The sequence below is a fragment of the Ruditapes philippinarum genome, unplaced genomic scaffold (genome assembly GCF_026571515.1).
Source record: "Ruditapes philippinarum isolate M1 unplaced genomic scaffold, ASM2657151v2 ctg6332_1_1_1_1, whole genome shotgun sequence".
NCBI lineage: Eukaryota > Metazoa > Mollusca > Bivalvia > Venerida > Veneridae > Ruditapes > Ruditapes philippinarum.
Window position 1 is genome coordinate 1 of NW_026863953.1, and position 54,117 is coordinate 54,117.

Here is a 54,117-nt window from a genome sequence, read left to right on the forward strand (position 1 = left end):
GGGTTTTTTACATTTATTTTTGCTGTGAAATAACATAGATCTGCTCTCATTTATGACATCATCAAATCATGACTTTGTTTTTGTTAAAATGTATGGATGCAACTAATTAAATCAGCAGTTTAAATGACTAAATGGGATACCTTACTTACCAGTTTAAGTTTCAAGCTTTAATTGAGCCATATGCTAACATTTTACACATGCATAATTTTTTCCACTAGTATATTATATATAATTTATGTGTGATAGTATAGTTACTCTTTAACTCAATACATAATCATCAGAAATTCTACCTTTATATTTTTTGGATAAGTTGCGAGGTTAGACTTTGTCAATTTGGCTCCAGCTTCTAAAAGCATCTTCAAACTTCTCTCCCGACAGTTGAAAATTGCCCAATACAATGCATGGGTATCTCTGAATATCAAAAATACAACAAGATTCAGTACACTCTACATGCATACTTAAGAAAAATGACTGTTAGTGTGATAATTCATCATTATCCAAATGAGCCGCGTCCTGACAAAACCAACATAGTGCGTTTGTGACCAGCATGGATCCAGACCAGCCTGCCCGTCCGTGCAGTCTGATCAGGATCCATGCTGTTCGCTATCAGCTTCTTTACTAGTTATAGGGTATGTAAGCGAACAGCATGGATCCTGATCACTGCACGGATATGCAGGCTGGTCTGGATCCATGCTGGTCGCAAACACATTACGATGGTTTTGTTGTGATGCGGCTCAAATATATTCTTTATAAATGATTAACTGCCATGGGTTTCCATTAAGTTTAAACATTTGGCAGTTAGAGACATTAATTAATATGGGCAGACTGTACTCAATAATTGTGTTTTTATATAGCCTGACGTTCATGTAGTGGTGTTATAGGCATGTAATTATTTTACTAAAGTTCATTTTAAAGCTACATTTTTAAATAAAACCGGTCCAAACCCCATCAACATATTTGTTTACAGTTTTATGATATGCAAAGGAATAATTTGTAGTTTCAATGCAGGTTGTCCAGCACCTTCTGACAAAAAATTAGGGCAAATTTTAGGGCAATTTTAAAAAAATTTTAGGGTTAAAATTAGGAATTTTAAGGTAAATAAAAGAAATTTTAGGGCTAAAATTTGGAATTTCATAACTAAATTATGGCCTCAAAGACCATGATATGGGCTCAACTTTGCATATTTGACACAAATTAACTCACAAACAATGCTCTAGTTCGGTTATAGCAAAGGTGTTACCAGTGTTCTATAGTCACCAGTGAATAAATGGATTCACTGGTCAACTGCCTTTAAAAAGAGCTGAAAACTACATTAAAACAGAACTAGAATGAAAACATTTTCAAAGTTATAAGTATCCCTGAACAACCAATATTCAATTAGTTAAGCTATGATTAGCCAATAATAAATGGAAGGGGAAATTATGCTGTAGATTTATTTTAGCTATAAATGCATTTATTATCAACATTTATTCATTTTAAGGTTGGTACATTTTCAACAAGTCTTGATCTTTTTTAAAAAAAAACAATAAAAACAGTATGACCCACTCAAGTCATTCCCAGGAATATTAAAACTTAAATTCAAACAGCAGGGTATACACCTATTAAGAATTTGTTAAAGATAAATCAGGCTACTAAAAATTGTAGAAATTTCACAACAGTGTCAGTGTTTTCAATGATTTTCAACATTTTTTTTCAGATTTTAAAAAATCTTACACTATATGTTATAACATATGTTCAGTACATGTTAATGTGTACAAAAAGGGCAGCTGAAGGTGTCACTTCTTAGTACCCTAATTGGGAAGCAAAATGGTTAAAGCATCCAATCATTACTGCCAGTTTACCTTACCCACTTAGCAATGGAAACTTGTCTAGATCTGCCAGCTGGTATCACTTACCAAAGATCTGTTCTACAGTCATCACTTGAAAATAACTTGATTACAAATTAAGAATTTATTAATAAGGACCCCTACATAAAGTTTGATGAAATTTAGTGGTTCATAATGTAAATAGTTGCTTTAAATACACCTAAGACAGAGGTAAATGGTAAAACTCCTAGTCAATAAAAATGTAACTGCCTTGGAAATTTTTTTATCACAATTTTAAACTGGTGACTATTTTGATATAGTCAAAGTCGGACAATTTTCATTGTTCCATTTAAAACAAACAGTTTCTTATTATTTTTCTGATAACATCTAGTAATTAATTAAGTATGGCATTGCTGCAGGAGTTGAAGTAAATACAACATGATGTTGTGACTTTATGCAATTTAGTCAGACATGACATCAGCTCCACTGACTGTTTGAATTTAAGTTGTGATTGAAACATGGTTGTTTCACGATATGTTTATCACAAAAGATAAAAAAAATAGGAATTTAAGTGAAAAAAATAGGGCTTTTTTAGGAATTCCCTTTGAATTTTTCATTTTTTTAGGAATTTTAGCCAAACTGAAAAAAATTAGGATTTTTTAGGAGTTTTAGGGACGCTGGACAGCCTGTTCAATGAGATAACTGTAACCTAACAGTTGTTATGTTTCACTTGGTAAGGTATAAACACCTCTATTTATCACACCCATTAACATGTAGCGAATAGGACAGCTTCATGCAGGTAGAAATTACTCTATAAATTTTAGTTTAAAACTGGATTACTAAGATATATTCTTCCTTTTTGTCTCATAATTCTCTGACCTATAATATCTTACCTGAAATCCGGCAGATCTGGGTTGGCCCCATACCGTATCAGCACTTCTGCATTGCTTTCAAATCCAAAGTAAACACTTGCCGAGAGGGCCGTCTCACCAAACCTTGCATCCTGAGCATTCAGTAGAGCTCCATTCTCCACCAATAAACTACACACAGCCGCTGTGCTATTTCTAGACGCCAATATCAGACACGTATTACCATCTTCATTTAACATATCTAAATCAAAATTAAACTGTAAAACGTATTCTAACACTTCTTGTCCCTTCTGTCTCGCCATGACAGCCGCATGTAGCAAACTTCCATGCCAACAGTGTAGATATGGATCTGCCCCATTTTTAACTAAATATCTCACTATATCTATGTTACCACCTAGCACTGCCATATAAAGAGCTGTAGATTTGTCTAAGGCTTGAGTGTTTATAAAGTCTTGTTGCTCCTGTTTCTCCAAATCTACAGCCCTTTCAGAACAACTCAATCCAGGTCTCTGATTTCTTTTCTTTCTATTCAATCCTTCTTCTGGCTGCATATCCTTAGTTAGCTCTTCTAATTTATTCTCAACCAAATACGACGTTTTGATAAGCAGTTTTAAAATATCAAAATGATTCTGCGAGCCTAGAAACGCAGCGATGTGAAGTGGAGGAAAGTGTCGCTGAAATACATTGATAATGCTACCTTTTGTCATACTACAGCCTGCTGTAATAAGAGTTTCTGCGATATCTTTGTTTTCATCACAATTATGCAACGCCAGACCTAGTGGTGTATGACCACGGCCATTTCTCTTGTTCAAATTTGCCCCGTTCTGAATCAATAGTTTCAGCATATCACAATTACCCTGCAAAATTGCAAAATGTATGGCAGAGTTTGTACATTCACCATAACACTGGTTTACATCTTCACCATGCTCCAGTAAAATCGAGGCTAAATACAAATTATTCGTTTCCACGGCATGGATGAGGGGCGGACTTGTTATAAACACTTCATTACATCCCCTCATCTGCATAACCTGCTGAACATCTGCTCCGTTCTGTAACAAAACTTTGGATACATTCACTGACTTATTCATTGAAAGTTGTAAAGGTGTCAGTCTCTGGCAGCAAGGCTCATTAACTTTAGCCCCATACGACAACAAGAGCCTGAGAATAGTTTCATCATTAAGTATTATTGCTATAGCAACAGCATTCATTTTATTTACTGGGGTCATTTTATTTGGGTCAGCGCCATTTTCAAGCAAAACCTTCAGAATATCTTCATCATGGGTACTGACTGCACATAATAATGGCGTTTCTTCACCTTGTACACAATTCGCACTTGTCCCAACCTTTAATAAGTGTCGAAGAAGTTTCAAACTTTTTATCCTCGTCTTTTTTACAAGACAGTCTTCCGACAGCCAAACTTTAGACAAACCTATTCCATGGTGCTGTGAATAGTCAGTCAGAAATCTATGATAAAGCTTCATCAGAAAATACACAGCCAAGTTGTCATGGTCAAAGAAGTTTTCTGAACTATACACAATATCTTCTGCTTGACCAAGTTTACCATCTGATAAAGATTTACACAGTTCACACACTGGAGTTACATCAACTTGAACAGCCATTTTACAGTCTCACATCAAATTTCTTGCAGAGAAGTTAATGCTGAAAAGATATGAAAACACAGATATATAAGTATGGATACATACTGTAGGCCCTTTTTTCACTATATAATCAGGGTCAATATATATTAAATGACCCCTTCACAATTCAAGACAGGCCCCTTTACAAACACAATGCCAGCTTAACAATTGGAAAAAATGCCATTTTCACAATAAAAATTGTTTTATAATATTGCTGACCTGCAAAACAGTATTACAACAAATTCAAAATATATTTAACTATACCACATTTAAAAACACTAAAAAATTGTAAGTTAGAAATGACTTTAAGAAATCAGAGTTATTTAAAATTGCTTTTAAAATATCTCAACTTATATGTTTTGTGTTTATAAAATAAAATAATAAAAGACAACATTCTAAAATTGACTTTCTTATATTGTGCCAGTATTGTGCTTCTTCTTCCAGTTTTATGAAAAATAACATTAAATCTAATTCTTCACATATTTGTAAAGAACAGAATCTGTTGTGTCTTTTTTTTCCAGCAATAATTTCGCCTATTTCATGGCTAACCACTGAGATGCTCTGATAGCTGGCATATTCCCATTATATAATAATATGGTATATAATGATTCCTTCCAAATAATTTCCCTTGGTCATACTGTAATTCTTATTTGTGAAAATATAATAAACCTGGCATATAATGATTAATATCTTACATAACAAAACAAGAGCCGGTCAAATTGGGTGATGCTCCACAAATAGGTTTTGTACACAGAGAAGAAGGCTGTTATATAAAGTGTTTACCAAATTCAGAATAAAGATATAATGTTGATATGGTTAGTTGCTGGAAATAGTTAAAACTGTGTAAATATGCAATGAAGAAAGTGTTTCTTGTTGATAGTAGTAGTAATTTCAGAGTTATGTCCCTGAAAAAGTTCAAAATGTAAAAAATAAAATGGGCAATTACTCCAAAATTAGGTTAGGCAGAGTTATTATTCTTGTGCACTGCACTTTAACTTAATTTGATCCATCTACCTACTTAAGTTTCTTGTTGATACTGAGGCTCTTGCAGTTTCAGAGTTATGTCCTGGAAAAAGTTCAAAGTGTAAAAATGAGGAGAGCAATGCTATTAAGTAGAGGTGAAACCATTCATCAATACATTGCGATCTGCAGTGTCCTTGATGTATGCACCGTAACGAAATAATAAGTTTCCAATATATCGCGATGCAATACATATTTCACCTCCCAATGCACCGATATAAAGGGGGTAAATATCGCAATACACTAACAATATTTCCCAGGAAATAAAGACAAACATATTTTTTGAAAGACTGAAGAAAGGAAAATAGCTCAGATGAAAATAATGAATGAGAACGACTATTATCATAGCGTTGTCAACTCCTTTCGGGTTAAGGGTAGACCAAGTCCACAGTAATATGCAAATGAAGCCAAGTTTAATTAATTTCATATCAACTGGCTGATGTTCTTTGAACTTGTTTATGAAAAGATAATTAGAGATCTATACGTTTTCAAGAAAATACAACTTACAAACATGAATTTGTAGATTTAGTTGATTAAAATAGTGACGATGACAATACGACCATGTGATATTCATCACATATTTATACTATTATTATCACTGACATAAATTTCCCATAAAAGAAAACAAAAAAACATTTCGAATGCAAATTATTTAGAAGGGGAAACTATGGTTGCTGTTAATCCTCCCTCTTCATATAATTCAAGAGTTAAATGGGAACATTGTGCTTTTTTCTGAAAACTAACAAAGATGCCGTTGTATTGGAATATCGGACGTGAAGTGTTTCCAAAATTTGCAAACTCAAAATAAAATATTCTGTGATTGGCTACATCTTTTTAGAAAACTGAGAGTGAAACTGATAAACTGTTAAGTGTTATTTTCACAATTGTTGACTTAATTATATATATAAATTAAACACATGTTATCATGTTATTTATTTACAAGAAAAATCTCTAGTGGTGCATTTTTGTACGACTGAAATTGTTAAACTGTCATATTTACAGCTATGGAATAGTAGATACAGTAAAGACTGTCTTAGCGACCCCCTGCATATAGCGACGTTCTGTCTTTAGTGACCATATTTATGTGCGCCGAACAGTATTTACTATATAAATGGTCTGTATGTAGCGACTCCCTGTCTAGTCCGTACAACGACCATGATTTAGTCACCCGTTACGGTATTTGAGCCGTGAACAGCGACTTTTGCAAGGGGGCGAGGCTTGAACTAGGTGACGACTTTGGCGAAGAAGTTGCCTTCGGATCAGCGACTTTGCCTTAAACAAACTTCAGTCGCCCGATTTTTATAATTTTCCGTCATACTTATTTACGCCGCTAGGTCTGTTAATAATTTGTTTACCTCTTCATTACAAATTACAACCAATTACCGTTAATCCGCTAATTAAGAACGCGTGTCAACATCAACAAAGTTCAATAAACGCTGCAAGGCAAGAATTCACTATGTTTATCTTTCTCATTACGTATTCATTCGATTGACGAATCAGAACGCGCATTGTATCTACGGCACTTTGCATTGACCAATTGGTGACACGCTAATACACTGTGGCTGTTTGTTGACAATTACACAAAATGGCGACAGATTCAATCAATTTTCGTCGAAAGAATGATTAAAGACACCTGCATATACATAATTGCTGCGGTGTTTTGGCGAGTAAAGATAAACAATGCCAAACGTCTTAAAGGTGTGGTTATATTTGAAACCTCGATTGTTAATTTTTTTCGGAGCACTTATCAGTAGAAATTATGTGAAGATTTGTATCTAATGTTTTATTAATACATTGAACTCCGTAAAGTAAACAGGCTGATTATACAAAATTAAATGTCTCTACAGTAACATCTCATTAGTAAAATTGAAATTAAACATTTTTTTACAAACAGATTTATCAATATATAAAATTACATTTTAATGAATATGTAACTTTTAAATACTAATGTTATAGTGTAGTTTATAATCTTAACCAATTATACATGCAATTTTAATACTCTCTTGTTTTTTATAAAAGATATTTGATATGTTTAATATCAATAAAAATATAATTAAACCCTTAGTATGGTACTATCCTGCTTTTCAACAAAATATTGGTATGATATGTTCATATATCCGAATTATGTAGAGACTCATGTCCACAGTGACTCCCTGTCTATAGTGACCTTTTTTCTTTTCTCCCATCGAAGGTCACTGTAAACAGTCTTTACTGTACTTGCTGTTATGGTATATTTAAAAATACCTTTTTAATTCTTAAGTTATCTGTAAAGTAAATTTTGAAAGATCAAAATTTGAAACCGAGTTATAGAAACATCTTTTTTTGTTATTGTAATAGTTTTATATTGTATTTGTAATTAACACCATTTTTGGGGAAGGGGCCTCAGCCTTTTTCTTGGGGAAAATATGCATGATTTTAGCATACTTTGGAAAAGGGGTCTCAAAATTAACACAAACTTTTAACAAGTTCTTCAAAATAGAAATATACTGGCATGCGAGCAGTTCCCGTACAAAAATCGTAGTTACTTAAACATTATTTTTTATTACGCTCACTCACCAAAATTTGAATGTTACACATCAATATTCGGCTCGTCACACAAATCATGGAAATTCCATTATGTTCTAAACATAGAATAACCCTTAGTTATGAGGCCTCATATGGGGTGCCGAAATTATCCATTATTTTGTATGAAGTGAAGTAGTTCCCGTACATAAAATTTAACCCATTATAATTATACAATTATATTATATCGGACCTATATTTCATTTATAATTGTTGAACAGACCATTTTCTAAGAGATAAATAGATGTAATTCAAAAGATAGAAAGTAGACTAAACGCTAGTATCTATTACCCGGTACCGTTACCCCCAACGCATTCACATGCGATGGCATGCTTGTATGCATGATATTTTACGCATCAAAGCCATAAAATTATTTTATATAGTAATATTGGTCAAAATTCTGATAATTAAACAAGTTTTCATCACATTGTCTTCTTATCTGTAAACAGGTGGTATTAGTGGAAAACCCTTTAACATGCCTCACGTGTAAGTATGTTTGCGCATGCGCGCAAGGACGGAATCCCCCAGATAAAACAAGGTCACGTTTTGACAACGCACAGGTGAACGTGATTTAAAATGAGACTTTTTATACGTACTGCTGAACTGACACTTAGATTTTGTCTCGTTTATGTATCTGCTTGATTTGAAATGAATTTTTGAAGAATGCATGTAAAAATCAAGCGTTTAAATGAAAAATACGGGTACTGCTTCTGTACGGGAACTGCTCACATGCCAGTATAGGTATCCCAACGTCGGGTATTTTCGTGGGAGGGGTATTTTCGTGGTTTCACCGTTTTCCGGTATAAATAAGTTTTGAGCGCACACATGGTTCCGGTCACGTAATTTTTTGGAAGTTTGCATGTAATGTAAACACTGCCAAAGATTTTTTCCAAAATGGAAGTTAGAAAGGTCAGTAGAAATAATATTTATATAGATACAAAGATTTTTACCTGTTTTCCTAAATCCCAAAAGTTTGACAATTTTCTAATCTGTCTTTAAAATACACCAGAGTCCTAAAAATATTTGACAGTTCGGCTGCAATTTGACTATTCTCCCAACCACAGGTCACGTGACTTTCATTGATGAAAAGTGGTCTCACATAGTAATTTTTTTTTGCCAAAAGACTGTTGGTACCTTATGACAAAAAGCCGGAAGTGGTAAGTAAATTAATTTACATAACTATTCAGTATGGTCACCTCTTCTACCCACAAGACAGGAACAAGTGCCCATATCTCACTATCAGGAAGTGTGGGAGATGTGATAAATGTCATAGATGGGTACACTTGACATTTGCTCAGAAGTTAGAGTTTTGAGACTTGGGGACACTTTCCTATGCCACAATTGTAAAAAAAAAGTATGTGAGACCTCCAAATGTAAATAGCGAACTGTTCCTTTTCCCGCCCTTTTTGTTATTTACATTTTCTGACATATTAATCGTGTTGGAAACAATGATAATTGCTTGAGAAAGGATTTAATGCTAAAAAATATGGGTTTTCTTTCTTACAATCTGTTTTACATATGTATCAGTAATTACATGTGACCCACGAAAATACCCCTCGGAGAAAAATGCTAGCTCTGCTTGAGTCCCGGAAGGTATGTACATTGTATTTTTATGTTAAAAGTAGGTCATCTGTTAAAAGTTATTCTTTTGTGTATGTAAATGAATGGTTTATTTAAACTTTATTGCATTTTATTAATTTTGTGAAAAATATCCATTACGTCAACGACATTGTCCTTATACCCACGAAAATACCCTACGCGGGGATATATATTTTGGATATTATCATTAATATTGATAGAATTTCAAGTTCCTGTGTTCTAACTATTTCGTCTTTTTAAGAGAACTGACACAAAGTGCAGTACAGACTACATTCAAATGTATCTGCACTTATTCGAGTTGTAAAATACTTGAAAAATTAACTATCATTGTGAGACTATATGTCTGACAGACCGAAATGTCTCGCTGAGCCTGTACATAATTCAACAATTCAAACAGCTACTGTCCGAAATATACAACACTTTGTAATGTTTTTGCTCATAATTTAGTTATGCAATAAATTCAAAGCCCTTCACATGGGTTATAGAAGAATTGAAACATTAAGCATTACATTTGTACAATATTTATCAGAAGTACATTTACATTACGACTGCAGATAAGAAATTAATGATAAATTACCTCCAATCTCGTTTTTGACCCGACCTCCAATTTAGACTGGTGCAAACAGAAATGAGCCGTTAATAAAATAAAGAACGGAAAGAGACTTCCCCGTGACTCCCGTGCATGATTCAAGTCGACATAGATATCACAAGTCAAAATGAATACAATATGTTTATCTTAATTAACATACTTTTAAATCTTAAGTGTTATAATCACTACTTAAATACAGTAGCAGTGATGGTAGCAAGACACTTCACCCCCCAGACACTTCATCCCTCAAATTTTGAAGACACTTCACCCCTCAAGACACTTCACCCCCCAAAATCAGTAAAACACTTCACCCCTCATCCAATTTTTTTCTAAAAAGTAAATAAGCTAACAACATAATGCTTTTTATATCATATGCTTATTTTAATTATTTTAATTATGATTTGATTAATAATTTTTTAATTAAAGGACAATTTACAGACATTTCTAAGAGTAAATTTTTGTTTAGTAAATAATTCAGGAACAAATAACACATGTAATAATTTCTTTAGATCAATTACATATAACATGCAATAAAACAACATTTTACTGGTTCAAAAAACCACATTCTTATAAACGTCCATAAATTCACCCACTTTCTCCAAGAATTCCTCAGTACTTAATTCATGATAATCGCATTGGCCACTAAGCACTTTCATCCATTAAATGTTTATTGCATGTCACCTTGTATATTCAACATGTTGATTGGTTGTTTTTTCAACAGCTATCTCATAATTGATTAGATAATTGGATTAAAAAGGTATTATTGTATGAAAATGATATAAATGAATAGCTAAATAAATAGTATCATATGTAAAATAAATGAATATAAAAAAATATAAATGAATGAATGAATTATTTATCCACTTTAATATTATAATAAATTTATAAAAAAGAACAATTTGTATTTTCCTTACATAAATTAAAAATGTTGCTAACAAATTAAGTAAACTTACCGGTATCACATGCTATGTGTTGCCAGTTCAGTTTGTATTCATGTTTAGATTTCAATTCATTAAACAAGATACTGCCAATTAAAGACAAAAAGGAAGTGTGAAAGAGGTTATTTACTGTCTAAATATATATCAAAGGAAAATTCACACAAAGGTTCACACACTTCAATAGAAAGATTATTCTACAATTAGTTTAGAAAGATTATTCTACAATTAGTTATATCACTTTCATTTTAATTGAAATTAGTATAAAATATATAAATAAAAAATAAAGAATTAATTAACTTACTAATAACTTTGTGATATGAGCCTTATTTTAGGGCAAAAACATCAAGTTATATCCATTGTCTTTGGTCAATTACATGATAAAATAATAATAAAATATGTTAATACAATAAACATACTCAATTACTATTGTATACATTTAACATTTCTAGATAAATAGTTGTTTAACACAAAATATAAAAAATGGGGGGTGAAGTGTCTTAATCAAATTTCTTAAAATGAGGGGTGAACTGTCTGAGGGGTGAAGTGTCTGCAAAAAAGGGCCTAGGGTGAAGTGTCTGGGGGTGAAGTGTCTGTAAACAGTGACGATTTTTAGATATACTATGCTCATCTTTGGTAATACTTTTATCTTTGAAATGCATTGAAATCCATGGAATTCTTACTGAATGGGTTTAATTTGAATAAAATAATGAAAAAAAAACTATGTATGGGAAGCTGCATTCCCTATTACGGGGGAAGTATAGTTGGTCTATTCTTAAAAAAAACTGCCAGTTTTTTTAATGACGCTATATATATTCATATTGTGACCACCTATAGTGTGTAGAGTTCAAAACATATCATATCTACCTTAAATGAAGTCCAAACATGTTTATTTTATACATACAATGAGACTGTGTAGCAATTATTTATATTTCTAAAAATCAAATATGAGCATAGTATATCTAGAAACGATGTCTAAAATCTTTATCGTTGGAAATATCTCCTTGAACATGTAATATATATAATTTAATTTATAATAATTTATACTTGTAATTTTTTACTATCTTACTGAATGTATTACATGACCCAACAGAGAGAAAATCCGTATTCCCAGATATTGTAGCTAGACATTATATATGTTAATTATGGTTGAATACTTTATTTAAATAAATGTGCCTAAACTTAAACGGGCCTGAGCCTTATAATAGACCTAAACTTGAAAATAAGTCTAAACTTTCACCACTTCCAAATATGTTTAGTCATTGACAATATTGTAAAAGTAAGCAATAATAAATTTGAAAGCTTGTCGGTTATATTAATTATATAGGAATACCAAAGGGGTCAATCTTCGGTTCTATGATGTTTCTTTTATATGTAAATGATATGTCAGTCACAACAAATTCAGACATTGCTATGCATGCATAATTCAACATTACATAAAGTTGATCAAAGTCCGAGTTGAAGTTTAACTTATAATACACGAATGATGCACTCTCAGGCAATAATTTACATGGCCATTAATCCAGAAAAGATAACATGCATGATCAAAATGTAAAATAAATAACATAAGTAATTTTTCTCTGTGCACATATTGAGAAATCGGTTGTAAATAGTGTTCATTGCCAAAGCTACTTGGATTGCATATTGATATCTAATTATATCATCTAAAACCAATAGAATACCATTTTTCAGCCTCAGACTACATTACAGGAGCCATGCCACCAAATATACTTTATCTTTTGCAATTAAGAGACCAGATTTCAACAATCAAGACAAATACGTTTTAAAGTAGATATATGCCATGGTCTAGAAATCAAAAGAAATTGGAATCAGATCAAAATATCAGTTAAAGAAGAAAATATAGGATATTTATTCTTGGAGACAGCTCGATCTGTCGTAAAGGAGGTAGTCATGTCGCCAAGGAGATATCTCAATTGATACGTACAACGTATATGATTGTACATCTTTTATTCATTATATTTTTCACGGCAAGGCACACTATGCCTCAGAAATTCATAGTTTTGTATTTTTTAGAAATGTCAAATATTTGTTGAATAATGCTTTAATAATGGATGTAAAGCATTTGAGATATTTAACTACTGAAGAAAGTAGGGCAAAACATGCAGTAATAGCAAACACCCGACGTTGACACAACGTTGGATCAACGTTGAAAATTGGTCGCGACGTCGGCGACCTTCACACAACGTCAAACCAACGTTGAAAACCCGACGTCTAACAAACGTTTCATTTTGACGTCGACTCGACGTCGGATTTTGGTCGGTAATCTGACAATTGGTAAATTTAATTTATAAAACCAATATATACGGAATATTATGTTGTAGTAGCTTTCTGGGGCTTTGTATTTTGCTACGAGCAGCGGTGGAAAATTGATATCTCGCGAGACTGAAGGTCGAGCGAGATATCAATTTTCCAACCTTGCGAGTAGAAAAATACATAGTCTCAGAAAGATACTACAACATAATTTTCCTTTTATTATATACCTTTTCGTTTTATTCAGAAAATGGAATGTAGTTGTTAAGAAATAAATTAATGACTGACGGATGAATACGTAATTCTTGAAAACCGGCCACGCCTTTAATAATTTTGGTTCCCGTTTCCAAATGCAACGTTATACAAAGCTAAGATCGGAACCAACGTCAAAAATAGTCCGTCACTTCCATATATGGTACCGTATTTGTCACTAACATAATACGGAAATTTCTATCCGATGAAACGTATTTGCGCTTTAATATTGGCGTGTATTTTAGGGAGAAATTTTATAGGTATATAATAAAATATATTATAAGCCTGTACATACGGAATATTATGTTGTAGTAGCTTTCTGAGGCTCTGTATTTTGCTACGAGCAGCGATGGAAAATTGATATCTCGCGAGACCGTAGGTCGAGCGAGATATCAATTTTCCAACGTTGCGAATAGAAAAATACATAGTCTCAGAAAGCTACTACAACATAATTTTCCTTTTATTATATACCATTTCGATTTATTCAGAAAATGAAATGTAGTTGTCAAGATATAAATTTATGACTGACGGATGAATACGTAATTCTTGAAAACTGGCCACGCCTTTAATAATTTTGGTTCCCGTTTCCAAATGCAACGTTATACAAAGCTAAGATCGGAACCAACGTCAAAAATAGTCCGTCACTTTCATATATGGTACCGTATTTGTCACTAACATAATACGGAAATTTCTATCCGTTGAAGCGTATTTGCGCTTCAATATTTGCGTGTATTTTAGGGAGAAAATTTATAGGTATATAATAAATATAAATATAAGCATAAACAGTGAGAATTTTTAAGTTTCTTTAGAAATGGAAAATTATAAATTCATTTGCCTAATCAAAACAATAACAGTGTCACGTGGGTGGTTACCGTACGATATTCGATAGGTGGCGCTCGGTAAACTGTTAGCCGCAGATCAGGATAATATATATTTGCTCTATTTTCTTTTTAATAATAACTTAATTATCTCCTGGAATTAGTCATAGAAGTGTTTAAGTAGCTAACAATGAAGTTGTAATCATTTTTGTGGGCTTCATTTTATAGTGGTAAATAATCTAGTAAATTCGAATTGGAGTCTTATCGAATTTGAAATTCAATTGTATTGGCGGACAAAAACGACGGGTTGACAGACAAAGTTGTATATTCCAAACAAATAGAAAAAGGTAGGCAAACGTTATATATTGTTTTTAATGCTTATTTACCGCATATTTTACATTGATTCGACGGTTAATTGATCATTGTAAAGTTTGACTGGTAAAACTTTAAGTCACATGATTTCGCGAGATAATTTTTTCGTTTCCTCGTTAGAGCACTTTATTATTTGCTTTATTATCGGATCATTTTCCCCACACTATATCGCCATTGCAAAATTATTTTTTTGCATAATCAACGGTATGAAATATACTAGCAATTGAAATCAATAAAAGGTTAAATGCAGTACGTTATACTCTATTATTCAAATGCTGGCATATAAAAGTTCCTCTTATTTCTTATCAACATGAATTTCCTTTTTATGAGGGGCCAGTCATTTACACATGTATCAGATAACTGTAGGGTCTCAAGCACAGTTTGATTTTGATGTCTTTGTAGTTGTTTAACTACAGGTTGTTATATTGAAGTATTTTACCCATGAACATACCACCTGTTTCTTATATTATGATAATGATTCATGGCATTTGATACATGTAAATGATACTACTTTCGTAAGATATATCTGAAACCACATTGTTTTCGACTACTTATCTTTTCATAAATGTAATCAGACAACATATTATCAGTCAGTAAACACATTATCAAGGTTATAAATCAATAAAAATAATAGTTTGTTAATTAGCCTGCTTATTAAATATAGTGAAACAAGTTATATGCTCGTATCATAAAACGTTTGTACCCTCAGCCAGTCTGTCCTTTTTATACTCTTAGCAGATGGCAGAGATTAATTTATATCTATAAAAATGACAGTAACATGTGAACTTCTTTGATGTTGTAGCATTTGTATAAATTATAATAAATATAAAAATATATCATTTTCATATTAAATTTTGCGCAGGTAGAATTGATTCGGTATTTGTTATGTCAGTTTTCCATTATGAGTTATAACGAAGATGATCTGAGTTTTACTTTTATTTCTTTAAACACCTCTGTATGATTGAACAACAAATTTCACAAAAGGTCTGGTGAATTTTCATCTCGATCTTTGATTCTATCATTTAAAACAATTGCACACATTGCCAATTTTGAAATAAAAAATGTTTTGTATTTTTCTTTCTCTTATTTCTCTTAAAATTGAAGTAAATATAATTGGACTTTGCCTATTATATTAGACAAACATCCCTGCATCACATGGTTAAATTTTAAACCGATTATGACCAATTGTATAGTAACGCAAAATATGAAGTCTATTCCACTTAAATGAACATGATAATTGTGACACCGAAATATACAGTAGACACAAAATTATCATATAATTAGAACAAAACCATTTCAACGAATCGATCGAGTACTATAAACTTTTTGAAAATGCTATTGTTATATAGCAATTAAGGTCAATGTTTAATTGCAAATATCGTAATTTCTGACTAAATTTTTAGGAAACTTAATTTCATACTTATTGAAAATAATTTATTGAACATTTTATAAGGTTGTTTTCGTAAACCATAATATTGTTTTGTCTTTCAGTGAATATCAGAGATTGTGAAAATTATGGTTATTCAACAACTGTCGAAAGTTCAGAGGAGGAAGATGAAATTATTAAGAGATAAAGAAGAAAAACACACAAGATTTTGTGACAGGTATATTTCAAAATATTAATACATTGATCACGAAGCCATTTTTATCAAAATCAATGGATATATATAATAGGTACATTAAACTACATGGTTTAAACTAAAGTAAATAGAAAATAAGCCTCTTTTGTTAAAGTAGTTGGAGAGTTTTGTCAAAATTTCATTTAATTGTAATATGTAAAACCGATTTATTTCTTGCAATTGTAAGTGATTATTTGATTTATTTTTAAATTTCAGATAGTGTGAATGATGAGATCTCAGGTTGGAGACGGTAATGGTTCAGATTATGATATGCTTAAACTTTAAAGTATGCCCCAGATCGCCATAGTGGAGGTGGACGAAAGAAGAATGCTAATTAAGATATATGAACATTGCTATTTATAGTAATATCAAAATATTCACAATATTCTTCCATTTAACATTCAGATAAAAAGTACAAAGAAAAATAAACAATCAGTGAGTTGGATAGATGATTGGAAAATCCTAAACTCAGGGTGATCGGTTCAGTCGGAAATAAGCCTTGGTGATATAAGAAAAACATGCATGAATGTTAACCATACAATCTGTCAGTGTTAATGTTTATGAAGAATTTTGTCTATCTAAAACATGATTAATAAATACATGAAGCGTTATTTTAGTACATACTGTTAAGTTTAATAGTTTCATTATGTAAATGTTACATTTGTTATAGTTCCACATTTATTGTTCTGTACATGTGATTCCGTATTGAAAATAAATTGTTAAAATTATAAGAATGCTTATTTGTTTACCCTACTAAAGTGCTTAAAATGAAAAAGAATCATATTCCAAAAAGTTTGAAATGAGGTTAAATCATGGTCAGAAAAGGTTGGATTATGGTCAGGAAAGGTTGGATTATGGTCAGAAAAGGTTGGATTATGGTCGGATAATGGTCAGATAATGGTCAGAAAAGGTTGGATTATGGTCAGATAATGGTCAGAAAAGGTTTAGATTATGTCCAAATAATGGTCAGAAAAGGTTGGATTATGGTCAGATAAGGTTAGATAAAAGTCATTTTATGACGTTGTATAAACGTCGGATTCTGACGTCTAAATAGAGAATAACAGGTTACTGTCTTTTGAGAAAGGGTTTCTCAGACGAGGTTAGATATGGTCCTAGAAGGGGCGAGGCTTGCCGAGCCCCTTCCGGACCATATCTATCCGAGTCTGAGAAATCCCTTTCTCAAAAGACAGTAACCTGTTATTCTTTTTATCATGCCTCTATTATGATTTTGCATCTTATTTTTTTTAATTCGGGGCGCTAATTTCTGAAAGTACGGTAACCACAAGAGGGTTATACGCCAAAAAAAGTAGTCCGAGGGTTTTTACCAATAATTTCATAACACAACACAATTTTTTGGTACAATTTGCTTTAACAATTTATTTACTGTGTATTATCATAAATATTCAGCAAAGTCAATTAAACAATACCAACAATAAACATCACCAGTGCTGATCTGGCGTAGGAACATAGTGTTCTCAAGTCACTGACTGAGAAAGGTTGCTGTTCTCAGACAGGCTTTATCAGGCAGTTGTCATAGTAATGGCATGATAAAAAACTTTCAAATCCAACCTTCTGCCAACGTTTACCCAACGTCAGGGTCTAACGTCAGTACAACGTTGGTACAACGTCTTTTGTTTGCTGGGAATTAATGTGTCGTAAAGGTAGCAAAATGTATGCAAAGTAGTATTTTGCTTTCCGTACAAAATACTCATTCACTACAATTATACCGGTTGCCAAGAGAACGAAAGTAGTAAAAATATTTCATCTACATGACAAATCAGTATATTTCGAAAACTGTAACATCGTACCAAAACTTGAAAGTTTTTAAGAAATAAAACCGATAGCATTTCTGGGACATAGTGGGCCTTTAAAACAATATAATGCTAAAGTAATAAGTATACAGTCATGTATATCATGACGTAATAAGCATAATATTACATTAACATTTACGGCGTTCAAATTGTTATCGTCACACTGAAGGTGACTAAAAATGTTTTTCATTGTAAACAACTTTTATTTTGTATATGTGGTAAACAGTATACTGTATTATCTCTATTCATGTAAGTTCAATAATAAATGAAGTATTGAACCTGGCTCATTCAATATCATTTTAATTTATACATACTTAATCACTTTTGGCACGTAACATTAAGAACTTAAGTTAAAAATTCATGTTAAGGTTTTTGTACAGAACCTACAAAACCTAAACATGTTATTTTCATTTTTAGAATTTATTTTTTACAATATTATAGAACTTGTTAAGCAAAAGGGAGAAATTCCAATACATGTATAATATTAATACTTATATTGAAAGTCATTTATGACGTCACGTCATTAAGTTGGTTTCCAGTACTGTGCACGCTGGTATTTCACTTAAACAACGTAAGGGGCTCAAAACAGTGAAATTATTAAATTGATAATTTCACTGTTTAAATCAGTGAAATTATCAGCTTTATATTTCACTGAAATATTTCTATAAACCTCCGAAAAGCATGTTATATAAACCTTTACCTTTGTTGACACATGATTTAAAATAGCGCCTGTCGTAAACACAATTAAAGTAAGAGAAACACTTTTTCGTTTCTACTTTTAATATACAATATTAAACACTTTTTAAATAAGCCGCGTCATGATAAAACCAACATAGTGGGTTTGCGACCAGCATGGATCCAGACCAGCCTGCGCATCCGCGCAGTCTGATCAGGATCCATGCTGTTCGCTTACCAACCCTATTACAAGTAGGGAAACTGATAACGAACAACATGAATCCTGATCAGACTGCGCGGATGCGCAGGCTGGTCTGGATTCATGCTGGTCGCAAACGCACTATGTTGGTTTTGTCGTGACGCGGCTCAAATGTTACTTTTACAATCCACAAGCTTTCATTTTCTCTCTAACAACTTTTTATAATTAAATATATTTCCATCATATCTCAACAAAATCCCTTTCCTTCGTACAATCCTTTTTAACACACACTAAACTTCTGTGACCATGCGGTCTCTATTTATACACTGATATCATGAAAAGCTCGTGAATATGTATGTGGCGGGAATTCAATGGCGGGAAAGTTATAAGGAGCAATGTAATATAATAAGACTTTGGCGCGAAAACCAAAGGAGCAATAAACGGAGTATCAACATACAATAAAGTTAAAAGAAGCATATTCAAAGAACAGCATTGAAATACAAAGTATAGATTACATAATCACTATATTAGCGACAGCGACATGCACTAGCTCGGAAATAGCGATAGCTCGATTTACCGTATACCTCCGAAAGAGATGACTCTATCGTTAACCAGGCGTGAAAAAGTTTCCACCACATTAAATCAATGTACACACTTAAAACGAAAGACCGTTAATTGATTTATAAATTATACAACATTTGTCTTTGAAATAAAACTCCCAAAGACATCATTTAATATATTATTTACAATTTTTGTCTTTGAAATTAATTAAACCATAAAAGAGATAATTTACTCTTCATTAGTTCAGTTGCTGAAATGTCGCTGAACATATGTGTCTAGACACACTATGATTCTATTGTTATAACAGTTTTATATTTTCCACAAAATAACTGGATAAGATGAAATCTAAATCAAAGATTGTGATATTAATCTCGACTTTCTTGTTTGTACTTCAAGTAATATCGTCGACTATAGTTCACTGGAAGAAATACGACTTTATACGTCAAAGTTTACCACTATTCTGCAAGTCAAGCGAGATTCTTTTCTCAGGTACCGTTCATGATCCGTTGGAATGCAGCAAGATTTGTTCCATGAAACACAGCTGTCTCGTTAGCTCTTTTAAGCCGGACAGTCATGAATGTATTGGATGCCAGGAGTTTAGGATTTGGTATGTTGAGACGGCACCAACAATAAAGCATGCCATCGAACCACAGAAACATTTAGGTAGGTGAAGTTTGATTGAATTGTTTATCTTCTGATTTTGTATAGCTTCGTTTGTCAATTTAAATTTTACTAAAAAGAAAAAAATAAAATTATTGTACCTTAACTGTCTATTGCTAAATTTTAATTGCCAGTTCAGTAAGTAATTGTTTAATTGAATTAGCCCAACATTTATAATTTGGTTTTTGTTCTATATTAAAGATCATCATATTGTAAACTTTTTTTAATGTACAAGTGTTGTTCCGATTTCAAGAAGATATGCAAACAGAATTTAAAAAAAAACCGAAACAAAACACTCAGCTGCCATAACTAGAAGGTTTGCATGTAGTTATGATTTAATTGGACACACTCAGAGATTAACAAACATTGGTTGAAAAACAATACAACATCAAAATGAAAATCGTCACAAAGCAAAATTTATAAATCTGAAAACGAATACAAATGAGGTTTTACGCAAGCGTAAAATGGCTGCGAAGGAACTGGTTAAATTGAAAGGAATAAGACAAATTTTACCTGAAGAAAATTGTGATGTTTTGTCATAAAAGTAGCGAAATGTGATACATGTAGTAGTATTTTTACTTCCGTTCAAATACTAAATTACCTTAAATATTCTAGGCCCATAAATTCATCGGCAAATTATGGTATACTTATTTCTTTAATAAGTTAACTAATATTGTTATAGATGTTATATATATGAAATCAAACAAATATTATTCGTCGAATGGACAAAATATAAATAACCAATGTTTTGCAATAAATTGAAAAAAGAAAATAGGAACCAAAATGTTTAGCGTGTGCATGTGAATGTTTTTATTTACTTTGCAATGATGTTTAAAATACTCGCAAAATTAATCTTGTCATTCTGCATTAAATCATGTGATCTTTTAAAAATCATCAAAGACTAGGCTGCTTCGCAGCCGAATGAACGCCAGAGATGTGTCACTAATTCAATGTCCGTTTCTTAATTTATTATTGATAACTCGATTAATTCATTAGAAGTTAGATTATATTTATTTATTTTTATATCATTATTGCTTAGTGAGCTTAGTGAGCGACTGTAAAGAAATTCTTGATGAATTCCCGGAAGCAGAAAGTGGTTTTTATGAGATAAAACTATGGAGTTCTAACAAGACACTGATTGTGAATTGTGACATGGAAACTGACGGTGGCGGCTGGACGGTATGTAAAGTGATGAATTAATGTAAACTTTGTTCAGCAAATATTGGTGTATATAGTAATTTTATTTTGTTTTCTGTTTTGCCCAGGTCTATAAATTTGTTTAGTTTATAAAGTGTTTTATGTTGAAATTCCTAATCTTTTCGAACTTTAACATCTTGTAAATAATTGAATCGAAAATCATGCTAACTGGAATACATATATACAATGTATAAATAAATCAATATATTTGTTTAAAGATGTACATAGCTATAGACTTCAAAATTCTTATTTTTTCACAGGAAGTTAAAACACACAGGACATATATTACGAATAGCGCAACACTAAAAATATCATAAAGAGTCTTCATATTATTTTAAGACTGATTGTTTTAATTTAGTCCTATCTGACAGTTTTGAAATATATACATGATAGTTAAGACAAAATATATCACCTGCCATTCTTGCATATCAGACAGGATTATCTACCGTCTACATTGGTGCTTGCACTCCCCCGATGTAAGACAAGCCGCGTGTTGTAAATACGTCAAATCTGAAAAGTCCATCAAGCATGATTACTAAGAACTTCAATAGTTCTATGCAACACCCCGTTTCCGTCTCATTGGGTATGAGATAAAACTGGAAGTTGTAATGTGACTTATACCACGTTAGTTTGAATCCACTTAAAATGCATTTATCTATTTCAACAATATTGTGCTGATGTCGTTGAACTCTTTGTAGATATTTCATAGGCGCTTGGACGGGTCTATTGAGTTTTATCGAAACTTCACAGAATATGAAAATGGGTTTGGAAACGCAGGAGGAGAACTGTGGCTAGGTTTGATTTATGGTCCACTTTAGTTTATACAGTTTAGATAAGTGAAATTATTTGCTAAAGTAAACGATGTATTTTATTATAAACAAACAATGTTTTGTTTTTAACTTGTACATTTATAATATGAATAAGTGTAATACATTTATTGTTTGATTGTGTTCGTATGTTACTATATCATTGGCTAGCAGTTTTGTATTGTAAAGAATTCACCTACTAAAATACGTATAGAGGCTTCTAATTTTCAAAGTATTCTGGAAATCATCTTGCGTGTCAAGATATCCTTGTTTGCTAATGTTTAAGTTTTATTTTTAATTAGTTTTGACGATTTGGTAATATTGACATTTACGGTACATGTAAAAAATGTTGCAGCGAGACACTTTCTTGGTTTTATGTCTTTATTATGATATGTTTGTAGAAGATATTGATATAAAAGAAGATAAAATAGAAAACAAAACTTCCAGATTTCATGACAATGCAAAAGAATACGGCTCATATTTCAATATAGATTATAACATAAGCATGTTTCTTATTTCATTCTATCTTTGCATTTGACATTTCACAACTAACTGTAGTATCGAGTAGGCTATCATACAGACATCATTTGTTATCATTGATAAAAAAATCCATTTATTTATATAATAAGATCGCCATGTATCAAATGAATAAGTTTTCATATATAATGTATATAGGCTGTAAAGGTTTTTGTGTGTGCCAAAATATAAGTGTTTTGTTTCTTTAAAGTTTTTTTTTTTCCTTCGTTTTAGTTTTAAATTTCATCTTGACACTTCGGAACTGTCGATATTTTCATGATAGTTCTGCAGAGGTTGTATTTATAGTAATTTATGTTCCACTGGTTTACTTACCATAGGCCTGAAGTACATACAAGAACTAGCTGACCAAAGTCATTCAGAACTTCGCATTGACATGACAAATTACAACAACGCGACAGGCTATGAGATCTTTCAGGAATTCAAGTTAACAAATGGTATAAAGTATACACTCAACATTGGGTTACGTGACGCATCAGGTACAGAACGTAATTATACGAGTGTTGATAGTTACAGTATGAAAGATAAAATGTAACAAACAAATATATGATACATTAGTTTTAATTGATAGATAAATATTAGTTCTTGAATTAAACTTTGCTTAAGCAACACAAAGTTCTGAAATAAATCAATTTCTTCCTTACCTATTTGGTAATATTACATATACATTTACCTCCCAGCATTAAGAATATTTAAACAAACAACGAGTAGAAACACATGTAAACAAAGCTTGTAGATGGAGCAATCAGTTTTGATGTTTTGGTTAACTTAGCGTATCTTTCTATGTCCAACTTTATGACTAATAAAAATTTCCGTTATATTTTAACAGGCTTAATATGGGCTCATGCAGTGAAAATCTCATTTAACTTTTTCAGTCAACGTTGCAGCAGGGTTAGCTTACAGTAATTCAGTTCCTTTTACAACTTTTGACCGTGACCTAGATACTGTAGGCTCACGTAATTGCGCTGTTGATCGACATGCAGGCTGGTGGCATCGCTCATGTACAATCGTTAATTTAAATGGATTATATGTCCCACCAGGTTCAATTTGTAAAGTTGCTGGGGCAGAACCTGGGCAATGCGATCACCAGCATGGAGGGTTTGATGGTGGAGGTGAAGTGAAATTAAGGAGATCTTCAATGATGCTGAGAAGGACATAAATTGTGATCGAGATAATGAAATGTTCATCATGAAACTCAGACGTACTAGTATATGGAAACAATTTTGATTTATTTAAAATTGATTTTGTGAAATGTACAAATAATTGACAAGTAACAACATCGCATTAATTGAACATTTCCTTTTCGCTGGTCATCCTATTTCCTTTTCGCTGGTCATCCTAAAGATAGATATTCGTGTCTGTGACATCTCACGGGGGAGAATCACGCCGTTCGTTACCCAAACAAACAAGATGGCGGATGCAGTCAAAAAGTAGGTTTTTCCATGTTTACTCTGAAATTCGTGATGTTCTAATGTAAAGGTACATATAATAACCTTCTCCACAATTTTCCTGGCACACACGATTTTGTTTCATGATGTTTGGTCCCGTACTTCATCTGAAATGCGCGTCACCAGATTCGAAGCGAGAGAATTTTCCACCGGTTTGATCGTGGTAACGTACGGCTTTTTCTCTAAAATTCACTGTTTCGTTTACATATATGTATATTAACTGAAACCACTGACTTTAAAAAAATGTAATATGTCGTCATCTAAGCATTCATGCCCATTCTGGCTAGAATAACCGCTGAAAATATTAATATCGGGGCATTTTCTGGAAATGATAACGTATGGCGCACAAAACATCAATGATAACGTACGGCACATTTTTTTCTGATTTATTGATTTTCTATATAATAGAAAAATTTGTTTGTTATGTTTGCCAGGCATAAGAGGATGTGTAGAACCAAATAAAGAAACTGAAATAAATAATATTAGTGTACAGCTTTATTTGTCATCCAATGAAAACGCTATATTTCTTAAAAATTCTTTGTGTAAATTTTCATAGAAGAGTCGATGATGTATCAAAGTCCGTTCATAGCAGTCTTCTATTTTTCGTAGTGCTTTATAGAACTGCGTTCGTGAAAATTGACAGGCATAGTGACGAAATAAAGTAAATATTAATGAAGCCAAATAAAGCTTGACACTAAGTATGTTATTAGTATTCATCCGTAGCTGTTCTACAGAAATAAGAAATATTCTCCGGTCGCTATCGCTCCCGTCGAAGTTTCTAATTTCTGTAGAACAACACGGATGAACACTAACATATACTTAGTAAACACTAGTTTAAGAGTAGCGTTATAATTTTTAAAACCTTTCTTTCATAAAGATACTAGTAATGACGTCATCTAAGAGCATGAGTGATCTGTTTTTTGTATGCATGTACATGTATATGTGTGTATGTAAGTGAATATGTATACAAGAGACCTATAATTTAGTGGTTTAAAGATCAATTTTGTTACGAAAATGTTCATTATGCAACTACTTAAGAAAATTTCGACTGGTATTTACTTTATCAATCAAAATTGATCTTCTCCAAACTTGTTCATGATTTTTGATATTATTATATGTTTATATGTTTATGTTGTACACTGTTCATTATTGTGCATGTGTTTATGTCCTCATCGTCTTTAAAGCCTACTGGAATAAAATAAAATGTCTACTGTCTACTATAATAAAAAAATCTGTAAGGCTATGTCGCGTAAATATATCTGACGTCATAGTGGCAAAACGTCACGCTAAATGATGCGTTTTCAAATATTAACCGCCCCGTTCAAAATAAACAGAAAATTTTCTTAAAATTTTACTTAAAATTCAATTGGATGTTTTTCGCATAACATTATTTTCTTACTCATTCAATAAATTCAATATAGAACCTACAGTTATTCATTATTCTCTGTTATGTATTTTTCTTTCAATTTGCGACCAGATTGAATAAACACAGGTTCAACTCATGTCACCCGGGTGTAAGCTAGTCGCAATCACTTTTCGTTTTGTTTATGTTTGACAGTTCAAATATTAAGATTTCCTTATCAGAAAATTGTTAGGAATGTTTTTAGACTTTTTCTTTTGAAAAGAAAATATATCAAGCCGTCCGTACCTTTTTAACATTTCTGCTCTGCAGAATGCGTTTCTTCTTTCTGATAAGGGGATACGACCATAATTATCGCACAACACTGGCGAAATTTAATGTGAAGACAACACTACACAGATGTTTCCTGAAAGTGGAGGCTGTTCTTTCCATTCTGCATTTTATACAAACTATTCTCAAAGTATACACGTGTGTTTTAATTGGTATATTAACAACGAATATCTATTATGCCACCAGCTAGAAAGATATTTATACCCGATGGTGCAGCATTGTTTAATTAATTATTTCTTTTCTGACCTGACCAACATTTTTTCCAGATACATAAAACTAATTCATTATCAGCTGATTGGACAAATGGAAATCCACAAAGTAGTAAAATACGCCGTACGTTATCACTGATATTTTGTGCGCCATACGTTATCATGTCCAGAAAATGCGCCGATATTAATATTTACAGCAGTAAATCTAGCCAGAATGGGCATGTTTGCTTACTTGACACAATATTTCAACTTTTTAAAGTCAGTGGTTTCAGTTAATATACATATATGTTAAAGAAACAGTGAATTTTATAGAAAAAGCCGTACGTTACCACGATCTCGCTTCGAATCTGGTGACGCGCATTTCAGATGAAGTACGGGACCAAACACCATGAAATAAAATCGTGTGTGCCAGGAAAATTGTGGAGAAGGTTATTATATGTACCATTACATTAAAACATCACGAATTTCAGAGTAAACATGGAAAAACCTACTTTTCGGCTGTATCCGCCATCTAGTGTGTTTGGGTAACGAACGGCGTGATTCTCCCCCTTGATATCTGGTGTTTTATTCTTTTTCTTGCATATGACACATTGATCATAATTAGAAAAGAAATTACGATGACTAATAAAACTATTTTAATTTATTATTTTTTTCTTATAGTAAGTAGCGTATGAATTTAAAACTTCATTCATACGGGGAAATGACGTCATTGTCTATATTGCTTGCAATGTATACAGAGTTATAAGCTAAATTTCCACAGGCGTTACAGGTTTAGCCTCTACCAAACAACATCCACATCCGGATAAAAACCGCTATAGAAACTAGTTCTTCATTCTGCAATATTGTTACATTCCGACTACACATCATTAAATATTGTTTGCAAAGTTGTTTTAATGCTTTGAAAGTTCCAAATCGTTCATTCTCATGAAATAATAGATACATTCCTTTAAAGAAAACAAAAAAAATAACAGTTCATTTATAAAATCGTACTATATACCTACGCGTTAAACTTCGCATGCGCTTGCAAGCCTGAATGAATACATCGTAAATATAGTAATGTCGTCAGAATTATATAAATGGGACGAAACATCTAAGATAAATATTTAATAAAATTCCTGATTAACATTTATGCAATAAAAGTGTCCTAAAATGTTTTACAAAATGAATATGGAGCTCCGTAACAAAATTTACATGCGTAGACTGGATTTTTTTTTTTAAACTGGCAATTATCGTGGCTTCGAAAAATAGAAATTTCGTAAGCTATTCTTTTGAATACCTTTTTACACAAGATTTTCCATTCACTTTTGTATGCCTTCGATTTTTAAAAATAAATATGTTTCGAAATTCATCGTTTATTGCCTGATTCAGTAACGAGTAAAATAAAGATTCGACCATTCGACCCATAACAATTCGTCGAACTTGGGAGCCAGGGCATCGAGCTAAATATAGGTATCTGTGGCCTGAGTCGACGATAAGAAATAATCATTTGAAACTAACTGTAAATCAGTGTAAGCATTAAGAAATAAAAACTTTAGAAAATAGGCAAAATGAATTATTTTAATCTGTTTATATTAATTTATGTATTGATCTGTTTATAGTTTCAAATTTTGTTCTGTTAATTCTGTTTTGGACGAACTACTGCAGATTAGTTTAAAACTCCAAACGTGTCCTTTATCATTATAATGGTTCAATATTCAAAACCTATGCAGATATATTTGAAATTTTGTATAACATGACTTTGACTCAAATCAGTTCAATTTGAATAATTAATTCCTGCTTTAAATTATGTTTTGCATGCAAAAAAAACTACAAAACTACTGACTTATTCACTTGAAACAGGGTCTTTCAAATAGAGTGTTTGAAAGACCATGCTTGAAACAATTTTTGATTGAGATATAATCATGCAAAAGACCCATCACTCTAGAATGGATTTGACTGAATGATAGTCCTTTAAGAACTCTCATACAACAATGTAATTCCTGGTCAAGGAATTTCACATACTTCAGGACAATAATGTAACCATTGCTGTGTAAATTGTTTAGCTACAATGTCACTAAAGTTTTGTGAACAATTATTTAGTTTTTCAAATTATGTCTGTCCTTGGTATAAATTTAGCAGTAGCTACAACTACTTAATTTTATTACGTGTACATACCGGTAGGTTTGCCTATTTTTAAAGATAATGGGGATCCTATAGATAACTTATGTTGTAACATCTGTAGAACATAAAACTAGAACAAAAAACTCTCATAAAGGGAGTTTGCAGTATTTCAAATTCATTTTAAAGTCACTCGATTGGTTATATGCCCTGTTGGTTCGGTTTTTATATATATTCACAAAGAAACAGTTTGATTCGGGCTTTATAACATGTTAAATCTCATATAACTGATAATATAAAACTATAAAAAATGATGCAGCTTAAATAACTTTGTGTACGTCTTATGTAAATTCATAAAATAATGTGTAGTTTCTCCTACATAGGAATTCCGTTGTGTACTATGATTCGTTTGTTTGTTTGTTTCATTTTTACGCCTTTTTCCAACAGTATTTCAGTCATATAGGCGGGTAGTTTCCTAACCATCGTTCCTGGAGAGTTACACCAGTACTAGACTATCATCCTCCGCGCTAAACTACCAAATCATCTCCCGGGGATCGAACCCACGCCAGAGAGGTAACTGGATTAGAAGTAATCGACTCTAACCCCTCTACCACGGAGGCGGTTGATACTATGATTCGTAACAAACATTTCGATCAGGCTGTACTGTCCAACATAAAATTATTATTATTTTTTTGCATATTACACTTGTAACATATAAGTCTTGTTTGGCTGCTTTGGTTAAAGTGCATTATGCCTATCCATAAAATGAGTGAAATCATTGTTACACAAGAATGTATTTAAGACGTGTAAGAAGCAGACCATTTATAACTAAAAGCTTTAAAGGTGCAGTGTATTTAAACAGCTTTAGTACTCTCCTTTGTGTGAGAAAATGCTTACAAGAAAAGCATCAAGGGCATCCAAGCAAGAAATGCAGCAAGTGACGATGAACTAGTAGACATCTGATGACCAATCTTTTTAAAAACTTTTCAACTGTTAATTGGATTTTACCAGAACTGTATATCATAGATGTATGGGCGGACAAAAGAAATTGTTCAACATGAACTTTAGTAGGCTTGCTAGAGTTTAGATTATTGAATGTATTTTCTTTATAAGTTAAAATGTCTGTTTTATTATTATTTATTATTATTGTAATTATTATTATTATTATTATTATTATTATTATTATTTTAAATGTAACGAATATACAAATAGTATATAAAAAATAGTAACAAAAGGGACTAATGTAGTAATATTTTATGCATTTTTTCCCATGTCAAATTAAAAAAAAAATGGTTTCTATTAATACCTGGGACTTAAGATAGAGTAGCTATTTTTCAAGTCCTAGATAAATACTGAAAGTAGAACACACATACGCGTTAACAAAAATAATGGTAATTAAAGATCATGAATAAATTTGCATGTCGTGTTCATATGGTTAAACATTATTTATATATATAATGAAAGACTGTTACCTGAATTTTAGTCAAGTATGAGGAAATTCACTAAAATCATGTTTGTTCGTGTCAAAGATAAAAAAGCTACTTGAAAATGGTGATAAATAAAGAGCTTAAATTTTGTTAATACTATTTTGTTGAATTGCTTCGAAATCCTCGTCTGACCCACCAGTGTGTTTACATTTCTATCAATAAAATAGAGAAAATATGAATTCCTAAAGAAAGTCCAAAACGACAAAATTGAAAATGTTGCAGGCTGAGTAAGAAAAATTAAAGTACAAATGTACCACAACCCATGCAAAACACCTCATGCAATCGGAACGTCCTCGGCTATTATCTTTAATAACCTCGGAGTTAATACCATTGTATACACACCGGTCTCTAAAGTATCGTCAGTAAGACCGGTGTACACAATGGAGATAATACGGATTGAAAGTAGTTCTACCACGTACGTGATTTCAGATTTAAAAGAAACAGAGTGTAATGTAAAACGCATGTATATGTAGTCATTAACATGAAGCAATATATAATACCAAATAACTAAAAAAATACTTATTTTATTCATCAACACCTTTTCACGGATATTTTAATCTAATCAACACATTGATCCTTGAGTATTGAATTAATAAACACCTCAATTATCTCTGACAGCAAACTTAATGCACATGTATATCGAACTCCTTTCTTCATTATATAAAAGTATGAAATTTATCAATAAAATTCAGTAATCATTTGTTCTTATAAATCTTATTCTTATTTATAAAAAAAAACGAAAAAACAAAACAACAACAAAAAACAACAACAAAAAACACACACATTAATATCAGAAATAAGCTCTCGGCAAATCATATAACTGAAAACTATGAACTTAATGCCAAAATTCTTACCTTGGAAGAAGAAATGACAAAACTTAGAAATATCAATCAGTCATTAAAGAAAGAGAACAAGACACTACGTGATAAATTGTCTTCAAATCAAAATCAACAGGAAATTAATGACATTCTCCAGACAGAAGTAACTTCTATTAAAGGGACACTTGAACACCTCATGACTTCAGTAAATACCGTACAAAATAGGACACAAAATATGGCGTCAAGTACAGACATATGTCTGCTTCAACATGAGATGTCTTTGCTTAGGAAAGATCTTAAAAACAGTCAAACAACTGAAAGTCAACAAGATACAAGACTCAGTGATACTGATCATTCAATGCCAACACAAAACCAAAAACCTAAAACCAATCTGGAAGCAGAAAATGAAGAAAATAATAAGAAACAAAAGAGTATAGGAAAAGTCCTTATCATAGGTGACTCTGTCACAAAAGGTCTAAATAGACAAAAAATGAGTACAAAAAATGTGTCTGTAAACATCAAATCAAATCGAGGTTCTACAGTTAATGACATAAATAATCTTGTTACAGAACAGAAAACACGTCCAAATACATTAGAATCAGCAGATATCATCATTGTACATGCAGGAATAAACAATATTTCAAATGCAGATAAACCCTCCAGCATATGTGAAGATTTTACTAAACTGACTGACACATTGAAAACTCTAAACAAAAGTGTCAAAATAGCAATTTCCTCGATACTTCCAAAAAAGAGAGACCTTCTATCAAAAGACAATATTATAGAAACAAACAAACAGCTCAATACATTGTGCAAAGAGAAAGGATATATCTTCATTGATACCTATAAAGGTTTCACTTGCAACAATAAAGTTAGCCAAAGTCTTTTCTATGATGAGGTGCACATAAATACTGAAGGCTCTAGAACTCTAGGAATGATCCTGAGATCCGAAATATTCTTGGTTTGGTTGACTCTTCATTGAAAAAACCAGTAAATTTTCGATTTGCCAGCAACAGACAAAGAACGGACCACCAGCATCACTTTCATGGCCAACCTCCACGGGGTTACCAGAAACTAAGGAGTCGATGGTCTCAGAATTACTGGGTACTTCCACCACACTAGAAAATAACTCTCCACAGCCAGAAAGTAGCAACGATATCAACTTTGACACTGCTCATACAATTAATGAAGAAAACTTGACTGATATTGAGATCTATGAAAATCCAAACATACAAGCATTCTTCAATAAACAAGGATTAAATATTTTTCATCTCAATATCCATTATTTCTACCCCAAATTTGATCAGATGAAAATTTTATTACATTACCACAAAGAAATCGATATACTTGGCTTATGTGAAACATTTTTAAATAGTCATTTTGAAGACAGTGAATTTCAACTAAATAATTTCAATATGTTTCGAAGAGACAGACAAAGTAATGGAGGAGGAGTAGTTGTATATGTAAATTGTAAATATCATAGTGTTCAAAGGCATGACCTTGATAGTGATATGCTTGAAGCCATCTGGCTTGAAATAAAGTGTTCTAAGCAAAAGCCATTCATATTTGGATATATCTACAGACCTCCATCTTCAAACTGTGCCTGGAATCAGGAATTTGAACAAATTTTAGAGCGGCTATATTCAGAAAACAAAGAGGTTATCATAACTGGTGACTTAAATTATAACATGAGTAATTTAGATTCAAATTCTGCATGGAGGAACACTATAAATGCATTCAATTTGACCCAGATGGTTGAGGAACCCACCAGAGTCACCCATCAAACTTCTTCCATCATTGACCATGTCTATACAAATATGCCATGTAACATAGTCGAAATATGTGTACCCCACATTAACCTTAGTGACCATTATCCAGTCTGCTTCACACGAAAACTGTCATCACAAAAGGACTCAGGACCCACACATAATATGATTAGATACAGAAATGTTAAAAGTTTGATGAACAAAATTTTATCAATTCTCTAAAAGCACAGTCATGGTCTGTAATTGATATTTTTGATGACATAGATGATTCACTTGAATATTTTCTCAATCTATATAATGATTCACTAAACTCACATGCTCCTATAAAACAAAAAAGGGTAAAACATAAAAATCTACCAGACTGGTTTAATACTGAAATATCCCATGCTATGATGAAAAGAGACCATGCCAAAAGGTCTAATGATGAAGATTCCTTCAAATACTGGAGAAATAAAACAAAATCACTTACATCAGATGCAAAAAAGTCATTTTATACAAATTCAATAAATAATAATCCTAACAACCCTAAAAAGCTATGGAAAAATCTAAAAGACATTTCAGGTAAATCATCCAAATCTCAAACTAACTTTATTGTTGACATATCAGGTAATCCTATACAGGATGCACACACCACTGCTGAATATTTCAATGATTTTTTGCTAATGTATTTAAAAAAGCTCCAGAAAACTGTTCTATCCTTTCAAATGAAGACAAAACAACAATACACGAGTTCACCACTAAACACAAAAATGCAACTTCTTCCTTTCAGATTCCACAAATACAAGAAGAATTTGTCATCAAGCAACTCATATCCCTAGACTCAAATAAAGCAACATGTTTGGATGACATAGGAGCAAAATTTTTATAAATCTCAGCTGAAGTTATAGCAAAACCACTTACACAAATATTTAACCAAAGCATTTCAACATCTGCTTTCCCTACACTTTTCAAAAAAGCAAAGATAATACCAATTTTCAAAAAAGGGAACAAATCTGATGCAAATAACTATCGTCCTATTTCAATTCTCCCTGTTCTTTCCAAAGTACTAGAAAAACATGTCAGTAATCACCTTAAAATTTTTCTTGAAACAAATTCGTTATTGCATAAGACTCAGTCAGGTTTCCGTTCAAATCATTCCTGTGAAACAGCATTAACATCTATCATTTTCACTTGGATTTCTGCAATCAATGACAACAAACATGTAGGCACTGTTTTTCTTGATCTAACTAAGGCCTTTGATTTACTTAATCATTCACTCTTAATTCAAAAGATGACACAATATCAGTTTGCAGGGGAAACACTGAACTGGTTTAAATCTTATCTCTCAAACAGAACACAACAGGTCTCAATCTCTGGCAAATTATCAAGTGCCAAAGAAATATCATCTGGAGTCCCTCAGGGATCCATTCTTGGCCCCGCTCTATTCATTCTATATATAAATGATTTACCTTTAAACCTTCCAAATACATCTACTGACATATTTGCAGATGATACAACTATCACCTCATTTGGATCATCTATTGACTCCGTCTACAGATCACTACAAAACAGCATTGACATCATCTACGACTGGTGTGCAAGAAACTCTATGCTACCAAATCCTCAAAAAACAAAAGCGATGATAATCGCCCCATCAAATATTATTTACAACACAATTAAATCAAGCAATTACTACACTTTGAAAATGCAGGAAAATGACATTGAATTTACTAACTCTGAAAATTTACTAGGAATTCACGTTGGTCATAGATTATCATGGAACTGTCAAATTGAACATCTGATTAAGAAATGCAATTCATTACTGTATCTTCTACTTCGTATTAAACAATACCTAAACAAACAAATGAGAATAGTTTTTTATAATGCATACATATTGCCACACCTAGATTACTGCTGCACTATTTGGGGAAATTGTAATGATGAATTACTGAACAGCTTATACAAATTTCAGAAGAGAGCCGCCCGTATTATACTTGATGCAGACATTGATACACCCTCAGATATATTGTTTAATGAATTGAATTGGTTAAAAATACATGACCGCATACATTATAAAAAGTCAATTCTTGTTTACAAATCCCTTAACAATCTTGGCAACATTACATGTCTGATTTATTTTCGCATACAAATCACACAACTCTTAGATCACACACTCAACAGACACTACATATACCCAAACCTAGATTAGAGTTTTGCAGAAAAGCTCTTGCATACTCTGGGCCTAAAATCTGGAACAAATTACCATTACATATCAGGCAATCAAACAGTCTTGCACAATTCAAAAAAACATACTTAACATGGTGGTTCTCTGGTGGAAACCTCTGCTTAAATGCAATGTAAATATGTTGTTTTTTTTGTTTTTTTTTTTGTTTTTGTTTTTTTCTATATTTGTTTAAATATGTTTGTTTTATATATATATGTTAATTTTCACTTTTGATAACATTTGTATACCGGTATATCATCAACACATGTCTTTTGTTTGTTTAAGGTTGATCTCACATATTTCAATGTTGAATGTATAATAATGAAATCAACTGATGTAATTATTTAATCTCTGATTGATGTATTTTATTTTATAAATTGTTTTGTACATTGTTGAGGCTCACAGGGAAGACTGGGCTTGCCCAACTGTGTTGCCTCATTAAATAAAGTCGTTACTTACTTACACAAAAATATCCCCCCCCCCACACACACAAACACACAATAATTAATATCTAATGATTATCCTAATCATTAATTAGATATATTTTAATGATTACACATATGAAAAGTATACTTAAGATCGAACTAAACAAAAATCAGAATAATATACCAATATGCTAAAAAAATCTTTCTCTATCGATACTTGTACGTATACTTTATTTATATCATTATTAAACTTCTAAATACTTTAATATTTTTTTTTCTCTAATTTATATCAATTAATAATAAACTTATCCATTTATTAAACATCTAAATGTATTAATAAAAATAAAAATTGGGAGGAACTACTTATTTGCAAATATGTAGACGGTTCTTTCGTAATATATACGTAGAGAGGTGTCACTTTTCAGTTAAATCTTTACATTGGGTTACTTTTTTGATAACCAGTCAAAAATTTGTTTATTCTTGTTCAGCGCCTGGATATTTATCAAAGAGAACTTTTCTCTGTTAAGTAGAAATCGAAGCAGTAAGCAATGAGCCTTTCACTGAGGTAATTATCAATAGTATCTATAGCTCAAAGGCCTGCAACAAACTCTCCATAATCGTGCATAATTGAAAAGTTGGAAAATGAAGTAGTTTTCGTTTGCGTCACTTTTCGGATAGAAGAATTAAAATGATACATAATCAGGGCTCACACTGGCTCCAATAAAATAATAGCCAATATTTTTAACTTGAAATAATAATAGCCAACAGTTCAGCGGACTAATCACGATTTAGCGATTAACAACATAAGCAGTTGATTAAATAAACATTACATATAAACCTTTTTCAGTTTTATAAGGATTTTCAAATAATCTGATTCATTTGTGTATATATTGATAACTACCTTTTTTTTTAAATAGACCCACAACTTAAATTGCTATTATAGAACAGAATAAAAATGTTATATAGTATAATTACTGTATATCAATAATATTCAAGATTCATTATGAATTTACATAATGCTATTATCAGACAATTTCTTTTGTTTGTTCTAATCAAATTTTGTCAGCTATAACCCCTGTCAATTTCCACATTTCACACAGAACTGGAGTAGATCTAGGTCATATTAGCCTATAAAAATAACACTTGCAAACTCATTCACAGAATGCAGCCTTTTTTCTGAATAACTTACTGAAAAATGTCATCATCACCAATGTAATACAAATTTTCTGCCATAATAGTAAAGATTTTTAAACAGAACATAGCTTATTTTCACCTTTAAATAAATATCAAAATTATCGGTGTCGCGAAAACATGTGACAATCGGATTTTTTCCTGTTTTCTGAAGAAATACTCACAATTTTGGTTGTTGTGCAAATAGTTGTTGGGAAGTTAATACTTTTTAAATATTTTATCATTGTTTTCCACCAGCGATTTAGTCAAGTAGCTTAAAACAAAAACAAAATTTGCCATTACTGCAATTTACGGTAAATTTCCCGTAAATTTTGGGTTGGTCAATATCCAGTTTATCAATTTTAAGACGATCTTTTTGGCTAATTGACAGATACTAAATGGCTATTATAATGCTGGACAATATCTTTAAAGTACTTATACAATTTTACATCTCGCATGTATTTTTATCACCTCGGGCAATATGGTAAGCAGCACGTGACCGATAAAAAGTTGACTAAATCCACCCGCTGGTGTTAATTGGGTCTACTGCATTCTTGATCGATTTTTACACCTTATATAAACACTGTTGGAAGTAAAAAATAATCGCCAGATTTTGTAGCCAAAATGCAAAAATAATCGCCAATCTTATAAAATAATTGCAAATGGCGACTATGGTGACCGACAGCGTGAGCCCTGCATAATCATACATGTAATTTTTTTATGTCGAACAAATATTCCTTCGGGCTTCGGCCGACGTATTTTTCTACACTGTCTAAAAAAATCCGTAGAACTGAATGACAAAGTAAACATGGGTAGAGAATAATCTTATTTGTTTGCAAAGTAATATTAGATAGATCTACTTGTCAGAAATAGATAAATAAATTTTATAGCTTGATTATTTGGTGATGTAAGTTTTTCTGCTTTGTAAGTGTGATATAGGTTTTACTTTTTTTCTTAACACCGTTGAAAGGGGAGTGGTTGAAAGCACAGGTGTTCAGTGCGATGATTGGTCACTACCCCCGGGCTAGTCCTATAAATATGACGTCGCTTTGACATATTTTTGCTTTTGGGCAAAGCAACTTTACCGACATAAACTATAACAAGCCTGTAACGTCTAATATATTGGACTACCCCCGGGCAAACTCCCCCCCCCTCACCCACTCTACAACCCTATTACCTCTCAAAACCAGGTAAACTGCAGTATTTTTTATTTTAAACATGTTTTAATATTTGGTATATTCTTTTAATTCAATTACCTTCATCTTCCACAAAAAATAAAAAAATGATTTACGATGCTGTCCGGTAATCTTGCGCACCTAAGCACTTATCAGCTATTTTACTACGATTCAAATAAATACAAAAAACTCATAATTATTATTTTCCTATTTGCAAAAATCTTTAAGACATATATTGACAGAAATATTTTTTGGAAATAACTCATTGAACTGCAGGAGTGCAACAATGTAAACACTTACCACCATGTTTAATCCCAACATTTATTTGTCCGGTGATCTTGCGCATGTGTTATGAATGACATCACTGTAGCTAATTTTTTAAAGTATGGTGTCCCAGTAATACTATCAATATAAATTTTAATGAAAAGCTAATTTAAACTGTTCAAACAAAACTATAACACAAACTTATTTACATCAAGGGTTTGTTATTTTACTGTTCAACTTCACTACTACACCTGGGACACCTGAAATCATCACTACCAGTCAATGTCTCAATTTCTGTACAGAATTTCAGATGCACCCATTGACTACACACAGTACAACACCAGTTAACAAATTCAATGCTCTTGTCTAGACCCTTTTACGCTTCCGTAGAAAAAAAATTGAAAAGCGCGGGAGGGGCCCATTTTGACAAGATGGCGGGAATTGGCAGGAGATAACAACTGAACACACCTTAGGGAAAAAAAAAAATTTACATCGTTTTATCGGTGCAATACTGCTTTAAAATGTGTGATATTGATTTTCTTTCTTGCTGGACGTAAGATTTTGGAACTCGATGAATAGACAGGAATAAAAAGAGGAAAATAGGTCAGTGGGCGTGTTTATGAATAAATAAATAGGATGACGAAATAATGTAAACAAACATGTTTGACAGATATTTTTTTAACTTTCTTACCTTGTTGTAGTTCAAAGTAAGACCAAGTCACAAATTTTGGCTGAAAATTTCTAGCGACAGCATAAACAAACAGCCTAACGAAAGGAAATGCCGAGTGCGCAAGAATACCGGCCGCGCAAGATCACCGGACATGACTGTATATATACAATGTATATATATATATATATCTATATATATCTATATATATATATATATATATATATATATATATATAGTACTCCCCGCGGGTACCGCGTCCGTGTCCATTTCGATGTAATCAGAAAATTTGTTTCTTTACACATTGAATGCCACCAAATACTGTTTTCACCATTTAAGTGAATGTGGAAGTGCTGCTTTTTGTGAATTTGGATAGAAATTGTAAGAAATATTTTCATTTCAAATAAATTCTGTCATTGATAGGAAAATCCAAAGCTGCCCTTGTGTGTTGAAAATATATTTTACCCCATATTCAACTGTTAAACTTAAAAGTTATAATTTCATGTTCCGACAAATGAAGGTCGTCTGCTGAAACTGTAGTGACATCATATTCTGTTAAAAAATTATACTGAAGCCAAAAAGGGCCATCAATTAACATACCACGGTACCATAGTGCTCTCCGTTTAAGCTCCCATTCAAAACATGGCTGACTGACCATAGATGTTTCTAATTTAAATTATTAGGTTATTCTATGAATGACATGTGTATTTTAAAGACAAGATGCGATAGCTAAACACAATTCAATAAAATAGTAAATACAAGTTCTTTTATTTGTACAATTTGCTGGAAATAATAAGAACAATGGTACCATAGGGGACCATCCTATTTAGTAAAGGTATGCAACTCGCCGCTCATTTTTCAGCACTCATCTTAATATGAACTCCATAACTCCAACATTTTTTCACCAATTTTCAATATCTTGGTACCAAATGGTAGGGAATCGATTACTCTTAAAGGAATTTAAGCTGTCATTACAATCATTTCAAGTTTTAAGAAGATGTGTAATCTCGAAGTCACCGCAAGTGTAACTCGACAGAGACCTGATCGCTGGGTTTTTGTTAAAATTACCCGACTAAACGGCAGTTTATTTGAAATGAATGAATATTTTTATGTATTGGTATTTTTTTTCTCTTTTTGTTAGAGCCGAGTTTGCTTTAGATAAAAATAAAAAGAAAAGGAAACGAGAACTGGCTGATGAACAGAAGCAGGAAATTCGCGAGGCCTTTGATCTCTTCGATACTGATAAAGATAGAGCCATTGACTATCATGAGCTTAAGGTATATATTAATATTGCCATTTTTCTACAAGTGTATAAATGTATTACAAAGTAATTTAAGATGTAATCACTTGATTATTGCAGTTTTTCTTGTTATAAGAAATCTTTTTATCCCTTATCCTGCTGTAACACTAAAAGTAATTAGCCTTTTCTTCCCTGTATAGAGCAAGTAGATCAGACACATTAGTACACTCTGACAAGGCTCTATACTGCTGGCTGAATAACTTCAAATTTTCAACACAATGTCCCCAAAATTGATATTAGACAGTTCCAAAAATGTCCATTTTAGAAATTTAGCAGGTTAAAAGTTACTGTAACTATCAAAGACACATTCCCAAGATTACAGCTATCTTCAATACAAACAGTATGATTGCATTTGTGACTGGGTATTGTATTTTTTTTCTTTTCATCAATCATAAAAATGTATGCATAATTTGGTTACAATTACGTGCTATATAATTGTATGACTTAACACAAAATATAATGTGTCTTACAAAGGTATCATGGCCTAATGCTAATCTAGTGTATATTACAAATGTGCCATGACTTTATACAAATCTAGTGTATGTTACAAAGGGGGCTGTAACTAATGCAAATCTAGTGTGCATTTCAAAGGTGCTGTGACAAATGCAAATCTAGTGTACATTACAAAGGTGCCATGACTAATGCAATTCTAGTGTATGTTACAAAGGTTCCATGACATAATGCAAATTTAGCATGAAAATAAGAAGTGTCTTGATTCTATGAACAAAAATCATCATATCACTGTTAAGAAAGAAACTCTGAAAACTGTTTGTGTTTGTTTTTAGTTTCTGTTTTCCTAAATATATTTCAGTGGTTAATTTTACCTTTTTCTAAACATTATCCAAGAAGAATAGAACCAACTAGAAATGATTGTTTATGAGTGAAGAAAGTCTGTTTTGTTGAAATTATGGTTTGTAATATTGTATTACCAGGTTGCAATGAGGGCTCTGGGATTTGATGTTAAGAAAACAGATGTTCTAAAAGTTCTCCGAGATTATGATAGAGAAGGAACTGGCAAGATTACCTTTGAGGACTTCAATGAAGTCAGTAAGTGACTTAAGTTTATACAAATTTATTTTAGTTTGATTGTGTCAGAAGCTATAAGCTTATTGAAACACTCTCAAATCTGTTCCTGGAACCAACCAGTACTAAGCAATGAGTGTAAATTTTCTTGCTCCGAGAAACAACAGCTTGCCCATGATGGGGTTTGAACCCACACAGATTATTAATCTGATGCATTAACCACTAGGTCACGCCGCCACACAAGTAAGTTACTTTGATGCAATAATACTAATATATTAACAAGGTTTTTCTCAGGTGTGTCATTTTCTTTGTATTATCCTTGTAGATCTGTATTTATTCATAATATATTCTTTTAAAAACCAGAAACATTGTAGTGTTCAGCTAAGAATATTTGATTTATAAGGGATATTTTTAACTTATATTTGGTACTGATATGGTATAAATTGTGTTTTTTGAAATGTTACAGTATGAAATATGTATTTAGCAATAGTACAAGGGCGTCCGTGGCCATGGTCTATGACTTCAAACCACTTGCCCCTCAGCTCTGTTGATGCGAATCCCGACAGGGACTTTGGAATCTTTCATGTGAGGAGGCCATTCAGTTAGCTTATGGAATGTTGAGGTTCTACTCAGGTGCCTGTTCTTGCCTAAAATAATGCACAGAAGGGCATCTGAGGCCTTTCTCCACTAGTAAAGCTGGAACATCGCCATATGACCTATACTGTGTCTGTATGAGTAAAACCCAATCAAACAAACAAACAATTAGAAATAGTACAGAGTGTCATCTGAATCTTCGAGAATTATACAGGTCAAATATTCATTTGGCATTTGCACAGAATCAAATTTGTATTTTTGGAATATGCAAGATCAATGATAAACCAATACTTGAGAATGTTTATAACAATAATAACTTTTTGACTATTTTGGAATGATACAGTATCAAATATTGTATTTGTGAAGAATGGGATATCTAAGATTATATATCAAGATCATTTGATGCTTTTAGTCCTATCAAAAATTAGTTTGGTCTTTCTAGACTCGGAAAATAGTGTAATTCTAGTTTCCCAAATTTTTGCTTAGCATATGATGCCTGTATTTGTGTAAAGAAGGAATATTAGGTAATAGAGTATGATTTTTTTTTCAGTGACAGATATGATGTTGGAAAGAGATCCTCAGGATGAAATTTTAAAAGCATTTAAATTATTTGATGATGACAGTTCTGGAAAAATAAATTTACGAAATCTCAGGAGGGTAGCAAGGTAAGTTAGTAGTTACATAAATTAATTTTTAGCTTCTCTATTCAAAGAGTAGGGACAGCTATTGAAACACAGGCATTTGTGTCACACTTTGGTGCAAGTTGGTATTTATAAAAGTTTGCAACTACTGAAAGGAATTGTCTGAAGCTTAACACACTTATTTGAGAGCACAATTGGAGGTCACTGTCTATTGGCCCTGGTTATAATATGAATTTTGACAGAATTATGACCTTTTTTGGCTTACAAAAACCTACATTATTTACTATTAAGCACTGAGAATAGTCAATACTGACAGCCCTTGTTACAGTCACACATGCTTTGACTCATAACCATCAAAACTTTTTCTGAAGTATGTATTCATTGTTTTCTAACATTGTTTTAAAATGAAATTTGTTTGGATCTTTATGGGATTGTTAGAAGTGAAAATAGATTAAGTTTTAAACAACACATGAACTGTTGTAATATATAGATGATCAGTTCATCACCAGACTCCATGTAATGGTACTGTAATGGTTCTTTAATAAACTCAGGGTGTGCTCTTTTAAGTTGGTTATTACTTTTCATGAAATAACTCAAATAAAGAATGGTCATGACCAAACTTAGTATAATTTTAATATGCCAAGTTCAATTAAGATCACCTAAATATTTTCAGCTAAGCCTTTTATGGGCCACAACACTTGAAAAAGACTGCGTTTCATGTATCAGTGTGTGAATCTTTATAATGGGCCTAAACATGATAAAAGGCAAACTTGATAATGGGCTTGAAGATTGTGAAAATAGATATGCTTAAACTGAGCCTGATAATAGGCATAAACTTGATAATGGGACTGAAGACTGTGAAAATAGATTTGCCTTGTCAGTAATTAGGAACTGACAGCTAGAGATGTCTTTGCACAACTTTCATCTTATTAGTCCCCTACCGGTTTACCGGAGGGGACTTTAGGTTTACCGTCCGTCTGTCTGTCTGTCCGTCCGTCAGTCCGTCCGTCCACAAAACACAAAAAGTACTGAAAATATTTTAATGAAACTTGATATATAGATAGATGGCAGTATGGAGATTATGCACGTCTTTTTCTTTTCTTCCTATGTTGAAAATTCTGGTTGCTATGGCAACAAATAGATTGAAAATATGGCAAATTTTACACATAACCTGGATCCAGTGATAACACAAAAAGTACTGAAAATATGTTTATGAAACTTGACATATGGGTAGATGGCAGTATGGAAATTATGCACATCCTTTTCTTATCTTCCTATGTTGAAAATTCTGGTTGCTATGGCAACAAATAGACTGAATTTCAAGATTTCTGATTCTAGTTTTTAAGTTTTTTCACTATAAGTTCTTTATTTCTTAAGGTATTTTCTTAAAACTTTAAATATAAGTTGCTTGTCATCAACCACATCATATGTGACAAGGTTCACAACTCTAGCACAAAATTTATCAGAATTACCTCCCTTGAACTTAAAATTTTCATGAAAAAAACATTGTTTTTTTTAATAACTTCTTTTTCTGAATGTATCTACTTCAAACTTCATATAAATGTTTCTTATTATCACTCAACATTTGTGAGTGTTCAATACTCTAGCAAGACTATTTCCAGAATTATGCCCCTTTTGAACTTAGACTTTTTTTTGAGAAATTGGTAATTTTTACTCCAACTTCTTCAATCATGATAGGATTTTAAAAATGTTATATTTTGATAACAGGGATGTTTAAAAATAACTTTAGAGTGTCCTTCAGTCCGTCTGTCTGTACATAAAAACTGTTTCCTGTGATCACTTTTAAAGAACTTTTTCAACAAATTTACTTAAAATAGGAACCTAAGTGAATGGCCAATGGCCCTTCAGAATGTTGCTTGGGCTCTTACCGGTAGGGGACTTATGGATTGCTTGCAATACTATGATAATTGCTTGTTATTTAAGGGATTTTCAACACCAAACATTGAATAAAGCATACTGTTATTAATCTTCATTGGTGAATAAATAAAGTTTAAAAACACCTTTCATTTAGTTTTAAACAACTTAATCTTTTAAAATAATGTAAAAGTTCTTCTATCTAGCAGTGCAATGTCAAGTAAAGTGATAATTGTTTCAAAATTTTAGAGAACTTGGTGAAAACATGACGGATGAAGAACTAAGAGCCATGATAGATGAATTTGATAGAGATGGTGATGGAGAAAGTAAGTTATTTATTATGATGGAGAAAGTAAGTTATTTATTAATGAAATAAGGACAACATTAAGTACCTTTATACCTATATGGCTTAAATGCACTGAGATTAAACGGTTTATTTGTGATCAATAGTCTTATGCACCTTTAGTGGTTTTGTTAATGAACAATTATCCTTTTTTGATAGATCCAAACCTGTTTCCAAGTGTGGCAAAACATTTGTTACAAATTTTTACTTAGGTTAAAGATATACACTGCTCATCTTTGAGTAAAATATTCTTATCAAAGAAATTTATTAAGATCCATGAAATCCTTGCTGAATGTTTTTAATTTGAGTAAAAAAGTGTTCAAACTTTGTATTGAAAGCTGCATTCCCTATTGAAGGTCATTGTGATGTTGGTCTTTTCTTTTCTTCAGAAAACTGCCAGTTTTAAGCTCGACTATTCGAAGAATATAAGAGCTATTGAAGTCGCCACGGCGTCAGCGTCCGCGTCGGCGTCTGCGTTGGTTAAAGTTTTTTGTAAAGTCAAATATCTCAATTATTACTTGAGATATTTAATTGAAACTTACAATACTTATTTATAGTAACAAGCTACATCAGATAGTTGGATAACTCTGCCTACAATATTGACAGAATTATGCCCCTTTTTAACTTAGAAATTTTGGTTAAAGTTTTTTTTAAAGTCAAATATCTCAATTATTACTGGAGATATTCAATTGAAATTTACAATACTTATTTATAGTAACAAGATACATCAGATTGACAAGTTGGATAACTCTGCCTACAATATTGACAGAATTTTGCCCCATTTTAACTTAGAAATTTTGGTTAAAATTTTTTGTAAAGTCAAATATCTCAATTATTGCTTGAGATATTCAATTGAAATTTAAAATAACTTTTTATAGTAACAATGTACATCCGTTTGCAAAATTGCATAACTCCGCCTACAATATTTGCAGAGTTATTTGCCCCTTTGAAATTTAGAATTTTGGTAAAAGGTTAAAGGTCTTCAAATATATTTACTTGAAACTTTACACATGCACTAAGGGTCATAATTGGAGGGTCATAATTGTATGTCACTGACCAAGTTCCATAACTCTATCTTGCATTAAGGCTGATTCATATCCCCTTTTCTACTTATTCTCTTGGTTAATGTTTACAAGCAAGTTTTACATATCTCAATAACTATTAAAGATATTTATTTAAAACTTCACATATGCATTTAGGGTCATAATTGTAGGTCACTGACAAAGATCCATAATTCTATCTTGCATTAAGGCTGATTTTTCTCCCCTTTTTCAACTTAGAAATTCATGGTAAAGTTTTGCTTGTAAGCTGTTATCTCAATAACTACTGAAGGGTTTGTGCCTCTTTTGGGACAATTTTATGCATTCATAATAATAAAGCAGTTATTTACTTGATAAAACATCTACATAACAAGCCTTTGTACCTTTTCTGTCAAATTTATTTATTCATGGGTAATTAGTATTATTATACTCAATAAAACACCCTCGTGACATTACCTTCCGAATAGTCAAGCCAATACTGTATAATTAGACTCTCTCTAAGGCCTATAACGTGAATTTATAAAAAAAATTAGCCCTTTTGTGAACTTAAAAAATTTAACATTATCAAGGCTCTTTTACTATCAAGCACTTAGAATAGTCGAGCGTGCTGTCCTACAGACAGCTCTTGTTTTTTAATGACACTATACAGTATATTCATATTGTGACCACTTATAGTGTATAGAGTTCAAAACATAACATTTTTACGTTGAATGAAGGGGAATCATGTTTATTTTATAAGCTCTTCTGAGCATATGCTCAGGGTGAGCTATTAGGATCACTCTTCGTCCGTCGTACGTCGTCCGTTGTCCGTTCACACTTTTCAAACGAAATCTCCTCTGAAACCATAAGGCAGATCATAATGAAACTTCACAGGGATGTTTCTGGTGTGAAGCCTTAACAAAGTTGTTCAAAGAATTCCATTCAATGCAGAACTCTGGTTGCCATGGCAACCAAAAGAAAAAACTTGAAACACTTCTTCTAAAAAACCCAAAGAGCTAGAGCTTAGATATTTGGCATGACATCTTCTAGTGAGTGTTTACCAAGATTGTTCAAATAAAATCCATAGGGTCAAAATTGGCCCCGCCCCAGTGGGTCATTGATTTTCCCTATATGCATATAGTAAAAACTTAAAAAAATGTTCTTTTAAAGAACCCAAAGAGTTAGACCTGAGATATTAAGCATGAAACATTTTCTAATGACTGTCTACCAAGATTGTTCAAATAAAAGCTCTGGGTTCAAAATTGGCCCCGCCCCAGGGGGTCATTGATTTTCCATATATGCATATAGTAAAAACTTAAAAAAATCTTCTTCTAAAAAAACCCAAAGAGCTAGAGCTTAGATATTTGGCATGAAACATGTTCTAATGGATGTCTACCAAGTTTGTTCAAATAAAAGCCCTGGGGTCAAAATTGGCCCTGCCCCAGGGGGTCTTTGATTTTCCCTATATGCATATAGTAAAAACTTTAAAAAATCTTCTTTTAAGAATCCAAAGAGCTAGAGCTAAGATATTTAGCATGAAACATCTTCTAATGGGTGTCTACCAAGTTTGTTCAAATAAAAGCCCTGGGATCAAAATTGGCCAAGCCCCAGGGGTCATTGATTTTTCCTATATACATGTAGTAAAAACTTAAAAATCTTCTTTTAAAGAACCCAAAGAGTTAGACCTTAGATATTTAGCATGAAACATGTTCTAATGGGTGTCTACCAATTTTGTTCAAATAAAAGCCCTTGGGTTAAAATTGGCCCTGCCAGGGGGAGGGGGGGCAAAAGTCATTGTTTTTCATTATTTGTGTATAGCAAAAACTTAACATCATGAAACATCTTCTAATGGGTGTCTTCAAAGTTTGTTCAAATAAAAGCCCTTTGGTTTAAACTGGCCCCGCCCTGGGGGACTATGTACAGGTGAGCGACCCCAGGGCCATCATGGCCCTCTTGTATTTACATAGAGGCTGTGTAGTAGTAATCAATATTTTCAAACATCAAATTTGAGCATAGTATATCTTTAAGTATGTTAGGTACAAGCAGAACTTTATTGTTTTTTTATCATCTTCAGTATATATATTATAAAAACTTACATCATTTTGTTTCTTTCAGTCAACGAAAATGAATTCTTAGCCATTATGACTGGAGACACGTAGGAAAATAGGAGATCTTTAGATAGCAGAGACTTTAGGGACCACAGATTATAATTGTGATATTAGGCCAAAAACAATAATTATTTTATAGTTTGTTTCTGACTTTCTTACCCAAATATATTAAGGGTATGCATGGAATTTTGAAAGAAAAATGCAACAGTTGATTATAATAAAAGTGAACAAATATGAGTGGAAAAAGTCATGATAATTTGAGGTTAGAGGGAAAAAACCCAAACAAAACCTTGCTGTTGATAAGCAAGTTTCAAAGCATGAATGCTTTTCATGCTTAAAAACGTATTTGTAAACAAGGTTTAAAAATTATACCATCCATTGTGCCAGTATTAGGTCATATTGTCACTTAAGTGCAGTAACAGGTTACCTCCTATTAAATTATGTTAAAAGTTAACCCATTACTGCACTAAGTTGACTTTCCCAGAACACATTATCATAATTGTTACACTATTTTATCTTATTGTTCAAGTTCATGTATTTTCAGCCTATATTTTTGTAATACATGTTTAAGATACATGAATGATAATTACATTTAAATTGTTTACACCAATTATATTTCTGAAAGCTAAATAACCTCAATTGATTATGAAAATGGCTTTACTGTTTATATATAGTGCCTGTCTGACCTCCAGTTTAAGATTTACTATGTTCATCCTTGAGTAAGATACTTTAATCGACTAAATTTGTCTGATTTGAATAAAAGAATGAATAAATTAAGTATTGAAAGCTGTGTTCTCTATTATAGGCCCAGTAAAGTTGGTATTTTCTTTAAAAAAAAACACTCATTTTTTAATGGCACAATATATTCATATTGTAAAGTTTTAAACATAACATAATTATCTACTTTTTGTGAAGTCTTTATTTCAATTTACAAAGAAACTGAAGTAATTATCAATATTTTCTAACATCAAATTTTAGCATAGTATAGCTTAAATCCGGACTCCAATTAAATGTCCATATTGGACTAACCAGAAATATGTGATGATGCCTTGTAGTGCTCTTTTTGTGTGTTAATACAATGTAACTACTATGTGCAATGTATATAAAAAAACTATTGTCTCCTTTTTATTGTTTCACAAGTTTGAAGTACTACATATGTATTTTGTTTCCTTGTTTTTAGCTTCACCACGTCTTTATGATTCAAAATATTTTTTATGCTGGAAGTACAAGATCTGCATGAAAAGTCATAGAGATCTGTTTATATCTAATGTGTTAACTGTAAACACATGTACATTATTATCTCATTCTTTTCTCTATCAACAGAAAGTTGGTATAAGAGTATTGTAGTTTATATAAAACCAAACTACAGCTCACTTTTCAATTTGAAATAAAAACCTACTTTTGTATTAGTTTTGTTTCCACTTAAAATGAATGTTGAAATTGTCATGAAAAGTATTTGAAATATATAATTATTTGTTGTAATGAACTTCCAAACTTTAAAAAGGGGAAATAAATGTTGAAAGGGTCACGAAGAATTGTTGAAGATAAGGCTTTTTTGTCAGTTATATTAGGACTGTGATAATGAAATTTCAGACATAAAAATGGCCTACTTTTTAGTGGAGAAACTTGACACCTGTGGGTGTAATGAAAGGCACAAATTAAAAGCTGTCATATTTACACTGCCTTGTCGTTCTCCCACACTGTCTGTTTAAGTTGTCTAAAGACTCAAAACTAGCATTTAATGCTATTGTCGAGATTGAAATAGTTGTCAACTTAGTGCAGTAACGGGTTAACTGTTATTTAGATTCAATACTGCTTTTAGGTGACAGATTCTATAGAGACTATTGTATATAAAAGTCAATAGTTCATCCTGATGACCCTTAGTTATCTAGTCTATAGAAAAAACATAACATATAATTTTCAAATCAATTAAATCTACATGTTGTTTGTAATTATTTATATGTGCTTTCTTGATACATGAGTGAGTATTTTTAATAAAATATATATATTTAAGTGTGTTTTTTTCTTTCAAAGTAGTTAAAATATTTAAATAAATTAGAAGTAAGGCAAATTTCAATCTTTGCACCATTAGCCGTAGCAGTAACAGACTTTTGAACATGATAGTCAAGCCTGTTTTAATATTTTGATACTGTAAACCTGTAAATTCAAATTGTGAACCAGTTCATATTAAATTAAATTCAACAGGGTGAGGCAAACGTTTATATCTAGGAATTACAATCACAATTGTGGCGAAGCTTTGTCAGTTAACGGGAAGAGTGCATTTAGTAGAATTGACTGGACCATGAAGGAATGAACATAATGACTAAATGTTCCCTCGCTTTCTTATCCCCTTGAAAATTATATGTACGGCAATTTGTTTTTTGTTTTTTTTAAAAAAAGGCCTTAAAAGGCAATCGATGTATAGTGGTTACGAGAAGCCATCTTATAAAAACAAATATATGCCAAGGTCAACTGGTACAAGTACAAGAATACAGAAGTAACAAATAATGTTGACTTGTGTAGACTTAGCAGAAAACAAGGTGGAATGGAAGTCTGCTATATTATTTGACTACATAAGTTGACAGTTTGTGTAATGTAATACACTTATCTTTTAGTACTAAAGTTGAAAATGAACGTACAAATGTAATGTTCTGATTGTAGCCGCACATGTTCATTTCTCACAGCTATCGTTCATTTTACGTGAGACACACTCAACGAGACACTCATTTTAACTTCTGTTTTCACGAAAGTAACATTAAAAAATGAAGGCTTTATTATTTTGTGTCGCAATTACGATGGGTAAGACAAATCATATACTAGTATATAATAAGCTGTATCAACTAATAAAAGCTTGTGTGACTCTGGCTTTGTATAAAATCATCTGCGAATGTTTTCAGATTTAAAATATCACCATTTACGTGCTCAAATGTTGAATTCTGCTTTAACCGGTGCAAGGGGGCGTGGACGGTAGCTTGCACTTTCTTGTATCGTCCTTAAACAGACTCGATTAAACCGAGCCTTGCCGTTTTAGGCGTTCTTTGGAGATTCTGATTTTCTTTATTTCGTCACTTTTCTTATAGTAGCATGTATCTATTTAGATTGCAAAGGGTGAGAAAATATTTCGATTTTTTACGTACAATTTAAATGTATAACTTTAATAGGGGATACAAATGTTACATGTATATTTCGAAACGTGCTGGCTGACAAGATAAGTATTTGCAAATTTAATTTATGTTCGATGAGAATTAAATAAGAACTAAGACGCTGCAATTTGAAGCATCTTAAATTCCATAATACTATTATTACTTCATATGATTCATCACATTATAAGAATTGTTATCAGCTGTAAACCTGAGGCTTATTTTTTCAGTTGTTGACGTCTTTGCCGAAAATTGCCCAAACAATAATGTGGCAACAGAATGTATGAGCTTTCAATGTTCATTTGGTTACTACAAGGAATGTGTGAATCAAATTTGTACATGCAACAGTAAGTTTATCTTACACCATCTACAGTGTATAAATTGTAATAAGATTATATTCCTTCTCGTTGCAAAAGTGAACTTATCCACTACGCACTGATATATTGTGCTATTTTGTGCTTGGCCAATATCTCTCCTCTACGTGCAACATAGTAAACGCCTATTGTGTGGTGTCTGTAGAAGCGAGATTCTGACCCAGACAAAAAATATCTCAAAGCTCGCTTTTTACACTGCAAAATATTTTGACTCCCTTTATACGTGCCGGAACCGAAAGTGATTAGTCTTCGTGCAAGGTCAACGTGCACACCCGTGCACTACACTGTTGATTGCTTTGAATTTTGATATTGGAATCATTTGAATGGATTGTTTCCGATTCAATACAGGGCAAATACATTACACAATTTTAGCAAGTAATGGGTTAAAATATAAATACATTTTGTATTGAATTACGATAACGACAGAAAAAGATGGGTTGTGATTGGGATCAGGGCTTATAAATTGGTATTGCGTATAAGCAACAAAAAAAGTCCACCCTGTTCGGGTCTCTGACTTCAAATCACGCTACCTACCAGCAACCAATCAAGCAATGTTGATTTGGACTAGAAATGTTACATTCCTAGCTATCAGCGTACAAAAAGTAGTTTTCATTCTGTGCCTAAATATAGGCTGTTCTATTGCTTCTTGTGTCATCAGCAACTTGTTCTCCCCTTCCACTTGTTCAACCGTAACATCGTCAGCATCGTCATCATTTGACTAATTAAATTAAGTTATCATTTAATAAAGCAATAATATATATGAGCCGCGCCATGACAAAACCAACATAATGGGTTGGCGACCAGCATGGATCCAGACCAGCCTGCGCATCCGCGCAGTCTGATCAGGATCCATGCTGTTCGCTTAAAAACCCTATAACAAGTAGAGAAACTGATAGCGAACAGCATGGAGATCCTGATCAGACTGCGCGGATGCGCAGGCTGGTCTGGATCCATGCTGTTCGCAAACCCATTATGTTGGTTTTGTCGTGGCGCGGCTCATATTTAACAACAAATTTCCTGTTGTTAGTTTAAAATGTTTGCGGGTAGCGATGTATTCAATTATTTGAATTAAAGATTATGACAAGTCGTTTCTGCAGGTTAAGTAATAAATTGTGTGTACGATAAAATGTCACTTTATTTCCCCCATTACAGATTGTATGACCCAGCAAGACTGCACCAGTAATGCGGCAGGACTCCCAAACTGTAACAGACAATGGCACTGCGTGGATAATTTGTGCAGATGTTATTAATTCCTTTTGAATATATTCCATATTAAATAAAAAGGAGTTTAAAAGCAATTAAAGGAGTAATTAAAATCATTCCCAAATGTAGCGTACAAAAATGTACTAAGTTTTATATGCTATGTAATTAGGACTATTTTACCTTTTGTTGTTACGTCATTACTGCTCATTTTACGAACGTAAATGAAATGCCAAAACATTTTTTTTTTGCATAATAATTACATTGCTCGGCCTACATTAATGGTATTGATTTTTTGTGGAAAACATCTTCCCTTTCAAAAAGAGAATCTCTTGACACCACATCCACTTTTTCCTCATTACCCTTTCAGTTGTTTCTGTTTTCGTGATTTCACGTTTTGAACTTCACGTTATCAGCTTCGTGAATGAAGATTTTGACTTCATGAATTCAACTTCATGAAATCACGATTTCAACTTCCCGAATTCAAGATTTCAACTTCACGAATTCAATATTTCAACTTCATGAAATCACGATTTCAACTTCACAAATTCACGATTTTAATTCACGTTGTGAACTTCACGATTTCAACACCGTGAAGATGAAATCTTAGAGTTCAAATAAGAAATTCATGAAATTAAATTCATGAAGTGGAAATAGTGAATTCGTAAAGTGTACATTATGAATTCGTGAACTTGAAATCATGAATTCATGAATTTGCTATCGTGAATTCTGTATGTTGAAAACGTGAATTCATCAAGTTAAAATTCTGAATTCACGAAGATAAAATCGGGCATTCATGAATTTGTAATATCCCAAACGGTCTTCCGTGGATATGTCAGTCACTGTTAAGCTCATTCTTTATATTTTCATGTAATGTGAATGGCATTGAATTGAACGACTTCGTTTCAATTTAAATTACGTTTACTGTGTGCCATTAAAAAGTGTTTCTTCGACGCAGCTGTCGCATTGATACTTTTCCATCTTGAGAAAAAAATAACAAATGAGCCGCGTCACGACAAAACCAACATAGTGGGTTTGCGACCAGCATGGATCCACACCAGCCTGCGCATCCGCGCAGTCTGACTAGGATCCATGCTGTTCGCTTACCAACTCTATTTCAAATAGAAAAACTGATAGCGAACAGCATGGATCATGACCAGACTGCGCGGAGGCGCAGGCTGGTCTGGATCCATGCTGGTCGCAAACCCATTATGTTGGTTTTGTCGTGACGCGGCTCATTAATGAAAGTTTAAAGGCTCGTGCTACAGGTATATGTCTTTTCCCCATAAAAGAGAGTGAAAACTGTATAATAATAGAATTTCCTTTAAATAAGCTTAGATCAAAAGCAACAACTGTTAACAACACTGTACCTTTATACTGTTGGAACCGGATGAATAATGTGGTAAAGAGATACATGTACGCCAGGCAACACACCCGTGCAGACTGTAACATGCTCTGTACTTATGAATGACAAGCTATAGACATTTTTTCTTGATATTTCCTGATTGATTGATAGACAGTTCAATACATACCTGTTTATAAAATGTACCACATGTTCTTATATTACCCCAGATTTGACAGATGTTCACATTTTACAATGTTAATTTTTTAAAGGTTTTTAGATAAAAGTTAAAAAATATTTCATACACAGTTTATATAAAGCTTTTAAAACTAGATGACTATTACCCATTTGACACTAAATCGTAAACTTCAAATTGAATGGCAATGAATAAAAAGTATAGATAACATGCGCTGTTTATCACTAAAATAGGCCGCTTACCGTTCCTTAACTGCTCACAGTCACTGCCTTTAATATGTGGAACAGTTATATGAGCCGCGTCATGACAAAACCAACGTAATGCGTTTGCGACCAGCATGGATCCAGACCAGCCTGCGCATCCGCGCAGTCTGATCAGGATCCATGCTGTTCGCTTACAAATCATATTGCATGAAGAGAAACTGATAGCGAACATCATGGATCCTGATCAGACTGCGCGGAAGCGCAGGTTGGTCTGGATCCATGCTGGTCGCAAACCCACTATGTTGGTTTTGTGGTGACGTGGCTCATATTGTGTCAGCATGCGCACTGACTTGTAAAGGCTGTAACACTGCACTTTGGGATACAACGCACTTTGGGTTCCAAATTTATGAGGGCTGTCAACTATGTTCTGCTTAAATACTGATCTTTGACTTATTTTCGATCTGCAACCTTAAACTAGTTAAGTTCCAGATAGCGGTCGATACTTTGATACTTAGATCACTGTGCAATTAAAAAATCTCGGTGGCATTT

General features: G+C 32.4%; 4 protein-coding genes across 5 annotated transcripts; 3 read left to right on the top strand and 1 right to left on the bottom strand.

Annotated features, from left to right (window-relative positions):
• Positions 1–290: 290 nt before the first annotated feature.
• Positions 291–10,225, bottom strand: LOC132723928 (ankyrin-1-like; the record flags this gene model as incomplete). The annotated part of the gene is given in 3 exon segments (XM_060708734.1): positions 291–411; positions 2,699–4,333; positions 10,070–10,225. Coding segments are annotated over 2 exon segments (1,716 nt in total), but the record flags the coding sequence as incomplete, so codon positions are not given.
• Positions 10,226–19,932: 9,707 nt separating this feature from the next.
• Positions 19,933–23,989, top strand: LOC132723926 (microfibril-associated glycoprotein 4-like). The gene is made up of 5 exons (XM_060708733.1): positions 19,933–20,257; positions 21,294–21,433; positions 22,150–22,246; positions 23,112–23,270; positions 23,667–23,989. The coding sequence occupies exons 1-5, from the start codon at positions 19,933–19,935 to the stop codon at positions 23,948–23,950; spliced, it is 1,005 nt and encodes a 334-aa protein (XP_060564716.1). The 3' UTR covers positions 23,951–23,989.
• Positions 23,990–35,364: 11,375 nt separating this feature from the next.
• LOC132723925 (centrin-3-like) lies at positions 35,365–49,126 on the top strand. 2 transcript variants are annotated; one of them, XR_009624814.1, is made up of 7 exons: positions 35,365–35,499; positions 39,352–39,487; positions 40,443–40,557; positions 41,678–41,792; positions 43,893–43,969; positions 47,121–47,523; positions 47,585–49,126. XR_009624814.1 is itself a non-coding variant. In XM_060708732.1 (6 exons), exons 1-6 carry the CDS (start codon positions 35,483–35,485, stop codon positions 47,162–47,164), a joined length of 504 nt encoding a protein of 167 aa, XP_060564715.1. In that variant the 5' UTR covers positions 35,365–35,482; the 3' UTR covers positions 47,165–49,126. The 2 variants fall into 2 exon arrangements, 1 of the variants encoding a protein (XP_060564715.1); XM_060708732.1 differs by having other exon boundaries at positions 47,121–49,126.
• A 628-nt stretch (positions 49,127–49,754) lies between these two features.
• LOC132723929 (serine protease inhibitor Cvsi-1-like) lies at positions 49,755–51,930 on the top strand. Its single transcript, XM_060708735.1, has 3 exons — positions 49,755–49,912; positions 50,484–50,600; positions 51,780–51,930. The coding sequence occupies exons 1-3, from the start codon at positions 49,876–49,878 to the stop codon at positions 51,875–51,877; spliced, it is 252 nt and encodes an 83-aa protein (XP_060564718.1). The 5' UTR covers positions 49,755–49,875; the 3' UTR covers positions 51,878–51,930.
• Positions 51,931–54,117: the final 2,187 nt, after the last annotated feature.

Coding starts and splice junctions, on each gene's coding strand:
- LOC132723926 (XM_060708733.1), top strand. CDS start 19,933: ATGAAATCTAAATCAAAGATTGTGATATTAATCTCGACTTTCTTGTTT. Junction 21,434..22,149: donor CTGACGGTGGCGGCTGGACG/GTATGTAAAGTG, acceptor AACTCTTTGTAG/ATATTTCATAGGCGCTTGGA. Junction 22,247..23,111: donor AGGAGGAGAACTGTGGCTAG/GTTTGATTTATG, acceptor TACTTACCATAG/GCCTGAAGTACATACAAGAA.
- LOC132723925 (XM_060708732.1), top strand. Junction 40,558..41,677: donor TGAGGACTTCAATGAAGTCA/GTAAGTGACTTA, acceptor TTTTTTTTTCAG/TGACAGATATGATGTTGGAA. Junction 43,970..47,120: donor TAGAGATGGTGATGGAGAAA/GTAAGTTATTTA, acceptor TGTTTCTTTCAG/TCAACGAAAATGAATTCTTA.
- LOC132723929 (XM_060708735.1), top strand. CDS start 49,876: ATGAAGGCTTTATTATTTTGTGTCGCAATTACGATGG. Junction 49,913..50,483: donor TTGTGTCGCAATTACGATGG/GTAAGACAAATC, acceptor TTATTTTTTCAG/TTGTTGACGTCTTTGCCGAA. Junction 50,601..51,779: donor TCAAATTTGTACATGCAACA/GTAAGTTTATCT, acceptor CCCCCATTACAG/ATTGTATGACCCAGCAAGAC.